The 72,089-nt window shown below is 41.8% G+C and overlaps 3 protein-coding genes and 1 non-coding gene across 4 annotated transcripts; 2 read left to right on the top strand and 2 right to left on the bottom strand.

The window, feature by feature from the left end:
• Positions 1-25,706: 25,706 nt before the first annotated feature.
• Positions 25,707-28,172, top strand: LOC133807453 (histone H3.3). Its single transcript, XM_062245792.1, has 5 exons — positions 25,707-25,856; positions 25,944-26,055; positions 26,167-26,243; positions 27,559-27,649; positions 27,768-28,172. Exons 2-5 carry the CDS (start codon positions 25,984-25,986, stop codon positions 27,936-27,938), a joined length of 411 nt encoding a protein of 136 aa, XP_062101776.1. The 5' UTR covers positions 25,707-25,856; positions 25,944-25,983; the 3' UTR covers positions 27,939-28,172.
• Positions 27,217-27,307, top strand: LOC133807511 (small nucleolar RNA snoR20a). The gene has a single exon (XR_009879420.1). It is a non-coding gene; the product is annotated as a small nucleolar RNA snoR20a (small nucleolar RNA).
• A 1,952-nt stretch (positions 28,173-30,124) lies between the features above and the next one.
• Positions 30,125-33,998, bottom strand: LOC133803663 (sister-chromatid cohesion protein 3-like). The gene is made up of 7 exons (XM_062241772.1): positions 33,822-33,998; positions 33,594-33,721; positions 32,993-33,166; positions 32,455-32,616; positions 32,145-32,356; positions 31,362-31,948; positions 30,125-30,244 (listed from the first exon to the last, which is right to left on the bottom strand). The coding sequence occupies exons 1-5, from the start codon at positions 33,988-33,990 to the stop codon at positions 32,198-32,200; spliced, it is 792 nt and encodes a 263-aa protein (XP_062097756.1). The 5' UTR covers positions 33,991-33,998; the 3' UTR covers positions 30,125-30,244; positions 31,362-31,948; positions 32,145-32,197.
• A 23,518-nt stretch (positions 33,999-57,516) lies between these two features.
• LOC133804866 (aldehyde oxidase GLOX1) lies at positions 57,517-59,049 on the bottom strand. Its single transcript, XM_062242983.1, has one exon. The coding sequence runs from the start codon at positions 59,005-59,007 to the stop codon at positions 57,517-57,519; it is 1,491 nt and encodes a 496-aa protein (XP_062098967.1). The 5' UTR covers positions 59,008-59,049.
• Positions 59,050-72,089: the final 13,040 nt, after the last annotated feature.

Here is a 72,089-nt window from a genome sequence, read left to right as displayed (position 1 = left end):
CGAAAGATCCCCATCACTGCTTGATGAGTCTGAATCTATATGCTCTGCTGTAACATGCTTACCCTTTCCAGGCTGGGGGGCAGCAACAGTGTTGAGAGCACCTTGCTCAGCAGGCTCCTTGATAGCGACTCCAGCCAAACTTCTTGTTCGGTGGGCTACACAGGGTCTGGACGGAGAAATTGATGACTTGGTTTGCTTCTTGCTAGGTGGTGGATTGGTCGACCTAGCGCTGGACAGAGGTTTCCTAGTCGATTTCCTGGTAGGGGTGGCACCCTTGGACCTCGTCTTGGGATCAAGGTAGAACACAGCAAATGCAAGTCTTTCTGTGGTGGTCAAGGCCACCAAATCTTTACGACAAAGGTCTATAGCAGCTAGTACTTTGGTCCTTATCTCCATCTCTCTGGTGGGGGCCGACTAGCTAAAGGGGCCGTTGCGATGGAAGGACAGGTGATTAGCAACAATGTTTTATGTGACGAAGTATTAGCTGGCATACTCCCCAACCTTGGAGATACCTTCTATATTCGCTAAGTAAATGTTGGAGTCTCGGTGGCTAAAGTAAAAATACCCTGATTTGCCTTATCGAGGGCTGGACTTGAGGTCAAAGAGATAATTTATTTCATGTGCAGTCGATACTGGTCAGTTTAAGGATTTGTATAAAACATAGAGGGCTGAGAGGAACTAGATGTTCTTAGGGCTGATTTGGGTGGGGCAAAGCCCAAAATAATATGTCACACTGCAGAAGTATGACAGAAGTGGAAGGGTGGCACCAACGTTAATATGAAATCTTCTTCAGGCGCAGTATTAGGCTCCAGGGTGCTCGACAGTCTGTAGAGCAGTAGGTTTGAAGGATGTAAGCACCTTTGAGATTGAAATGCTTTTTGATGTTCTGCAACTGTTTGTCAGAAATAGTGCTAGTAGGAGCTACGTACAGGGGGGCCTCCTCTATCTCTGATGTAGGGTTAAGAATGGCCTCAGTATAGATCTTCGTGGCGTAGTCCATTTCAGCTTCCCTTTCTTGCCCTGAGGTGCTCGGCTCTTCCTCGGCAAGTGGGACCTCCTGCGCATCCCCGACAATGGCACGACGTGCCACATGGGGATCTTCCTCCTCCGCCATGGTTAGTTTGTTTGATGCGGGCCATTAATTGTTCCAAGTAATGAGTTACAAGTCGGTTTGGTGGTCACCTTCCTTCTGTGTACACAAGAAAAAGGGAAAGGTGAGGCTAGAGCACAGAACAGTACTAGTCGGTGGGGATGTCATAGGTTATACCGACCATCCCAGAACAAACATAGGACGACATACCGAACAACGGGCAGATCAGATTAAAAGCAAGTGAACCTGAGAAAGTGGAGAGTTTTCCCCAAAAAAGTTTTTTTAGTGGTGTTATTTGTGTTCTTCAAGAACACCGAGCATAAATCAACAAAAAGGGGACGTTAAAACCCATTTTTTACAAAATTAGAGGTTCAAATAGATTACCCAGGCCTAAAGCTGTTCAAAATATTAATCTATTTACAGATTCAAGCAACACTCATTCAAGAAATCTAGGAATTTATCAAGAACGTTACCCACGGTCACAATGAAAAAAAACGTAAAGAAAAAAGAATGCATTTTGCATGACTTACAAGAATAACAAAAGGGAAAATGGAAGACTTACTGGTAGCAAGCAGTTGGAGTGAGTGCGGTGCGAAGAGCCTCGGTAGAGCACGACTGAGCGATGGTCAGTGTGGGAGTTTGAGATTCGAAGAGCTCCGAGTATTGGTAATGTCTAGAAGAGGGAGAGTGTAAAATAATATTAAGGAAGAAGAAGGCTAGTTATAAGCCAGGTGCCACATCTTCTCTCCTCTCACAGCATTGATGAGTTGTCTCTTCAACTGCTGCAGGCACTCCTCCCCAGACACGACAGCATGTCCTTCCAATCACGTCACCTCAACCGTCAGGTACGTCAGCCACTTTTTCATAACTGCACGGTACAATTAGTAGAGGAGCATTATGGCGCTTCATGGTTCCAAAAAGAGGGCGGGAAAAATTGAAAGGTCATTTCTTGGAAATACTAAGACTATTAACTACACCAAAGGTTATGCCACGTAGCAAGGGGTGTGTATCCCTGACCAGGCTGGACGGTATGGTACCAGAAGAAAAGTTTCCATCCTGCCTTTACACCATTGCATACTTGGGGGGCAAATGTTATCCCAAAAATTGACATGTATGACATGGCACCAGAATTGGACACGTGGAGTAGGCCAGGAAGACCCCCCGACAGGTTGGTCGGTGTATACCTGCCGGGTATAAGACAAGTTACTACTCGACATACTATCTCAAAAAGCTCAGCTACTCAACAGGACCCCCAGAAAACGTGCTGGTTAGTGTAATGGTCATTGCTCAGTATGGATGCCAGAAGAGCAGTTGATTGATATAACGAACAGACATACCTGCTCGGAAGAAAGTAGTTAGAAATTATGTTAGCATTCCTAGGGATCACCCGACCATCCGCAAAGAGTGTTTAACAGCCCTGAAGACTCGAACAAAGCTCCCAAAGAATAGGGAAGAAACCATCTGCGAGAATATAGGGATATTTCCCATCAGTTACGCTCGGACGCAATTCCTGGGCGACAGAAGCAGTATAAATACGAACCGTAATGCCTTAAACTCCAGGGACCATTACGGTGTGCCTTTTTAAACAGTGCTAAACTTGTTAATCGAGTCATTTGGCCATAATCGTGTAACTAAGTATGATTAGCAGTTTAGGGTTAATTTTTTTTGTTAAGATATAACGTTTCACTAGAACGTTTACTATATACATTGGGATCCTAAAATATAATTTAAAGGTTAATTACATCAAAATATTTACAACCAGCCGACCTAAGTGGCAAAATAGGGTTTAACCCTAGTTCCTCTTTAAACCCTTGACCGTGGTGGTCGAGCAGCCACATATGTACACATCGCCACCTAAGCTCTCCAACTCAAGGATGGTCCAGCTTTCTTTTATCTTTACCTGCACCACATAGCACCCGTGAGACGAAGTCCAGCAAGAAAACTTGATATGCTCATGAACAAGTAATAACATGTTACTAAGTCATAATAGGCATGCCTAGCAGTAATAATCCTAGTCATGCATGCAAGTAGGTACAAATACATGTTTGTGAAGTCCTGCGCTCTGAGTAGATGGCTAATAAGTCTCTCGCTCTGAGGTAGATGACTAATAAGTCTCTCTGAGGTAGATGACTAACAAGTCATTCTTTGAACAGTTGACTAATAAGTCACTCTCTAAATAGATGACTGATAAGTCCATCTCGGTCAGATGACTGATAAGTCTATCCCAGTCAGATGATTGATAAGTCTATCCCAGTCAGATGACTGATAAGTCTATCTCGATTAGATGACTAATAAGTCTATCTCGTTAGATGACTAATAAGTCTCTCTCGATTAGATGAATAATAAGTCTATCCTGGTCAGATGACTGATAAGTCCATCTCAGTCAGATGACTCATAAGTCCATCTCAGTCAGATGACTCATAAGTCCATCTCGGTCATATGACTGATAAGTCCATCCTGGTCAGATGATTGATAAGTCTATCCCGGTCAGATGACTGATAAATCTATCCCGGTCAGATGACTATCTTGATTAGATGACTAATAAGTCTATCTCGATTATATGACTAATAAGTCTATCCCAGTCAGATGACTAATAAGTCTATCTTGGTCAGATGACTAATAAGTCTATCTCGGTCAGATGACTAATAAGTCTGTCTCGGTCAGATAGTCTATCTCGGAGGTCCCATACCCTCCTAGCCATGTGATGTGTAGGTCACCTTATCCTTTCCGGCTCTGGCTCTGAGTAACTAGCCTTTAGACTAGACAAGCACTTTTAGTTTTCATCGATCTTGAGGTCGGTCCGGCATTAATGCTCATGATGAGTCATTCAATACAGATGTCTATTAGATCTAATCTTTGTCAGCTTGTGTTAAACATGCTAAAACCATCCTTGACTCATAAGTCAATGCCATACGACTAGTGCTCGGTACTACTGCCGAACATGACTGGTAAGTCATGGCTTCACAGTTAATATCGACACCATTGTCGATTCTGACTAATAAGTCAGTGCCATTCACAAGTGAGCAAGATTTTCTAAGCATTTGATATGCAATCAATGTCCACATTTAAACACTCAACATGCCTTAATAATAGCCATGCTTGTCACATATGGGGTGCAGTTTTCTTACCTCTGGTTCGAGCGAGAAATAACAATTGAACGACCTTTGAGAATGATCAATCCTTTAATCCCTTAGTGGTCACCTAGTCATAACCAAATAAAACCTCCATTAATGAAAATCAACAATAAAAGGGTCTTGACCTAAACCTCACTCCCAGGATCCCGAATTGTACTCAAACGGTGAGTAAATTCGATCCTGAGCCTTAGAAATTGAAACCCCGAACCAAAAACCCTTAAAAATGCCCAAAACAGGATTCTAGAAAAGCAGGGTAGCGCTACCCCCCTAGTGCCCCAGCGCTCTAAGCAGATGAGAAACCTCCTGGCTAGCACTGTAGCGCCCCCTTGTGGGCGCTGTAGCTCTACAACCAGGCAGAAATGCCTTGGTTCTTCCTCCCTTCGACTGCACCATTTCCAACCGAACCAAAAGCTTCCAAACCTCATTTTAAGTCCAAAATGAACCCAAAAATCATCTACACATGTCCTAGGCATCATAACCCAAGTAACCCTAGCCAAAACTTCCATCAAATTCTCAACTTTCCAACTCAAAAACCAAATGAAAACAGAGCAAGAACTAAGGTTTTAATGGCTAGAAACTCACCTCAATCTCAGCTTAGCACCCTCTTCAATGGTGGAACACAACCCAAAACCCTCAAGGCTTGGCTCCCTTGCTTGGTTCCTAAAAAAGAGCTTCAAAAATCAAGAAGAAAATAAGAAGAAATGATGAACGGGAGAAGGTGAAGGAGTACTCTATTTTCTATAGCCTTCTAAGCTTAAATGGTTGATATATATCCTTAGGTAAAATGACAACATTGCCCCTAGGTCATTTAAAATCCTCTTAAGGCCACCAAGGGTAAAATCATCCTTTCCCGCCTATCTTGTTAATCATAATTAATGCCCTCCAATTCCCATTATTCTCAATATTCTCAAATGCTAATAAATCATATCCCATTACCCTTTAATTCTCGGTAATGTTCTAATCCTCAAATTACCCCGAGACTCACCCCGAGCCCCAAAATTAACCCCGTTATGACTAGACCGATAACTTGCATTCACAGATCGTCTCATGCCAAATGGCTCGAACAAATCTACATTATAATGTGCTCTTATTAAAATTTCACCAACATGCATGAAAATACACAATTACGCACTCAACGAGCCAAATTACCAAAATGCCCTTATAATGAAATGTGGACCCATATGCATGCTTTTATCATCATATAATAATATAATTCACATAAGCATACATATAATCATTTAATAACACAATAAATCAATTATGGCCCTCCCGACCTCCTAATCAAGGTTCTAAACCTTATTAGGGATTTTGGGGCATTACACGAACCCTCCACCACAGTGGAGGGGGTTAAGCGAAATTGCCTACCAACTAGCATCAGAAACATACCGAGTAGCCTGGCTTGGTACTTAGCAGCGATTCTACCATACTGTATTGTCTTTTACACATAGAAATCCACTTGTAATCCCTTGTGATCTTGTGTAAACCTTCAAGATTAATACAAATCTAAGAGGAAGTAGGTCATTATCATTTCTTGGGGCCGAACCTCTATAAACTTGGTGTTCCTATTATTTATTGCTCATTATTATCAGGTTCTCAGCTTATTTATGGTTTATTGATTGTCTAATTGAAAGCTCTCGAATTAATTATTTTGACTCTGCGTCAGTTGGCTAAAAAACCAGTCAACATCTTCCAACATTCTAAATTGACTGCTTAGATAAAATTAGGATTTATTAATCCCTGTACTTAATTTGTTTAATTGAATTTAATCCTTGTGGGAATATATCGATCTCTTGACCAATTTATTACTTGTTCGATTTGTATACTTGCAAACCTATTATTTATTTTTCGTAACACTTATACATGAGGAGTATCACTATCCAAAATCTCTATTCCAAGCAGTTCCATTAGTTGCCTGAAGCTTCACCAAAATGGAATGATATGTGGGATTTAACAAACCTTTGAAACTTATACAAGTTAAGCAATTCTTTGTGGGTTTCTTGGAGAAAACTTATGATCTTTGAGAACTAGAGAGAGAAAGAGGTTAAAGAGAGAGTTGAAAAGTGTGATCAAGTCTTTACAACTCTAATAACCCTTATTTATAATGTATGCATTGTCATTAAGTCTAACTAGTAGGTTTATAGCTTTGAACACATCATTTGGAGCTAAAACCACGTAATCGTACAAACTTGTACTAACATACTAGAAGACGTATCGTGTAACGCCCTACTAATCAGGGATCGTTAAGACGTGTGCTTAAAATAGTGCTGGACTCGCTAAACGAGTCATTTGGACTAAAACGTGTGATTAACTAGCTAATAACTCAGGCATTAAAATTTTTGGTCAAATGAATAAGCATTTTCATTAAAAAGTTTTAGTCTTTACATAGGATCCTAAATAGAAGTTTAAAATTTATTTACAACTCAAAAGATTACAAAATAAGCCGACCTAAGCGGCAAAATAGGGTCCAACCCTAGTTCCTCTGTGATATCTCGGCCGTGGCGGTCGAGCAGACTGCATATGTACACATCGCCCCTAATACCCTCCAACTCATGGCCAAGCTTCTCCTTACCCTTACCTGCACCACATAGCACCTGTGAGCAAATGCTCGGCAAGAAAACTTAATTAAACTGATTTAGATAGTCCATAGAATATAAACATCATATGTAATAGTAATAATTGTACTCAATCAGACACATTATACAAGTATGCGACCACAGAGTCACACAAGTGCATATCACACTTTTATTTATTCAAGTGGCATCTTAACCAGACAAATGCATACCGCACTCCCATGGTGGCCTAGCCACATCGGCCTGCGTTCTGCACGTATAGTGCTGACCACGGCTTATAAACCGAGCTTTCCAATTAGGAGTCTCCAAACATATAATTTAGCTATCACATAATTAGATACAACACACTCATGTATGAATAATTAGGTATTGAATGCATAATTATAATCATTCCTGCTAACAGGGGACCGAGCCCTAATCACAACCAGGGTGCAGTTTTCTTACCTTGGGTTTTGTGTGAATGAAGAAACGACCCCGAGTGTAGCGTCCCAAATTTTCTAATAAGGCTTAGGGCCTTGATTAGCGTGTCTGGAGGGCAATAAGTGGTTTATTATGTTAATGTGTGAATTTGATGAGTATGTGACTAGAGATGCATGTTTAGGTGAATTAATTATGCATGTAGGCCTCGTTTGGTTAGTAAGGGCATGTTAGTAATTTTAGCTCGTTGAGGGCATAAATGTAATATTTGTGAATATTGTGATATATTTGTGTTGCACGATCCGAGACAGTCCTAGGGAGCAGTTTAACTAGAAAGTCACAACGAGATCGAATACCCGACTCAGGGCGAGTCGAGGGGTATCTCGAGCATAGGCATTTTATTGGGTTATCGGGTTATGAAAATAAATATTTGGAGATATATTTGAAGTTATAACGTTTAGGAGGGAATATCGGGGAAATTTATCATTTTTCCCTTGGGGACATTTTCGGTACCCCGAGCCTTGGAGGTAACTTAAGAGACCTAAGTTAAGTAAGACAAAACTAAGGAAACCCTCAGAACTTGGTAAACCGACCCAAACACTTCTCTCTCTCTCTCTCTCTCACTATCTCTAAACCATACCAAGGGGAAAAATTGAAGATTAAGCTAGGAATTGGAGCTTTAAACTTGGGGATTAGCTCAGTTTCAACTTGTGGACTCAAGCAGAGGAAAATGTATGCTTTAAACTGTGATTCTAACCATTAAATTCTGTAAGTTATTGGCTGGGTTTTAGTTTTATTAAGTCTTTGAGGTTGAAGATTGAGTTTGGGATTTGATGAAGTTTTAAGCTAGCTTATTGTTAGGTTTTGTTGCTGAGACTATAGTAGAGCTATTGTGGTGATTAAGTTGGGTTGTTGGATTGATTTTGGGGTAAATTGGCTTGATTTTGGTTATGAAAATGGTGGATTTTTCTGGGTTCGAGGGGTCGGGCCGCGGCATTGTTCTTGCTGAGCCACAGCTCTCTAGAACAGTTGGGAGGCTAGGAAGAGGGGCGGGCCGCGACACACTATAGGCTGGGCCGTGACGCGCATAGGTTGATTTTGGGGGTTGGGTTTCTAGTTGAGGCGGGCCGCGGCATGGGGCTATGGGGCTGCGACAGTTAGTGGGTTTTTGGACCCCAAGAAGGTTTTAGGCTCGGGAATCCAATAGTTAAGGCTCGGGATGGATTTTATCACCTGAATTGATAGAATTCAAAGTCTCGGAGACTAGAATTATAACCCAAAGTTATTTAATGGATTAGAACTTGATGAATGGATGTTGTTGATACGTTGTGACTAGGTTTTCAGTGAGGCTCAGACTAGGGGACTGTGCTCGGGACATCGGTGCTCGGAAAGCTCGGGACACAGGTAAGAAAACTATTGTACCAGTAGAGCAGGGTGTGGCCCTATAGTTTGTATTGCAGGGCACGACCCTATGTGATTGTGATGCAGGGCGTAGCCTCATTGATTATGTTTATGTATGTTTAAGTATTTGTTAAATTATATTATGTGTGTATAGTTGTGAATGAATGGCAAGGGCTAGGAACGGTGAAGGCCGAGAACGATGAGGGTTGGGAACGACAAAGGCCGAGAACAGCAAAACTGAGTACGGCAAGGGGCCGAGAGCAGCATTAAGCACACGGAGTGTGAGTTGCGAGGGTGAGACCCCTATTGGATACCTGGGATATCCTCACGGTGTAGACCGCGAACCCAGAGCCTGGTAAAGCGCTCGGGACGGCATAGCCGTTATGTGTTTAGCCTGTTGGCGGTTTTATTATATGATGATTGATAGATATGCATATGTTGATTGCTTGTGTGGATTTTTCCTGCTGGGCTTCAGCTCACGAGTGCTCTATGGTGCAGGTAAGGGAAAGGGGAAGGTCGGCCAACCATGAGTATGGAGAGAGTGAAGCGACGTGTACATGTTTGGCCTGCTTGGCTGCCACGACCAGGGGTATTTTTGGGAGATGTTTTGTATTAGTTCAAATTTTGTCGTTTAGTCGAGTTTAATCATATTTTTGAGTTGTAAATATTTCCAAACAGTACTTTTGAGATCCCAAATGTTTAACACTTTATAATTTTCAATGAATGATTACATGTTCAAAGTATATGACTTTTATTACAGTTTAGCTACACTTTTAACCTAAAACCTTGATTAGCGAGTTAATTGCATGTTTTAAACTCACTTAATAACAGCTCTAAGGCAGTAGGGTGTTACACCGAGTGTTATCCCTGACCTGAGCCTTGCGGAAACCCTAGTCACAATAATAGTATACATTCATCATGAATCAACCCCAGATCCCGAGTTCCAATCTGGACTCTTACTCTTAGAACCAATGTTCCTAGTTAATGGGGCGCTAAAAAAATCCCCCGAGCCCCTAAGTGGGCTCCCAAATCAGATTCCCGAGCCCCTGGGCTTCACTCTCAAATTCAGCAAAATAGCTCTTCGGGGCACCTGGCGCGGTCGCCCCCACATAAAATTTGGGATTTTTAGGTCATTGGCGCTGTGACGCCCCACGTCACTATGGCTGCTTTCTGGAATGACGACTGGACCTACAAACCAACACTAGTCTTTTCAGCATGCTTTGTCCTCACTCACATGCTTCCTAGGAAAACTTCCCAGGAGGTCACCCATCCCTAGATTACCCCAGGTCAAGCACGCTTAACTTTGGAGTTCTCAAGTGATGGGCTACCGAAAAGAAGATGCATCTTGTTGATATAGGTAGTACCCATCAATCCATTTAAGCCCTCTTCAACTGTGTAGTCCCATACCTACACAGTCTTAGAATCATCACACTTGACCTTCCCCAGGTGGTGTGGGATTGCACAGCTTATCCGGTCTTTCCCCTTACGGATCACGGGATTCTGACTGTCACAATCACCCCCCCTTACGGGCCCGACGTCCCCGTCGGCCACACTTCCGGCTGGGTCAAGGCTCTGATACCATTTGTGACGCCCCACGTCACTATGGCTGCTTTCTGAAAAGACTCGTGACAGTCAGAATCCCGTGATCCGTAAGGGGAAAGACCGGGTAAACTGTGCATTCCCACACCGCCTGGGGAAGGTCAAGTGTGATGATTCTAAGACTGTGTAGGTATGGGATTACACAGTTGAAGATGGCTTAAATGGATTGATGGGTACTACCTATATCAACAAGATGCATCTTCTTTTCGGTAGCCCATCACTTGAGAACTCCAAAGTTAAGCGTGCTTGACCTGGGGTAATCTAGGGATGGGTGACCTCCTGGGAAGTTTTCCTAGGAAGCATGTGAGTGAGGACAAAGCACGCTGAAAAGACTCGTGTTGGTTTGTAGGGCCAGTCGACTTTCCAGAAAGCAGTCATAGTGACGTGGAGCGTCACAGGCGCGGTCGCGCCCCTTATCTCGAGACCAATCCCAATTCCAATTCCACTATTTCTGGGACACTAGTGCGGTCACGCTAGGTCGCCAGAAACCCAAAAACAGCCCAGAACATAAGTGTTCTTCCCCAATTTGTGACCCTGCAATTTCTACGATTCCAAACCCAGAGTTTCAACCCAAACAAGTACTTCCCACAAGATTCAGACAATAAAACACTCCATATAATCTAGGTAAACTAATATCAACATCAAATCATCATAAAAACACACCAAAACCCCCTTGAAACTCAAAATTGCAAATTTAGAATCTTGAACTCTAACTTTAACCTTATAATCCAAAAATTCACCAAGGAAGCTTATCTCTGATTCATGATTCACAATCTTCTACACCAAAACGAATCCCTAGCAGCTGCTCTTCCCTTGCCTGCTACCACTTCCCGCAAACTTCCTCAAATTTTCAATGAAAATTGCCTTTGTGCTTGGAGTTCTTGGAGCTTTTGAGAGTTACCAAAGATAAGAGAAGTAGAGTGTTTGGAACATGAGTTCCACTCCCCAAAGGTTTCTGCCCACTTCACTAGCTAATGTGGTCAAATGGCCACATTGCCCTTTGCTCTACTCAACCCCAAAGTTTACTCCTAATGACAAATTAGCCATTTGGTATTAATTCTCATTAAACCTCAGGTTTCACTTAAAATCCCCACTTAAATCTATCAAACTCAAATATTCACCAAGTTAATTCCCATTACTCAATAAATCCCGGTAATTTACCAAATTACCAAAATGCTCCTAAGCTCACCTCAGGTTGGATATTTGACCCCATTGCGACTTTTCTTCCATATTGCTCACTAGGATTGCCTCGTGTCGGGTAACTCAAATATATCCACATAATAATGTGGTCACAATCATAAATCACATATATTTATGTTATCCCCATTTCCTGCCTTGGGCCCGGGACGGTGGTCCAGCCCACACTCTGGGCAATTGGATTTGGGCCCGGCCTAGGCCCATTTAGCAGGGGAATGACCGGGAACGACAGCCCAAGTGGGGTCCAGACCCGGACAGTGGCCAGGATGGATGATCCAGGACGATAGTCCGGGAAACGTATGGCCAGTTGGGGTTACGATCGAGGTGTACGCAAAACGGTCCCGGAGCCTGGTAAACGGTTCGGACCTGTGGTAAACGAGGAGGGACAGAGGTAAACGAACCTGGGTCAAGTCCTCCCGGTTGGCAAGAAAAAGCATCCGTGACCCTGAAGCCGCCCCACGACGCGTGGGGATTGTCCCCACTTTTCACCTGCCGAAAAGGCCACCTCGGGATTGCACGCCGCTGGTTCAGACCTGTGCTGCCAGTGCACTGACTGGCTTTGTCCCCTGAATCTACCTCGTAACTCGGAGTGCCCAGACCACAGCCCCATTTTTTCGGGCGAAATATAGTTCTTGGGCCGCCCCATTGGACCTTAATAATTCTTAGTCTTTTGTATTTTTATCCTTTGTATTGGGCTTCCGCCAGAGAAGCCAAGGGTACCCATATCTTTGATGGGCCCGGGTCATGCCCGGCCCAAACCCAGCGCTCCTATGAGCCTATAAATACAGGCGATAGAGCACTAGAGAAGGTACCTGTCTTCGACTTGTATACAGTTACTCTGTCAAAATATAGAGAAAAACTCCATTGTAAGAGACTTTCCAAGCTCTAATACAACTGACTTGTGGACTAAGGCTCACTAACGCCCCAACCACGTAAAAAACCTATTTCTACCCTCTAAATTTCATATCATTAATCTCGCTTATTTTTCATTTATATAGTTTCCGAAAATCTCGGTAAACATTTTGGTGCTTTCATTGAGAGCTGAAGAAAGCTAGCGCTAACGTCAAACCTATACTACAATGGTGAATACAAGACACACCACTTTCGACCCTGCTAACCCAGAGCAGGGCAATGGAGAGCCGTTGCCTTCCCAGCCTCTTCCTCAGAATCCGCCTGAGAATGCTCCTCCTCAAACATCTCACCTTGACGAGTCACAAAACTATGAGGGTGGGACAAAGTACGAAGAGGAGAACGAGGAGGAATATTATGAAGAGGAGGAGAACGAGGGGGAATACCACGACGAAGCTGCGGATCCCGAGATCCCAGGAGGAAATCCCAACCAGCAGGATCTGGAAGTGTCTAGGCTCAGGCAGCAAGTCTTGGACCAGGAGGCCAGGATTGCTGAGCAGGCAGAGGCACATCGGCGGATGCAAGAATCCCTCCAGGCCCTACAGGCATTCATAGACGCGCAGGGTCCGGCGACCAATCTCCCAGCTGTCCCTCTTCCGGGAGCGCAACAACCCGCTCTGCAAGCCAAAGCCGGAGTCCCCGAAGATGTGAGGCTGGCCCCTCCCCTGGGACAATTTCCTGAGCCATCCCTAAGAAACCCAGATAGGGAGAAAAAGAAGGCCGGTGGAAAGACCCGAGAGAAAAACACCCCCGTCATGAAAGCTGGGACCCGTTCCTGGCCACTCCCTAGGAAAGAGAAGTTGTGCCCTGTCCCAGGACGGGGCCACCCGACCGATCCGAAGGGGACGCGGCCCTGGCACACCCCAGGGCGAGACGGATTGGAAAGGTCTTTGCATCCAAGCGCCTCAGTAAACAAAAATCGTCGTGAACCCCGACGCAATGAGGAGCATCATGCCCTTAGTTCAGGGGATGACACATCCCGGGTAGACCTACGCGACGGACTGAACGCTCGGAAAGAGTGGGCCCGTAAGGAAAAGATCCTCCCCCGAGGTGGCAACCTTAGGAACAACATCAACGACAGGAGGAACGAAAGAATCCCCCTGGAGGATGGAATGGCCAAGCAGCTCATGGAGCAGCTGGCCGCTTTGAAAAAGGTCACGGACCGTTTGGTTCGCAAGCAGGAAGGAGCGGATACCGACTCCGATGAAGAGGACAAAGAACCTTGCGCGAGGCTCATCCTGGACGCTGTGCTCCCCAAGGGATTCAAGATGCCAAGCCTCACCGCCTATACCGAAAACACCGACCCCAGGGATCATCTGTCCCGGTATAATTGGCTTATGACCGTGGCCCACGTCAGTGATGACGGCAAGTACCTCTGTTTCTCAATCACTCTAGGTGGTCCCTCCGAGGAGTGGTGGAAAAGACTTAAGCCGGGATCCATCCAATCCTGGTCAGGACTATAGTCAGCGTTTCGCAAGCAGTTCGTGGCCGCCATGAGGATGGACATGCAAATCAGCGCCCTCGCAAATATTAAATAGCTCCCCGTGGAGACACTGAGGGCCTACATCCAGCGTTTCACTGAAGAAGCCTCCAAGACTAAGGTGGACAACGAACAACGCCTGGTGGCTTTGCAGTCCGGAATCCGGGCCGGGTCCCCTCTCTGGGATGACATGCAGCGTAGCAAGGCGGCTACCCTGGAAGAATTCATAAGGAGGGCCCAAGGATTTATCAATTGGGAAGAGGCTCAGATCTAGGCTTTCGGATGGCCTCCGGCACCACAGCCCAGTGCCCAAGCGTTCCCGGGGTACGGGGTGCAGTTCCCAGCGCAATCCTACGTCACGCCCCCAATCGCCCCGGGATCGCCCATTACGCCCGGAGTCACCTACACCCCTACGGTGTACGGTCCTGCCTCTTCAGGGTATGCCCCGGTCCAGTCCGCCCACTTTTCTGGATATGGAGCCGCGCCAGCGGGTCACAGCGTTGCCCCCGTCGGGGCCCAGCAATCGCAGGCGGGAGTAACAGAGGCAAGCGTAAACCCCTCCCAGGGGAAGAGATCTGGAAAAGGCCAAAATTGGCCTGAGCCGGCCAAGAAAGAAAAAAGGGGCTACGAGCCCCAATATTCAGAATACACCAATCTAGTGGACACCAGGGAGAACATCTTCCTGGCCATAGAGAGGGTGGTTCACTACCGGAAGCCTAGCCCCATGTTCAAAGGGGGAAGAAATCTGAGGGATACCAACAAACGGCGCGCCTACAATAAGGACGTGGGCCACAAGAGATCGAGAATCTCATCAAGCTGGGGCATCTCCACCAGTGGGTCAGGATGCCCGTGGGAGTCACAGGCCTGTCAGCAGGTCTCGGGCAACCCGCGGTTCAGGGTGCGCCTAGGGAGGATATGCGCAGGGTCCAATGGTGCAAACCCCTCAGGGGCCCCCGTCGCGCAAGCACCCGGCCCTGGAATGCCTTATCTATCCGGGACAACACCCCCTCACGTGGACGGACATGTGGCCACCATCTCGGGCAGACCTCACCTGGGAAGGGCGTCCAGGAATGATCAAAAGCGCTACCTAAGCGAGTTGGACCACGATCAGGAGGTGTGCGCCCTGGTCCAGGCCCCAGCTCAGCGCCCAAAGTTGATGAACCTCCCTATCACCTTCACGGAGGACGACGCCCGCAACGTCCATTTCCCGCACCATGACCCGCTGGTCATAGATGTGCAGATTGCCAACAAGTTGGTGTCCCGCGTGCTGGTAGATGACGGGAGCTCCGTCAACATCCTGTTCAAGCTCGCCTTCACTCGATTGGCTTGACTGAAGCGGATCTGGCATCGTGCCCAACCCAGATCTACGGCTTTAACGGAGATGCGTTACTCCCCATGGGGAAAATCCAGCTGCCTGTAACATTGGGGAGTGAGTTGCAGCACTCGTTCAAGTTCTACACCTTCGTAGTGGTGGATTTCCCCACTGCTTACAATGTCATTTTCGGTCGGCCCGCATTAGTGGAGTTCGGGGCTATCACCTCTATCCGTCATCTGTGCATGAAGTTCCCTTGCGACAATGGAGGGGTGGGGACGGTCCGGGGAGATCAGAAGAGCACCCGAAAATGCTATCACGTGTCCGCCCGACCAATATACATGGTCCGAGATGAGCCCTTTGAGGACATCGTCGACCTGGTTCCTCCCCCACCTGCTGAGAGAGTGATCGGGGAAGAAGATGATCTAGACCCGACGATAGGGGACGATCGCATCCTGGTGCCCATGGACGAGATTGAGGAGGTGTGCATTAGCGACACCGATCCGGCCAGGGTCATCCAGGTCGGGAAAAATTTGCTGGCAGAGGTCCGGGCCGCCATAATCGCCCAAGGTAAGGACAACCAGGATATTCTGGCCTGGTCTCACTCGGATATGATGGGGATCGACTGCAACATCATCTGCCACGCATTGAGTATCGACCCGAACGCAACCCCGGTCCGCCAAAAACGGAGGCCTTTGAGAACAGAGAGGGCCGAGGCCCTTAAGCTGGAAGTAGAGAAGCTGCCTTCAATCAACTTCATACACGAGGTTGTATACCCCGTGTGGCTGGCCAACCCTGTTCTGGTGCCGAAACCGAACGGAGCATGGAGAACGTGCATTGATTTCACGAATCTCAACAAAGCTTGTCTGAAGGATTGTTTCCCGCTCCCCAGGATCGACCAAATGGTGGATGCGACATCCGGGTACGAGATCTTAAGCTTCATGGACGCTTACTCCAGCTACAATCAGATCTCCATGCATGTGGCAGATCAGGAGCACGCCAGTTTCCAAACCGACAAGGGAATATACTGCTACGTCATCATGCCCTTCGGACTGAAAAACGCCGGGGCAACTTATCAAAGGCTCGTCAATCAAATGTTCCGGGCCCAGTTGGGGCGAAACATGGAAGTCTATATCGACGATATGCTGGTCAAGTCCCAGACGTCCGGGAAGCAGTCAGACGACCTGCCTGAAGCTTTCGCAGTCATTCGGAAGTACGGGATGAAGCTGAATCCCAAGAAATGTACTTTCGACGTGGCTTCCGGGAAGTTCCTGGGCTTCATAGTGAGCTTCCAGGGAATAGAAGCCAATCCGGATAAGATCAAGGCACTGATTGATATGCCCTCTCCTCGGAAGCATAAGGACGTGCAAAGTCTGACCAGGCGGATAGCCACTTTAAGCCGTTTTGTCTCCAAGGCCACAGAAAAGTGCATCCCATTCTTCAACGTCCTTCGAGGAAGCCAACGGTTCGAATGGTCAGTCGAATGCGAAGAAGCTTTTCGAAAACTGAAAGAGCACCTGGCCTAAGCGCCGATCCTGGCAAAGCCGGTGGACGGGGAGCCTCTGTACCTCTATCTGGCAGTGACCGAGCACGCGATCAGTGCCACATTGGTACGGGAGGAGGAAAGGACCCAACTCTCGGTGTACTACGTGAGTAAACGATTGTTGGGCGCTGAATCTCGGTATCCACTAATCAAAAAGCTGACCTTTTGCCTGCTGATGGCATCCCGAAAACTCCGGCCTTACTTCCAGGCCCACGCCATAAAAGTCCTGACCAACCACCCCATGCGGCAAGTGTTACAGAAGCCCGAGTCATCGGGAAGACTCCTAAAGTGGGCCATGGAACTAAGTCAGTTCGATATAGCCTACGTTCCTAGAGTATCCATCAAGGGGCAAGCCCTAGCCGACTTCATCGTGGAGTGTTCCGGGATATCCCAGGAAGATGATCCCGAGGCCCCCGCGGCGCCCGTATGGAAGGTCTTCGTGGACGGGGCCTCGAATGAGAACGGGGCCGAGATCATCTTGGTATCACCACAGGGACACCAGTTGCAAAATGCCTTGAGTTTCCAGTTCAAGGCATCGAACAACGAAGCTGAGCATGAAGCTGTGCTGGCCGGGCTGCGCCTGGCCCGGGAAGTAGGGGCCATGAACCTGGAAATCTACAGCGATTCCCAGCTGGTCGTCAGGAAAATCTCAGGGGAATATCAAACTAAAGGAGAAAGAATGGCGGCTTATGTGACTCAGACGAGAGAAATGCTGTAGGCATTCAAAAAGCACTCCATCCGCTAGATCCCCAGAGAGCAAAATGTCTTCGCGGACACACTAGCAAAGCTGGCCACCGACGCCGAAGTAGAACTGGCCGGGCTAGTCCCCGTCAACCATCTCCCCATCCCAAGCATCCGAGCTCCCGCGGTCAACACCATCGACCACTCCACGTCTTGGATGGGACCTCTTATCCGCTATCTGACAACCGGGGAGATGCCAGCAGACAGGGCCGCGACCAGGAAGCTTCAGTACCAGGTCCACCGATATGTCATGATGGATGGAAAAATCTATCGCCGGGGGTTGTCCATGCCTTACCTAAGGTGTGTGTCCGGGACAGAACTAAGCGCCATCATGCATGAAGTGCACGAAGGCTTTTGCGGAGATCATACAGGCGAGCCCAGTCTGTCCAAAAAGATTCTGCGCCAAGGATACTTCTAGCCGACCATGAAGAAAGATTGTATCGATTACGTCCGCAAGTGCGAACAGTGCCAAAGATACTCGAAGGTCCCGCGGGCCCCGCCGACAGAGATAACCTTGATGACTAGCCCCTGGCCTTTCACGATGTGGGGGATCGATCTGGTAGGATTGCTCCTGACCGGGAAAGGAGGAGTGAAATACGCCATCGTGGCCGTGGACTACTATACCAAGTGGGTTGAGGCAAAGCCCATGAACACGATCACTTTGAAGAAGGCCCTAGATTTCGTCATCAACAATATAGTGTGTCGGTACGACCTTCCCTACAAAATTGTATCCGATAACGGGAAGCAGTTCAATAGTATCCACTTCACAGATTTTTGTGAAAGGCACGACATCGTCAAAAGCTTCTCTGCGGTCGCCAGGCCCCAAGCAAACGGGCAAGCAGAATCCGTCAACAAAATCTTGAAAGGGACGCTAAAGAAAAAACTCCAGGCCTGCAAGAGCAAATGGCCCGAAGAGCTGCCCCGCGTGTTGTGGGCTTACTGGACCACTGAGAGGACTTCCACCGGGCACACTCCTTACTCCATGGTCTATGCCATCATCCCCATCGAAACGACCATCCTGTCTCACCGAAGAGACACGTATGATCCCGCCCAGAACCACGCCTTACTCCAGGAATCACTAGATCTCATCGAGGAGATCCGGGAGGATTTGTAAGTGCAGCTGAAGATGTACCAAGGCAAGATCGCATGACATTTCAACTCAAAAGTAAAAAGCCGAAGGTATCCCGGGTATGAGCAAATATCAGGCGGGGCGCAAGCCTCAGGCTAGTCCCGGCCTGGACCGACGATGTCCGGGGGATACAAACCCCGTGGGACCAAGCTCAAGGCTAGTCCCACCCCAGACGAACGATGTCCGAGGGTATAAATTAAAAGAGGACCAAGCCCAAGGCTGGTCCCACCCCGGATGAACGATGTCCGGGGGTATAAATTAAAATAGGACCAAGCCCAAGGCTGGTCCCACCTCGGACGAACGATGTCCGGGGTACAAATTAAAAGAGGACCAAGCCCAAGGCTGGTCCCACCCCAGACGAACGATGTCCGGGGGTACAAATTAAAAGAGGACCAAGCCCAAGGCTGGTCCCACCCCGGACGAACGATGTCCGGGGGTACAAATTAAAAGAGGACCAAGCCCAAGGCTGGTCCCACCCCGGACGAATGATGTTCGGGGGTATAAATTAAAAGAGGACCAAGCCTAAGGCTGGTCCCACTCCGGACGAACGATGTCTGGGGGTATAAATTAAAAGAGGACCAAGCCTCAGGCTGGTCCCACCCCGGACGAACGATGTCCGGGGGTATAAATTAAAAGAGGACCAAGCCTCAGGCTGGTCCCACCCCGGACGAACGATGTCTGGGGGTATAAATTAAAAGAGGACCAAGCCCAAGGCTGGTCCCACCCCGGATGAACGATGTCCGGGGGTATAAATTAAAAGAGGACCAAGCCCAAGGCTGGTCCCACCCCGGACGAACGATGTCCGGGGGTATAAATTAAAAGAGGACCAAGCCCAAGGCTGGTCCCACCCCGGACGAACGATGTCCGGGGGTATAAATTAAAAGAGGACCAAGCCTCAGGCTGGTCCCACCCTGAACGAACGATGTCCGGGGGTATAAATTAAAAGAGGACCAAGCCTCAGGATGGTCCCACCCCGGACGAACGATGTCCGGGGGTATAAATTAAAAGAGGACTAAGCCTAAGGCTGGTCCCACCCCGGACGAACGATGTCCGGGAGAGAAGAGCATCTGGTATGCCCCAGGGCAAAGCCGTGGCTTACGGCTGGTAGAGTGAGGGAACTAGGTTTCACAGTAAACTATTTGAACCTCATTGGCCCAGGCCATTAGGTTTTCGAAGTTAAGTCAATGGGTCTAGTCCTGGCCGTTGGAACCGGGACCAAAGTCAGGCACGGTGATAAAAGGAAATTTCTATTTAAGGAATAACAAAAATAAGATAAACCGGAAAAAGCAATACAAATTGTCTTGGACGCGGACACGTCCGAAAAATTTACAAAATTGTAAAAAAGAAAAAAAAAAGGGCGAGGCGAAGATCCGGGCCTAGGCTTCATCCTCCAGAAGCTCCGCGTCTTCCTTCTCCTTGGCCTCGAATTCAGCCCTCTTCGATTCTAGGTCGGGAAAGATCAGGAGGTTCATGCTCTTGTCCTTACGCCAAGCCATCCAGATGGCCTCCTCAAAAGTGACGTGCAGCAAGTCATCCGCCTGCTCCTTTCTGCGGCGAGCCTCCCATGCGCCGTCATCTCCTCACGAAGAGAGTTGTCAAGCTCGCGGACCCAGGTCTCCAAGTTCTGGATCTTCTCCCCGTCCCGGGCAGACTGAGCCTCAGCTGCCTCCAGAAGGGCTGCCCTCTCATTGGCCTCGGCTTCTTTCCAGGACAAGGCCTCTTCAAGCCCAGCCTTGACTCGGTCGAACTCTGCGCGGTTTGCGTCTGCCTGAGCAATTGCTTTTCTCAAAGCCTCTTGAGCCTGGGCTGTCTCCCTGGCCAGGGCCTCCTTGGCGGCCTCCCTCTGGTTCACGGCCGCCTCCAGCTCCAGCTAGAGCGTCTCCATCTTCATGGCCGCCTCGGCCACCAGGTCGGCATTCCGATGGGACAGCAAAGCATCCTGGAACAAAGCAAAGTTAAGAGGAATCCTTATAAACAAATAAGAAGAAGGGAGAAAAAGACAAAGTAAACCTACAGCGGTGGCTTGATGGCGGAGAGCCTAGGAGATGAACAACATGTCCGGGTTGGCGATGGTGGTGTACTGCTTGAGCTGGAGGTTAGACATGGTGTTCCCCACCTGGTCCAACAGGTCCGCCACGAATGGGGCCGTGTCCTGCCCCAGCTTAGGGAGAAAGCCCGTCTCAGCAGCTGGCTGATCCATGATCGGTTGGGGGATGCTAAAAGCCGCCGGGTGCTCAGCGAACTCAACCTGACAACAAAGCGTCAGGGCCTTGTACGTCTCGTCTCTCCAGTCCCGACCACTCTCCCAAGTCCGGGAAATTAGCCGGGACTACTCATCCCGCACGACGGTTTCCCCTCCTCAGGTAGTGTCGGGTGTATGGGGAGGGCACGGGAATCTCCTTCGTGGTGAGGCGACTTTCCCCTTGAGACTCACCGGCTGAGCCAGCCCGCCTCGTTCGGGGCCTTTTCTTCCCAGTGTCAGCCTCCGCAGCACCCTGATCCAGGGCCCTCTTCCCAGAACTCCGGCTTACTGCGGGTTCCAACTCCAGATCGATGACCGGAGGTTGGGCAAGGCCGGGGACAGCAGCTGGGTCCACGGCCGTAACAGGGACTGCGACAAGTGCACCCTCGTCGGGTCGAGTTTCCGCCCCGGGCGTCTCCTTGTTGAGGGATGGGTCCAGACCCAGCGCCTTTGGAGTCTTCTTGGCAGCCTTCTTGGTCGCGACCTTGGCCGTCCTCGCGGTCCAGGCCTCGAGGAGTTGCCTCATTTCGCCCACGGGGGTAGACATGTCGGAGTCTCCTACAACAAACACAAATAAAAAAGAGTAGTACAGTTAAACAGGAAAATCGAAATCAAAATTAAGAGTGACCCGGGACGAACCCTCATCTAAGCTCAATGGCCAGCTGCTCCCTGATGGTGGCAACCTTCTCGCACTGGATTCCCCGAAGGTTCGGGATGACAATAGTTTGGTGGGCCGCGAGCATCCCGACCAGTCGGAGGTTGTCCGTGTTGACGTAGCCCCCTACGTCTAGGTCTTCCGCACTCATCCCGGAGTAAAACCTCCTCTGTTCCAGGATAAACTGGGTGAGAGGAGTCTGAGCGAAAGGTCCTGCCGCCTGAAGTAACACGATGAGAAAAAGAAAAAAAAAAGAGGAAAAGAGAAACCGGCCAGCTAAGGGTCGGGGAAGCACTTACCCACTCGCTGGAAGTCCAGCAGTAGCGTGGGGTTCTTCTCCACGAGGAACCCGGACGTCATGAACCAGTAATGACGAACGTCCGGGGGATGCTTCCAGGAGCTTGTGGGAGCGGGGTAGCTACCTCGCGGCTTCAGCCTATATAAGCCGTCCAAGGTCTTGTCCTTGGCATTGACCTGCGGTTCCATCTTGTAGAAATACAAGATTTCCGCAGGGGTCGGCTCCGCGATCTCCTTCGTGGTGCAGAAGACATGCCATCCCGCAAGCAGTCGATAGGCTTAAGGCAGGAGCTGGAAGGGTGTGATTCCCACGTACGTCAGGAATCGCACAAAGTAGTCGTGGAGCGGGAGCGTGGCTCCCGCACTGATGTGGCCAGCGCTTCAGGCCCCGAACCCTTCTACGGAAGTATGCGCCCATTCCTCTATTCTGGCCAGGCGGTTGTGGAAGAGTCCGGGAGTGGACTCTATGCCCAGGCGCTTCTCCAGGACGTACATCATCCGGTAGTTTTGGAAGAAATTTGGCACCGTGTCCATCTCCCATCTGTTGCCTTTGGGGGTCCGGGACCCGGAGAGGACGACGGGGGCCCTATTGACTTCCTCCTCTGAATGAAGGGTGACGCCCGTTGTCATGGTTGATGATTTGGGAATAAAGAAAAGAAACCAAGCAGTCAATACCAAAACCCAAGAAAGTCGGTTAAGGTACGGGGGACCTCCTACAGACTGCTTGGAGTCCCCTCCGGATCAGGTCCGGGTTCACCAGAGAACCATAGGACCCAGATCAGGAACGAGGAATGGGCTACTAAATAGGCTCCGTCTGCCCAGGAAGCATCCGGACCCGGAGCAACCCGGACCAAGCGGCCTTCCTAACACTACTCCTAAGCATAGGCAAGTTTTAGCAGCCTAAAGCTTATGCCAAAAGATAGCCTACATTCATGTATTTACCAGGAAGGACAGGAAGACTTACTGTGAGTAGTTGGCCGTGAAAGATGGTAGTTGTCCGACGGTAAGGACGGCAGAACCTCGTTCTTGAACTGGTGAACTTGTCGATAGGGCAGGCCGAGGACGTGCGCTCAGGTGGAGGTGCAGATACTGGGACTGCTGGAAACAGGTGACGGCGCAGGGTGAGCAGGCGCTAAAGGATGTCGTCGGCTATATCAGACATAAACAACTCCTCAGTTTTTGGAATGGCTAGAGAGTGTAAACGTTTCAAATGAATGTCCGAGGAGTATTTATAGAGACCCAAATTTTGCTCTCTGATCTAGCGGATAGAAATTCCCCCATCGGACGGTCCAAAATCGTGCAGGGGCATTTATGAGCACTCGGGAGCTGGATCCTCGCCATTTCAATCCAACGGCCCAGGAGAGGCGAATGTCAAAGGTCGCCCCATCCTATGGTCCACCTCAGCGCAGAAGCATTAATGAAGGACCCCCGTGCGGATGGGACGCTTCGGAATCCATGCTGACGCACTAGCCTAGGCCTAGCGACCCTTCAGGTGGTTAGGTGACCTTTCGAGGTCAAGTGCCATCTTTGCAGCAGTCGCTTGGCGACACGTGTATCCCTCGCCACGAAGCAGGACTTAGGTAAACGGACCCGGACACTGGTAAATGGTTGCTCGGCGTGCGGCCAGCGTCGTTTCCCTTTGCCATGAACCCACGATTCTAAGTAGGAACTGGGAAGGCAACCGTGGAGTATCCGGGAGCAAGGCAAGCCTCCACCTCGCAAACCTAGTCGAAGGCTTGGGGGGTAAATGTTATCCCCATTTCCTGCCTTGGGCCCGGGACGGTGGTCCAGGTCCACACTCTGGGCAATTGGATTTGGGCTCGGCCCAGGCCCACTTAGCAGGGGAATGATCGGGAACGATGGCCCAAGTGGGGTCCAGACCCGGACAGTGGCCAGGATGGATGATCCAGGACGATAGTCCGGGAGACGTATGGCCAGTTGGGGTTACGATCGAGGTGTACGCAAAACGGTCCCGGAGCCTAGTAAACAGTTTGGGCCTGTGGTAAACGAAGAGGGACAGAGGTAAACGAACCCGGGTCAAGTCCTCCCGGTTGCCAAGAAAAAGCATCCGTGACCCTGAAGCCGCCCCACGACGCGTGGGGGTTGTCCCCACTTTTCACCTGCGGAAAAGGCCACCTCGGGATTGGACGCCGCTAGTTCAGACCTGCGCTGCCAGTGCACTGACTGGCTTTGTCCCCTGAATCTGCCTCGTAACTCGGAGTGCCCAAACCAACAGCCCCATTTTGTTGGGCGAAATATAGTTCTTGGGCCGCCCCATTGGACCTTAATAATTCTTAGTCTTTTGTATTTTTATCCTTTGTATTGGGCTTTCACCAGAGAAGCCAAGGGTACCCATATCTTTGATGGGCCCGGGTCATGCCCGGCCCAAACCCAGCGCTCCTATGAGCCTATAAATACAGGCGATAGAGCACTAGAGAAGGGACCTCTCTTCGACTTGTATACATTTACTCTGTCAAAATATAGAGAAAAACTCCATTGTAAGAGACTTTCCAAGTTCTAATACAACTAACTTGTGGACTAAGGCTCATTAACGCCAAAACCACGTAAAAAACCTGTTTTTACCCTCTAAATTCCATATCATTAATCTCACTTATTTTTCATTAATATAGTTTCCGAAAAAATCGGTAAACAATTTACACTTATACCTTCAACGAGTCAAAATTACGAAAATGTTATTCTAATAAAAAACGGGGCCACATGCATATTTAATACACTTAAATATTCAAACATAGTCATATCATCATACCATTCACATAATTCACATAATAATATACCCATAACACATAAATACATAATTAACTCAATTATTGCCCTCTTGACCTCCTAATCAATGCACTAAGTTTTGTTAGTGAAATTTGAACGTTACATATTACGTGGCACTAAACGACATGTTGCCTCAAAGCCGACGCATCTCCTTGTGACAAGTTATTATATATATTTTTTTGTGTTTTTATTTTTAAAATTGAACTTTAAATATATATTTTTTTGTACAAATAAGATATTTTCTCCCAAATTATTCACTTTGTATAGTTTTGTCCTCTTGACATAGCGTGCCATATTACCATTGTATTAATGACTTATGTTTAGTCCCCATTATTCGAGGATTTGAAACAAACGAAAAAATTTCAGAAAGCAAGATAGATAGTGTTAATAGTTTGGTAAAAATTCTTTTTGACCTTCATTATTTGTGTGTGCATATATATTGTTTTTTTTTGTTTTGTTTATGTGTTGTATTTTTGTAATATAAACTTTCAACGAATTGAATAAATATATAAATTTGATAAATAATAAATGTATTTATGGTAAAAAGTTTATATATTTTTTTTATCAGTTTTGTTTTATTATCTGTTTGAACAATGTATTTTAATTAATTATATTTTGGATATAAAATTATTCAAATAAATTCTTAAACTTGATTTTGATTAAGTTTTTTTTGAACTAAAATTACAAATAATTTACTAACTAAATAAATAATTTAAAATAAACTCGCAATCATACTGCCTAATCACTGTATTGTCATATTAATTTTTTATTTATAAAATTAAATTTAAAAATTTATTTGAACTATTTTATAAAACACAACATTTAAATAATTTGACAAAGACAAGATCAAAAAATGTATATTCCAGAAGTACGAGCCCTATTATAAATGATAAGTTAGCTTGTTTTTGTATTCATGGTTAATAATAATAAGATTAGTCTTTTGTGAAAAGAAAAGTTTGGCAAGTCAACTACGCTTTTAAAATTTGTTTTTTTTTTAATATTTAAAATTTACATTTTAAACGCTAATTAATAATTCTAGAAGCGATGAGTCACTCGAGTTGATAAATCCAGTCTCTGGCAGTAAGTTTGTATGATTAAAGAAACACAACTCGGCCACGCTGGCAATCTACAGCCACAGGTTTCAACCAATAAGAAGTGATCATGAGGATCAAGGAGTTGATTCTTTCCAAAAGTGCCGCTAGATACTTGAAGTACAAGTTTCCCTTTGTATCCGGATCAAACCGACCAAGCCCCGGGTCCACTACTATATATTTAACCGTACACTGTCATTACCTTAACGTTCTAATTTTCTCTGCTCCCGTCTTTTCTTCGTTTCGTTTCTCTGTCCTGTAGAAGGTGAGACCGTCTCTTCTTCCCGAGTATTTTCTTCAAGATTTAGGATTGTAGAGTTTGGTGTCTTATCTTCTTCGTTCTGGTTTGCAGATTGTACTAGATTCGTTCTCTGATCTTGATCTGTGAAGAAATGGCTCGTACCAAGCAAACCGCTCGCAAATCTACTGGTGGAAAGGCTCCCAGGAAGCAGCTTGCCACCAAGGTGTGTGGATGTACTTAGGCATATATTTTTCGTATATACACACATAGAATATTACGTAGGGTTCACATTTCTTTCGAAGTTTATAGTTCTGAATCTATTTACAACCTGTAGGCTGCAAGGAAATCGGCTCCAACCACTGGCGGAGTCAAGAAGCCCCATCGTTATCGTCCAGGAACAGTTGCCCTTCGGTAATTTTGTTTTCCATTACATCAATCTTTGTTTTTGATACTTACTCTGCTATTTTTTTGTTTATTAGAATTTTTGTGCTTCTGTTAAGCCCTAATTCATATGTGCTTTAATATCGACGCAATCGGCTTTAGTAGTTATATGATTTTTAGCATTTTAGAATTGTAGACGTTCAAATGATGAGTCTTTTAATTGGATGAACTTATAGGAAAATCTGATGCCTATCCTTGATTTTATATATCTGTGCATTGCCATTTGAATATGGCTTGTATAATTGTTTGCTCGTACGTCGTGAACAATGCTGCGATTATACTTCGCGACGGAAAGGGTCACTCTGTATTATTTTCGAAAAATATGAACTCCAACGATTGAACACTTCCTATTTTCCAAAATTTTGGGTTCTAGTATGATTTAATGCCCAATTATGTGTTATTTTATTAAAAATATCCGAACTTCTGGATGACGAGATCCAATGGTTTCAGTTATCCCTGTCTGACCTAGTGCTGGTAACTTGTAATCTGACACAAATTTTTCTTGAAACCATTGGTTATATATCGCCACGTGTATACTATAAGCACCTGCAACTCAATGAAAAATATCTTTGTTTAGTTCTCATGAAATCTTGGCTGTTGGATTTAGTTCCCGATTCCCTATCCCACCTGAAAACGCTAGCCAATAAAATTATGAAGTGTCATCTCTCTGAAACCCTAATTCTTATTCGCCGCCTCTTTAGTCTATTTCTTTATGTGTTCTATGCCCACGCAGTCTATTTCCTCGAGTTCAAGTTTTATGGGTCCGCTTTTTTGGTCTAATTTATGAGTTACGTTGGTATACACATAATTCTGGATTTTCAAATGATGAATCTTTATTTTGGATGAATGGTTAGGTGATTTTTCTGGGCATGTTGATTCATTATAAGATTTGATGTCTTTCATTCATCATCACTTAGTCTTTCATTTATATTGTTTTGAGGCGGCCAGTGAAGCTATTCTATATCGCGACTGAAAGTACAAAGTGCCAAACTTTGTATAATTGTTGAAAGTAATGAACTAGGACGGTCTGAGGCTCATTTTTTTTTCCTTTCAATTTTTTGTTTTTGTTTTTCAACCTTTATAAGTTTTTTTTTTCATTTTTATTTATAAAAAAAAATGAATTGCTTTGGTTGGTGAGACTAAAAATTTACAGTTTCCCCTTTTAGACTTGGTGCTGACAATAACCTGACACAGTTCTTTCTCTTCTTGCTCTGTCTGTTAATTTTTTCTCGTTCCCAATCGTTCTGGTTGTTGTCTCTGATAAAAAACTGTACTTGCTTAACAGTGAAATTAGGAAGTACCAGAAGAGTACTGAGCTTTTGATCCGGAAATTGCCATTCCAGCGCCTTGTTCGTGAAATCGCCCAGGACTTCAAGGCATGCAACTTTCTTTGCCCAGTTTTTATTTGTATAAGTGCTTGAATAAAGTCGGTCTTTTTGTTTCAGACTTTGCTAATATCTTCATTTCGAATAATTGGTACTTTTGATGTTGTAGACTGATTTGAGGTTCCAGAGCCACGCGGTTCTTGCACTACAAGAGGCGGCAGAGGCTTATTTGGTGGGTCTCTTCGAGGATACCAATCTGTGTGCCATTCATGCCAAGAGGGTGACTATTATGCCCAAGGACATTCAATTGGCTCGTCGTATCCGCGGTGAACGTGCTTAAGATTGGCCCTGGTTCTGAAGGATTTGATAATTGTTTTTTGGAATTACCTATTCCTGTTGGGGGATGTCTGTTACTGTACAGAATTTATGGAATAGTTAAATCACTTTGATTTACGGATAGCATTGGATAATTTTGATTACAGGATATGATTGAATCCTATTTTGTTTTGTTTTTGACTTTTAATGGCAATTTTCTGGAGTTGTGATGCATAAATACTCATTAAATTTCCGAAGAGTTAGATGCGTGTTATTTTCTGCATTTCATGATCTCTATTGGGCATGTTTCTTCAATCTCTTTTTATTGGCTGTAATTATGATGTGCTAACTTCTTTTGTAAGAGTTGGAACTAAATCTCGCACTCCATCTATTTGGTTTCATTGGTACACGCCCAAAAGCTGTGCATTTCACCCAAAAGTGGTGGACTCGTACAAATATAGAGAAAGCAAAGTGGTTGTACTATAGTCTTACTCTAATTGTTACATAAGAAATATGAAAGTATAATAACATATAATTTCTATTAAAAAATTAAGAAGTTAATTTTCCAATCAATAATGTGTGCTTTGAAGAATACTATAACTTATTTAAAAAGTTATGTCGTTCTTCTATAATAAAGGATATTGTTTATTTGTTTAAAATTTATATAGCAATTTAAGTAAAAAAAATAAAATTAAGCAAATGTGAAAATGCAAACTTGGTATATATAAAATATTTAGTATCTAATGGTATTTTCGTTTAATAATTTTTTTTTCTTGTCAACTTTACTATAAGATATGCAAACTTGAAGTGGTTTTTGTTTTGAGTAGTTGATTTGTTTTAGATTGTGTAGAATGACTAAGGATGGAAGTAATATTAAATTATTGTGTACAAAATGGTTAATTTTACTTTTAAAATACTTGTAGAGCTCACACAAATTATTAGCTTTACTCTTTAAAATTTGAACCAAACATAAGAAGATATTTAGATTCCCATTTCCATCTTTACTTTGCCACATACCAAACACCCCTAATAGTTTCTTAGTTGTTTTGCCTTTTATTTTTTAAATATCTCATTTTAATTAGACCATGTGTTTAGCAAAAGTTACAGATCGGACTATGTGTCTTGTTAAATGACGATTTGAACCACGTGTTTTATAAAATAGAACAAAAGAGTACCCCGAACTAGATTTTGTCAAACTTTTTTTAAAAATGACCAAAATACCCTTGGGATTTTAATTTAAATTTAATTTTTATAAAAATATTTAATATATTTTATTTGAAATAAATAAAATCAATTTAATAAAAACTAATTAACAAATTTAAACTATCAAAAAGTTAATATATTATAAAAAAATTAAAAAACTATTAAAATCTTCTTCAGAATTCTCTACTTCTCGTTCCCAATTCTTCATCTTCTTCATTCCAAAAACCCATCTTTCTTCTTCTTCAGATCTGAACTTCGTCGGAGGAGCTAGGCATGGACGAGCCACTACAAGAAAAAACAGTATTCATAACACTTAAAAACTACTAACCGGGAGTATTGATAACACTTCTGAAAATGCTAACATAGCCCCTGTTATTAAAAGTCATGTTTTTTCTATAACAATATTCGAATGTTATGTTCGATGTTATCTTAAACTATTCAATAACACATTTTTAGTTGCTATAATATTCAAATAATAACATTTAGTTAGAGTATTTGATTATAAATTTGGAGTTTAATCTTATACTTTATGCATAACATTTTTCTACTGTTACATTTGATTATTTTGATAGCATTTTTAGTTTGTTATATTATATAAATCATAACGATTTGTTATGCTTATAATATGTTTCTAAATCATAACATATTAAAAGTCTAGTAATAAAATTTTGTTACTTTAGTGTGAATAATATATTTTAAATTTTATTTTGATAATTATACTTATAAGGTTTTTTTTTAATTAAAAGATTTTCATTATTGTATTTTGATAAAAAAAAAATCAAAATTAATCATAAAATGTAATTCTCAATAGATTGATAAACCACAAGTATTACATTAAACAATAACTAATTCAAACTATAAATATGTCTACTTCATGAGATCTTAGTTCTAACTTAAATTTGAAAGCATAACATAATAAAGTTTTATAATCTTGAACATTTTTTACTTTCAAAATGAAAAACAGAAACATTACAAGATACATAAAAGTAAATCATGCATGAAACTAGCTCCATCCTTCAATTCATCATCCAACCAAGTACTTGCTGCTGAAGTTTTTTGTTGCCATCTGAAGCTCTCTAAATTGAAATCTCCTCAGGTTTCCAAGGCAAACCTCCTCATGATGTTGCTCTGAATTTTTTTAAAGCCTACAACTGTTAATCTCTTCTTAATGTCAAACAATTTAACTCTGCAATGAAACATATATGAAAAGCAAAAAGCAATGAAACCCAACACTACTTAAGTAAGTAATGTTAGATTAAACAAAAATATGTATAGTATAAACCAAAACAAAGCAGCTTTGCAAGATATGTACATATATGAAATAGTCATGTTCATTAGTGTAAAACTAAACCCAAATTCTCTTCTGAACTAGTCAGTAATGAGGTCAAAATTAGTAAAGAAGGTGAAAATCGCTTAAGGAGTTCAAATGGCTAAATCGCTTAAGGAGTTCAAATGGCTAAGAGCTTAAGGAGCTATTCTAATTCTTAACAGTCCTTACATTTTCATGGCCAATATGGCATAGGAGTTCAATATCTTCCCCAATTTAGTTGAAGCAACTGCTTATGAGCAAATAAAAAGAAAATGCCAGTTAAGCAGTGGCTGGACATGGTTTACATTGTATTTGAATGGAATAATTACATATGATCAACACTTAAATCTCATCAATAATGAATACATTAATATATACCCAATAATATAAAATAACAAGAAATCAAATGCAAAATCTTGAGATCATTTCAATGTATCTAATCCCCGTCTTCATATATTTCAACGATAAGAAAAAAAAATTACAACTTTATACCTAACTTGTTTCCTTCTAATTTATCATTCAGAAATGATTATTTTATTCATTCTTTTATGTTTTTTACCTTATATTTTTTAATCCAATCCAATTTCACATTCCAAACATGACCTAAAAATACTGAGGTTGTGCTTCTTGTAATGTTCGATTTGTCTCCAAATATGTTTATGCTTATTTTTATAAGAATTGCTCAAACCATATAGCAAATTAGATACTTCAACAAAAATCATGAAAAATATGGCCTACAGCTGTGTTGAACAAGTCTAATGGTCAACCAATTAAGCAAATAAAATGTGAGACACCATTCAGGATTCCTTAATTATAATATACTTAATAAGCTAGCTATAACAAATAAAAACACTTAGTGACACTATAATAAATAAGAGTTCAAGCAAATGTTTTGCAACTGTTAATGAGACAAGAAAACAACAACAGAACAAAAACCTGAACACCAGGATGTGTCTCATGCATGAACTCAAACAATTTGTTCACAACAGTTTTTACGAACTTCCAGTGAGCTCTTAGAAACCTCAGGTACTGTCTAACAACATACCTGCAGAAAGAGAGGAGGATTATGTACAAGATTTCAAAAAAGTACTGGTTGTATACCTCCAACCAAGTTTCTCATAGTTCTCAAATTTACTCAATTAAAATCAAGTGGCTAAAATTCATGGTTTCTACAAATGACCAAAGAATCTGGATGGAATGAGGTGTTATGGCCTGGCATGCTATAACAATCTCAGACCTATCAGCCTATTAAAAAAGAAAAAGCTAAGCAATAGTGATTTTTCCACAAAACAAACATTTAAGTTCAGAAATGAAAGAGAGAAAATCAGAGCAGAAGAGAATACAACACTTACTTATAATGATCTAAAAATAAGAGTAAGACTAACATATTCATAGTAAACCATAACAGATCAATCAGCTACCACTTAACTAACTGTCAACCAACTTTGCAGCAGCGACCATAACACAGCATCTGTTTGTGTCCTCAACATACTCCTTGTTAACATCATCATCTTCTGTCTCATCTGTGAAAAGATTTTGCATGCAACCAAGAGTTCTTAAAGTGCAAAACCAATCGGCATAATGTAGCAAAGTATGTTTTTTGAGTTAAACATGTCCAAAAAACAGATGTTCTGAAGTTTTACTTTCCTCTTTTAGAAGAAAGAAGCCAATTCTAAGTACAACAGAGGAAGTAAAATATAGAGTAGCCAAATAACGTACCTGAAATATTAAGTTGTTGCTCACAAAGTTTCCAAAACTTTTGGAGAATTGCCTCATCTGGACAATATCAACTTAGAACGAGCAAAATCTTGTAGCTCCCCTTGGCTCTCCGTAGAACAAAAGTTAATAGCCTTCACACAAGATCTTAATGCTTCCTTCTCACCATGTTTGAAAAATGCATCTTTCATGAGCTGGAGGACATTTTTAAAATTCTGGGGGGGAGGAACAAAACCATAAAAGCACCCAGCTTTTTATAAGATAATCTAAAATCAATTAAAAGTGAGTAAGAAAAAGAAAAACCAATGCCCACCTGTTCTTGCCTCTTCAGAGAATAAAGCTCAAGATTCATATGCACAATAATTTCAACTAGCGATGGTATTTTCGATTTGTCAGCCATGAACTTGCGTAAAAGCAATGGGTAGTTCTTCATTATAGCAACAGTAACATCCCTTCTGTTGTGTTCAAATATTTCCTGAATAAAGACTTACCATTATGAGAAGTTGGTCCTGTAAACCCAAACACATGGCTACAAAATTTGAAGAAAGCATGTGAAATATTACATCTAAAAGTCCTTCCTAAATCATACACTTTCTAACTAGCAAAAAAATTCACATTTAGATAAACAAACTAAAATAAACTTTCCTCATCAAATTTATAAAAGAAGAATTGACATTTAGAGAATCATTATCATAAAACATGAACTTGTGGATAAAAACTTTTGAATGGAACTTCTTCAGTATAAAAGGCTCCAAATAAAAATTTCAAAAAACCATTATAAATGATAATTGATATGAACTAACTTTTTGAGAATTAAAATTTAACAAAATAAAAACCAATTTATAACTCACTTTCTGAGCTTTATTGTAATACAGCTTGCAGGTATCAGTTGCAGGTACTATTCTCTCTCCAACAACCTTTTTGACAGATGCACTAAGAAGTCGTACTAAGTTGGTTCCATCCTCATCAGTAAGCTCAACTAAAGGATTTTCATCCAAAAGCATAGATATAATACACTTCCAGTCCTGCAAGCACAAACTACATCCTATGAAAAAAATAACAAATTACAAAGAAAGTCAAGAATTAGCTCTTTTTCTTCCTTTTTTAATTTGATCCTATAAATGATCCAGCTATAAAAAGATGAAATCAATTAATTATATAATTACATCTTCTCACCACTAAAAGGTTCACTACACTTGTAACACAAACATGTATTTACAATTTGTACCATGCTTTACTTTTAGGTCATCTTTTTTATTTTTACTCAAGTCTATCTCAACTACAACTCAGGTTAAAATTAAATTTATAAGAAACTGCCTCTATATATTTTGAGGATAACAAAATCTGTCAGTTGAAGCACTCAGCCTAAGGCTGCTAGTAGTGGTCAGGTGTGACAACTTCCTCCCTCCTGAATTCTAACCTCTTACTATAGGTCGGTCTAGAAGCTAATACCTTCATGGCCTTCATGTACTCCCAAACATCATCAATCACATAATTGTTTAGAATTTGATCAGTGGAGAATTCTCTCAGTATCTGCAACATTCTGCCCAGATGGACCTCAGAAGAGTTGCTTCCTTCACCTGGAAAGAATATGTTTTGAACAAAAGTACTGTATACATGAGAAGACAGATAAATTGAGTCAAATGAATATGATCTAGGTAATGATGAAATGTTTCGCACCAGATTGGGAGCTATTAAACTTTTGGGCAATCAAGTGATCATACACTAATGCTCCGATGGCATGCCTGATTTGTGGCGGCTCGTCAATAAGCAAGTCGTATAATGGACCCAAATCATCATCAGGTAGAAGTTGATGTCTGCACCATACATTAATCTCAAGGAGAGTCATTAATATATATAGATGTATATATATTAATATATATATATATATATGAGAGAACACTTTTCAAAAGGAGATCTTTCCTAATAATCGAAACACATTCACAAACAAAAGTCATAATAAGAGCAGGCACAACAATGATGGCTGCAAAAGGGAAAACAAATAGAAGATAACTAACATGTAAGAGAAACAAAACAGATAAGCAGAAAAGTTTCCTTCCCTCTCTCCTGTTTCCTTTTAAGAAGCAAATAACAAAGAACATTATAATTTCAACTTTCCACAACATCACCTAGATATTTCAATAACAATGGAAAGGGAAACTATGAAGCAATATGTCTTTCGTATCCAGACATAATATGAGCAAAGCCTGCAAACATAAATTGATGACAACAGTACAAAGGGGGTGCCAAGTCTTCAAAATGCAATATCATATACTTTAATGTGCAACAAAGAAAAGAATAAACAAATATAATTGACAACTAGAATAGCAAAAAGAGAAAAATAAAAAGGCAAGGGAAAGTTGGGTTGTGCTTGTCTTCATGAACTAAATTGCTGAAACATAAGCACTCATTAAAGTTGTAATATTTATAATAGATGTTAAGAGGTCATCTTTGGTTACAGAAATAATAGTGAAACTACAATGACTACATCCCAAAATTCCAGTCTCTTAGTCAATCAGAAAAAGAAAAACTGTTGAAATGTTTGGTGCATCAATTCTCTTTTGACACCCTGAAAAGTTTGAACATTCCTTTCAAGCCAAAGTTGCCAACATAGAGCTAGTTTTGAAGATTGGTCATTACAGAAAAACATTTTAATTGATGAGTAATAGCATAGACTTCCAAGAAATATGTAACTGCATGTTTTATGGGAAGAAAAAACTGCAGAAGCATGTACGAAAACATGTTTGCAGGCAGTAAATACAAGGCAATTTTTTTTTTAAGAATATACATGCTAATCCCGAAGGGAAAAGTAATTGAGATTAAAGTAAAAATTCTTCATTGTAAACTATCTTACGAATACAAATACATGACACATTAACCCATAGAAGTACCAGAACAGAAGACAGACCCAGATATTTAAAGCTTCTTCATTGATGATAAATAACAAATTAATAGTCCAGTTTGCTCACGGAGGTAGTCGTTTGAACTTTAAATAATAATACGGCAGCTCAACAATATAAAGCATTGGAGGTCAAGTCCCTTTACAATGTCACTATGTACCAAAGAAGTAAAGTTATACTTACAACAGGGACATTATTATGCCCATGGTCAGCTAGATTGAATGAGACTTGTGTTTTTCCTTTCTATAGTTATTTTTAAGAAAATGAAATCCTACTCACATGGAATAGCAGAACCCCCAACACACCATATGCTAAGGGCAAAGCAGAATCAACAAATGGCAATAACAGCTCCATATCTGGTGCCTAACTGCATTTGGATCTGTGAAATATTTCACCACCTCTGGTGGAAGACTATTGATATGTTTAACAAAAAGGTATGTTATTGAGAATAATTAGTAAAATGATATCCATTTCAATGAACCATTTATATGATAAGGAAAGATACCAATGGTAATATGTAGAAATATCAGAAAGTCTATAAAATATCGTTATACCTGAGATGCAATTCCTAATTCCACAGAAGAGCCAATTGTAATAAGGAATAACAAAAGAGCTATTACATATTGCCAAAGTGTTGTTGGCCCTGGTTCTGAGACTTCTTTCTGCAGCAGGCCAAAGCTAACACGTGGCCCTCCATGTGGGTCTGGACCTTCTGAGTTAGGTTCTTCCACCATAAAAAGGTTGTATTTGTCCCCAGTGACCTCAACCAGCTGACTTTGGAGTTTGGCAAACACTTCTTCTCTGTTCCCCCTTAAATTCCCAACAAAAAGAACACCCTCACCAAGGTCTCCAAAAGGCTCTTCTTTGGTCACCCAGGATGTAGAATACCCGAAGAGCTTGTCCTTAATGAGCTTTACATCTACAGGATCAACCTTCTCTGGTCCAAGAAGCTCCATCAATTTAAAAGAGTAAACTTGGAAATTGCTGTAAGTCGGTCCAAATGATGGTGGTGTTGGTGGCTGAAGAAGAAATATTTTGATAGATTAGGGTCAACTTTTCCATTGTTTTATATTTGTTGATGTATGCAAACAAATTCAGCTATCCTCTTTCTCCCAATGTCCTATTTCTCATTATTGATATCATTATATCATAGAGTAACATGGCATATCAGGATGCTCAGTTCTAATCAATTACCTTGCAAGAAATAATCATGGGCAGTATATGGTAGATTAGTTACAACCATATGCTTCTCTCGGGAATAAGAAAAACTAAAAAAGAGCAAACAATCTCCCAAATAAGATAGTTTTGCTTTAGACTGCTATCAAGTAATTTTCCTAAATAAGTTAAAAGTGAAACTTCAGAACCTTATGTTTCAAAGCACTATTTTCTAGGAAAAAAATTGATAGGGAAATGACCGAGGAAAATATTTTGCTAAATAGTTTCTTTCGCAACTTACATCACTTACATCTTTGTCAATCTAACAGTGAAGAAAAATGAAAAATCCAAACTTTCACTGAATTTACATCCCTAAATTTCCTCCTTCAACCCTCTTTATAATGAAAATCCCATAAATCTTGCTTTTCCCTTTCGTCCTTAAAATCACGTTTCGAACAGACCATAAGGAATAACAAAAGTAGAAATTGATTTTGCTAAGTCCATAATTCCATTCAAGCGACACAAAAAAAAAAAAAAAAAAATCTTGAAATAGATACTTACAAAAATACTGCTGAATATAGATAACAGATAACGAAGAAAAAAGATACTCTGGAAGAAATTGGAGCAGGCTTCTCGGACTCAAGCTTTGTCTGCGGTGTCTCTTCGGCCTCTTTCGGGGGTTCTGTTGTCGCCGTTGTCGAAGTGGTGGAGGCTACGAGTCAGAGAAAGAACTCGTGAGGCAGAGAAGCTCCACTCTGGAGCGTGACTTCGTGAGGCAGAGAAAGAGCTCCACTCTGGAGTGTGTCTTCGTGAGGCAGAGATGAGTTGAGAAGACTTCGTGAGGTGGAGAGACGAGACGAGAGTGAGCGATGGAGGCTGAGAGAAATTTTTCGGGCAACTTAGATTGAGGGATTAAAATTTGGCAGATGAGACTCAATTTTTTTTTTTCATTTGGCGCCTGAGGTTTATTCATATGGCGCCAAAATAATATATTCCGTGTATTTTTAATCACCCACCATTAATAGCACTTCTAAATGTATGCTATTTTTTAATGTAATATATACTAAAAATTGTTGTAGTGAGCTCAGGTCTTCCTCCTCTCTTTCCAGCTGGTGTGTTGGGGTCAAGTCGTTGCTGGCACGGTGAACCGTTCGTTGAGATTTGGTTGCAAGTCCCTTATTCTTCATATCTGGTTGCTTCGCCCCTTCTTCTTCTTTGTCTTTTGTCGCGATGCAGACCTGGTGCCCTTCGTTGCGGTGAACACTTCGTTTAGTTGAGGTCTTCGGATAGGCAAACACTTCGACATTCTTGCAGTCTTCAACGAGGATATTGGCTTTGTTGAGGGCTTTGTGGGCAAAAGTCAAGATGAGGATGACTTTGATTTTTTTTCTTTCATTTTTCTGATTTGGTTGTCTCAAAACTTGGAAATGAAGCATGTCAATTTTTTGGGGGCGATTTTCTAGGTAGATCTTGGGGAGCAAAAACTTATGGGGTTTGGAAGAGCTGGGAAGTTATGGTTCCTAGCAGGAATAAAAATTTCCGAGGGTTTTTAGATTTTGATTTGTGCTTTTGAATCACAGTAGAATGTGATTTGTTATTGTGTTTTGGGGCATATTTGTTTTGTTCTTGTGAATAAATTTCAGTGGTGTTCATCTTGCTCGAGTTTGAGAAGAAAGCTGTGGAATAATAAATCTGTGGATTAATGAGATTTTGAACATTGATTTTGATTATGGGTTTGATTATTCAGATTTGAGATGATCATTTGTTTTAATTAACTTTTGTTTAAGATTTTACTTTTTTTTTAATTGAGTTACCATATATATTAAACTTTTAATTTTGTTTTATTTTATTTTTAAATTAAACATTACATTATTTAAATTTATTTAAAAAATTTTAATATTAGAAATTAATTTAATAGAAAATTAAATATTAAAATTAATTTTTTAAAATTAAAAACCCAAGGGTATTTTGGTCATATTTAAAAAAAGTTACACCAAAATATGGTCGAGGGTACTCTTTTGTTCCATTTTGCAAAACACAAGATCTAAATTGTCATTTAACAGAACATAGAGTTCGATGGGTAACTTTTGCAAAACACAGGGTCCAAAATGGTATTTACCGTATGTTTTATTAGAAAAATAGTTATAAAAAATATATTTATTGTAATTATCTTAATAAAAATAATATTATTTTCCATATAATAATAAAATATCCTTAATAAATTGAAATTTAAAAATAATAAAGAATTTTTTTAACTCTTTTAATGAAGTGGTTACTGTTTGACCAAAATTTTCAATACATAAACCTTGTGTTAGTTTCGATTACATGTTTTAAATCTAAATGACTCATTTAACGAGTTGAGCACTATTTTAATTACACAGTGTAACAGTTCTGGATTAGGATAGAGTTACAGTCACAGTGGATTATAATTGTAATTATATGTTTAAAAACATTTTGTCCAAAGTTTAAATCAGTACACTGGATTTTACTGATTCAGTAATTTACGATAAGATCTACTTACACATCTGGTGTGATGTCCTATCTAGGACATTGAGCAAGTAGATAAGAACGAGTGTATTTTGTTATATTGAACTTGACCGATATTGATTATTGATAAGATAAGTAAGTATTATTATTATCTAATCTAATTATATCATAACGTTGACCATATGTCAATTCTGTTGGGAATTGTGCCCTTAAAGCAATTGTAGTTGACAATGGTTTTAATGAAATAAATGAATGAATTGAATTATTGTATACATGCAATTTATGTACCATATTATTGCTAATAATATTAAGTAAATATCAGAAAATTCCCAAGTTCATCTATGTGGTTTCAATCTCATATTGGTATGAGAGGATTGGGGTTGAGACAATGAACTTAAATAGTTCGCAGTAAAATAAAGTTATAAAATCTTTAGATTAATTACTGCTAGTACGGTCCACTCGTATTATGAATACATGTGACCTAGATCCGGATTACTAGTGTAGTAGGACACTTTAGTGGAGATACTTTACATGCTGAGAGTATGTAGAACTGGACCAGATGTGATTTAATAATACTTGTTTAAATACTGTTTCGTAGTATTGTAAAACATATCAACTGATGATCATATGCAAATTGATCTTAATCCTTAAGTTACTATGAACTCCTATATATGCCACTTGATCCTTTGATTCATGCATTACGGTTTGTCAGAATGATCAGGCTAAGAACTATTGTTTTGGGGACTCAATGATGTATATGGCAGGGGACACAACTTAACAGATATGTAATCTATACCTTCCTATAAATTGAATGATGATTCCCTAGTGGGTTGACTTTTGGAATTGAAAAGGTTATTGACGTAAAATTCATAATCAGATTATGAATTAACCTTCACTAGTAAAGTCAAGGGTACACTAGGAATCAAGATATAATTAAAAATGACAAAACGGTAATTTTATTCCCACTTAATTATGAATCATCAATAGACGATTAATTTTTATGTAATGATTATATCAATTGACACTTTATGGTTACAATAAAGTACTTAGTAAATATATGTCTTTAATTCTCAAGAGTTCACTCTCATATTTATAGTGGAATAATCATGAGAATAATAAATATGATTATTGAATCAAATAAATTTTGTTAATAATCTTTTATTTATTAGAGCTTGGAATTATTGGTCTATAGGTCCCCTGGGCGGCTCTGTCAACACTAATCAAGTTAGAGTTGATACAAGAGTTAAATTGTGAATGAGCTATTTGAGAAAATATTTATTCTTTGGGATAAATGTGTAATTATGTGATAATTGAGGTTGCACAATTTATTAATGCATTTATGCAATTTTCAAAATTGTGTAGAATTAGAATAAATTGACTTTAATAAATTATTTTATTTAAATGTGAATGAATAATTAAGGATAGTCAAAATTGATTTTGATTATTATATTTATTTATTTAATAATAAGATGATAATGGAAATTCAAATTTTGAAATTTGAAATTTGAAATTTAAGCTATTATATTTTCCTTAAAAAGTTGTTACCTTATTTGGATATCTAATTGTTTACCTAAAATTGGCTCCTGATGACGTGGCAAGAATTTATTACACGCGGTTGGCACATGGCAACGTAAGTGAAGGGATGCTGTTCGCCTATCGACCAAATGTCTATTGCTTCATCATATCTAGCGATTAGATGCGACCAGTCTGGTCGCATGCTTCGATCTATTTCCTTTAAATATATGTAATCTTGTAATGACTACATTTATTATTTTCTCTTTATTACCTTGATGCGCTGATATTAAGGATAATTAAGGCCCATTGACCCATGTAACTCCCTTGAGCCTATAAATATGAATGAGAAAGCTCAAGGAAATGACTTTTGAACCTTGAGCTTGAATACTCATAGAAAGAGCATAGTGTGATTGTCCACCGAAAAGTTGTAATTCTCCTAAGGCTTGTGAAACTCAAGAACTCTAGTTCTTTGATCACGACGTTGGGATTCAACACCAATAATAACACTAAGTGGACATAGGTTATTACCACATAGTTGGGGCCGAATCATTATAAATCATTTGTGTCACCTCTTTACCATTTGATTCCTTTCTTGATTTCTTTTTGTTTCTTTGTTGTTATTTTGACTCCGTGTCGTTGGCCAAATCAAGGGTCAACATTAATTAAAATAAAAAACACATGAAAAAATAAAAATCCCATTTTTTAGGGATATGCCACACGCATAGGGCTTGGATTGCTCTATGCGTGTGGCACATCTGATCCCATATGATGTTATCGGATATTGATTTTTTTATTTTTATTTTTAATTAATTAATAAAACATTTTTAAAAAGGGTTTTAAAATGGAATGTTAGATTTTTGTCTATTATTATTATTATTATTATTATTATTATTATCATTATAAAAGATAACTGATTTTATTATTATTATTATGCTAATAATGCCTATATATTCTATATGATAGAAAATAGAAACAACAAGTTTTTAATAGAGAAGAAAAATCTATCATCTTTTTCACAAAATCAAAAAGCTTTTCTCTCTAGCCTACAATCAAAGGTCTCATGTGTTGAGAATACTTTTGATTCCCAAAATTGATTCTTGTTCTCTATGTGCCCACCCACATCTTGAGGTGTAGAGAACGTCTTGGAAAATCTAGGTGTGAGTACTCTAGCAAGGATAGGAAGATCAAAATACATACGAAAAGATTCAATGATTCTTGATAGGCTACAAGAGGTAAATCATTTCGTATTATTTTTATATACATATTATATATATTGATTAACATATTGCATATTAAAAGATCCTAATATAAAGTTTTTTTTATGAATTTTTTTTGTTATATACCATTATCGTAATTTTTGTTGCGCACTAGGAACCATTCCTAGCAATTGGTATCAAAGCCATCTTTAATCACTGCATATGTTAATTACTATTTGTGTATGAATCGTTTAGTTCTTAAGAGTTGGTTTTCATGGTGTTGTTGGGTTAGGAAAAGTTCCTAAATTTTCTAGATATACAAAAATTGTAATCCATTTTGGGGCATAAGAATTTTGTAATTTTTTTTTTAAATTCTGGAAAATTCTGTAATGGCCCGAGCCCTGAGCACAAACCCCGAGGTCCGAGCCGCTGCCCCTTCAGCCGTACGCACGCCTGCGCGCCTAGCCACCTGCGCACCCAGCGCGCCCAACGACCCTGTGCGCCAGCACCTGCCTCTAGCCGCACCCCTGCCAGCCGTAGCCCAACCATGGACCACACGTTAGGGTTTGTGTCATGCAAACCCTAATGAATGTGTAATTATCCATTTGGGCATGTTTAAGCCCAATATAATTAAAAGTGTTTTAATTATATATTTTGAGTTAATTGTGATGAGTCCAAATTCCAATTGGGTCTCAATAACTTGTTGGGTATTAAAACCCAAAGTTTAATTATTTTAAATTTGTTTAAAATAATTAAAAGGTTATTTAATTCAAAATGGTTAATTAAAATGGTAATGACCCAAAGACTAAAAGAGAAGGTCCAAGATAAATGGAGTTTCTCTTTATTAGGTCTTGGTTAGTTTAATTATTTTTGTGTATTTTTTGCAAGTGTTATAACTTTCTAGAAATACCCAAAACACGCAACCCACATTTATTTATTAATTTATTTGCTTGAACATGATTAAATTGTTTAATTCTTTATCATGCATAATAACATGCCATACATATTACCCACATAGTACATATTAAGCATTTTTTTAAGAAACATGCTTATTATTGATTATATGTTTTTATTTGATAATTCATATAATTAATTTAGTCTTAATTAGTTAAGATGGTAAAAAGAATTTAAAGTTGTTTATTTTCTTATTTAATAAAATTGTTTTATTAAATAAAATGGTATTCTATTTAAAAAGGCAAAATAAAATCTAGGGCACGGTTATTTATTTTGCATAATATAATTAGTATTTATTAGAATATCATTTGGTAAAATTAATTTAATTAGTTTTACAACCTAATTGAAAAATATTGATTTTGAGAAAAACACAATTTTAAATAGTGAGTGGGAGAGGGAATTATGACAATAAGTCCCATGGTCCCCATTATTGGTTGAACACCGAGAGGCATAGGAAGGGCCTCGTGTCGCCTCCGTTTGCAGCCTCCCTAAGGAAGGACTTCCGAATATGTTTATTTTATCTCAAGGTTGAATCCTCATAAAAGAATAAGATTAGTGATGTATTTCAAGTTTGATTGACCCTAAGGCACACTCTCGAGTTAAGTCATTGATCGAAAAACAATGGGTTACACTTCGAAGATGTATCTAGGCTTTCAAGCGCGACTAGTGCATCTTGACCAAACTAACGGTAATTCATAAGTCAAAAGAGAAAAACGAGTTTTTAAGTTTTCACTTATGGAGTTGATATCTTGTCTCAAGATTAATTTGTGATTAGTCTGACCTTCCCTAAGGTGGTCCATTAATTTTCAAATTAAAATCGTGGACTAGTAATTAATTTTTTATGTGTTATTTTATGTGTTGCATTCATGCATCATATTTACTATTCAAAATATAACTTGATATTTATTATATGCATTAATTCATTATATTTTATTTATTTAATTTTCAGTAATATATCCAATCCAAACCCTATAACTACTTTACTTGCCAATGAGAAATTGACTGGTCATTACTACATGAAATGGAAATCAAACATGAACATTGTTTTGATATGTTAAAACTACATGTTTGTCCTTAATGAGGAATGTTCTGAGGTTCCTGCTTTCACTGCTGCCAAAACTGCTAGAGAGAAATATGACAATTGGATCTTATCTAACAATAAGGCCAAATATTATATGCTTGCTAGTATGAGCGATGTGCTCAGAAAAAAGTTTGAAACTGCTGAAACATCCTATGAGATTTGGGAATCTCTACAAGGCATGTTTGGCCAACAATCTGATAAGTATAGACATGATGCTACTAGAAGCTTCATGAATATGAAAATGAAGAAAAATGTTTCTGTCAGAGAACATGTCCTAGATATGATCAACATATTGCACGATGCAGAAATCCGTGGTGTGACCATTGATGAAAGAACTCAAGTAAGTGTGATACTTGAATCTATCACACCAACTTTTGCGGCATTCACTACCAACTATGTTATGAACAAATTGGAGTACAATATGACCCAACTGCTAAATGAGTCACAAACTTTTGAGTCTCTAAACAATAGTTCCACTGAGGTTGAGGAGGAAAATGTTGCTGAAACCTAGCATTCCACTTCAAATGGTAATTCAAAGAAGAGGAAGGGTGGCCAAGGAAAGGACAAGAAAAAGGTAAACAACCAGAGAAGACCAACAAGTCTTCCAAGAAGAATAATTCTGCAAAGAACTCCAAAAAGAAGGCACCGAAAGGAGCATGCTTTCATTGTGGAGTTGATGGTCATTGGAAAATGAATTGTCCTAAGAACCTGGCTGAACTGAAAGACAAAAAGACGAAAGATAAATTTGATTTACTTGTTTTAGAATCTTGTTTAGTGGAAGGTGATTTTTCATCTTGGATAATTGATTCTGGAGCCACTAACCATGTTTGTTTTTCTTCGCAGATTCTTAGTATTTCAAGGAAGCTAGCTCATGGAGAGGTGACCATGAGAGTTGGAAGTCGACAGGAGATCTCGGCAACTGAAGTTGGAAAAACTCGCCTAGATTTTGATAATAATAAATTTATTGTGTTGGACAATGTTTATTTTATTCCTGGATTTACTAGAAATTTAATTTCCTTATCAAAATTGCATGAACAAGGTTTTAATGTTTCTTTTAATAATAATTCAATTGTTATTTCAAAATATGGTTTTGATATTTGTTCTGCAAAGTATGAAGGCGGACTTTACAAGTTAGAGTCCAACGTTGAGCATGTTTATAATTCAGAATGATTTAAAACTGCAAATCCTAGATCTATTAAAAGACAAAATACAAATTTCGATAGTGAAACATATCTGTGGCATTTGAGATTGGGACATATCTTTTAATAAAAATTTCCAAGTTCATCTATGTGGTCTCAATCTCATATTGGTATGAGAGGATCGACATTGAGATAATGAGCTTAAATAGTTCGCAGTAAAATAAAGTTATGAAATCTTTAGATTAATTATTGCTAGTACGGTTCACTAGTATTATGAATACATGTGACCTAGATTTAGGTTACTAGTGTAGTAGGACACTTTAGTGGATGTACTTTGCATGCTGAGAGTATGTAGAACTGGACCAGATGTGATTCAATAATACTTATTTAAATATCGTTTCGTAGTATTATAAAACACATCAACTGATGATCATATACAAACTGATCTTAGTTCTGAAGTTACTATGAACTCCTATATATGTCACTTGATCCTTTGATTCATGCGTTACAGTTTGTCAGAATGATCAGACTAAGAATTATTGTTTTAGGAACTCAATGATGTATATGGCTGGAGACATAGCTTAACAAATATGGAATCTATACATTCTTATATATTGAGTGATGATTCCCTATTGGGTGGGCTTTTGGAACTGAAAATGTTATTGACGTCAAATTCATAATCAGATTATGAATTAACCTTCACTAGTAAAGTCAATGGTACACTAGGAATCAAGATATAATTAAAAATGGTAAAACGATAATTTTATTCCCACTTAATTATGAATCATCAATAGATGTTGATGATACTGAGACCACAAATGATATACCAATATTGCAAGAAGTTAATTCTTCTTCATTTCAGTTGTGGGTAGAACTTCCAATTTTTGACAATCTTCAATATGATCGGCTTGATGTCAATTCGACTGAAGTGTACAATGTCGACGATTTGGTTGGTGAAGGGTCAAATGAATTTTTTGTCGATGATGAAGTTGAATTTGAAGATGACATGTTGGTTGAGTATGAAGATGATGAGGATGACGACAATGTTCTAGTCGATAGTGATAGTGATAGCGGTGTCCGTAATGATGTTGTAGTTAGTGATGATGAGGACAGTGATATGTAATTTGAACAAATATTTGTAACTTTTTATTTAATTCAATGAAAAATTTATTTATTATCATTAATTAATGATAGTATTAGATATACATACACATGCACCTAGTGGATGCCTTGGGGATAGTCATTGTAACGCCCTGGTTACTCCAAGACCGTTACTGTGATCATTTGAACCATGCTTAACTCGCTAATCGAGTTCTTTGGTTAAAAATGTGCATCTAGGTGTCATTAATAGGTTAAGGTGAAAAAATCAATTAAAAGGAAAATATATATTTTATTTAAAACATAAAACTGTTCATGGGCCCATGAAAGCGTTTATAAGTTATTTACAATCCAAAATGGTCATTAGAGTTTAAAATTTACAACCCGCCGACCTAAGCAGAAAAAAAAGAAGGGTAAACCCTCTAGTTCCTCTGAGAAACTCCTTGGCTATGGTGGCCAAGCGGCCGCATATATACACATCACCACCTAAGCTCTCCACTCAAGGCTGGGTGAGATTTTCTTTCCCTTTACCTGCGCCACATTGCATTTAAATATTATCAAATGATGATCATTATAATCATACAGAGCTTATAGCTCTGAACAGATGAGTGACTATTACTTAGTGATTACGTTAACCAGGAAGGAGCGTATAGCTCTAATCAGATGAGTGATTTAACACTTGAGGTTCTGGTAAACCGTAATGAGTGACTGACGAGCAAGTCACTACGAGGCTCGGCACCCATAACCATGTGACAATTCAGTCACTTAGACCTTCTGGCCCTAGCTCCAATCAAATGAGTGACTGCTGGGTAAGTCACTCGGGCTCAACACCCATAGCCATGTAAATAAATAGTCACTGGGGCTCTCTGGCCCTGACTCTAAGTGACTAGCCTTAGGCTAGACAAGCGCTTTTTAGTTTTCAACGAACTTGAGGTCGGTCCCGCATTAATGCTCATTTGAGTCATTCAATGCAGATGTCGATTAGATCTAATCTTTGTCGGCTTGCATTAAACACGCTAAAACCATTCTTGACTTATGAGTTAATACCATGTGACTAGTGCTCAGTACTACTGCCGAACTTGACTAATGAGTCCCAGCTTCACAGTTAATACTGACACCATTGCCAATTCTGACTATTTAGTTAGTGCCATGCACAGGTGAGCAAGACTTGCTAAGAATTCGATATGCAATCAATGTCCACATTTAAACATTCAACATGCCTCAAGAATAACCATGCATGTCGCATATGGGGTGCACTTTTCTTACATCTGGTTCGAGCGAGAATTAATAAAAGAACGACCCTTGAGAACGATCAACCTTTTAGTTCCTTGACGGTCACTTGGTCATAACCAATTATGAGATTCCATCAATAAATGAATAACAAAGGTTCCCGGACCAAAACCTAGCCTCCGAGACATCGAATCCTACTAAACCGGGTTGTAGGATCGATCCCGAGGCCTAAGGTTTGAATCCCCAAGCTAAAAACCCACTTTTGGCCAAAATGCCACTAAGGGCCGCAGCCTTCCCTCACCATGCTGCGGCCCACCTCCTCAACCAGAAGTGGCCGTACAACCTTTCCTCAGCAAGGGCCGCGACCCAAAGACCCAACAACTTCTCCCTTCCTCTTCCTCAAGCTTGAGCTGCGGCGCTCTAGAAAGAGCTGCGGCCCCACCTGAAACTCAGCCAAAAACCCCAGTTTTTCCCCTTCGAACTCATTTCGAAACCCCATAAAATCTCTCCCAATATCACCAAGAAAAGCCACCAACTATTACCACAACTTATCTACCATATAAGCATCAAAACCTAAGCCCTACACCAATCAAAACTTCATCAAATTCTCCATTTTAATGATCAAAACTACAAACCTTAAAACCAGCACAAAAACAGGGCAAGGCACTATAAAATGGAACTAGAACCTTACCTTAAGCTTGAATTGAAACCTCTTCAATAGCCGAACTCTAGTCTAAGACCTCAAGCTTCAACCTCCAAGCTTGAATCCCCAAACTTGCTTCAAAATCCAAAGGAAGGAGAAGAGAAATGGTGAGGATCGTGAGGAAGGAAACAAAGCTCTGTTTCTACAGCCTTCAACCTATATATAGCCTATGTCAAAAGACTAAATTACCCTCCATGCTTAAATCCTCTCTTAACAACCCCAAGGGCAAAACTGTCATTTTCTACCTGTCTCGTTAATCATAATTAACACTCTCAAATTCCCGCTATTCTCAAATACCAATAAAATTATATCCCATTACCCTTTAATTCCTGGTAATGCTCTAGTCACTAAACCACCCCAAGACTCACCCCGAGCCTCGAGCTTAAACCTGTTATGACCAAACCGCTAACTTGTTACTCAAAGATCGTCTCATGCTGAATGGCTCGAAAAAATCCACATTATTATGTGGCCTCAATAATAGTTCATCAACATGCATGAAAATACACAATTACGCCCTCAACGAACCAAATTACCAAAATACCCCTATGATGAAATGTGGACCCATATGCATGCATTTAACATCATAATATAATATAATTCACATATATAATCATTTAATGGCATAATAAATCAATTATGGCCCTCCTGACCTACTAATCCAACCATTAAACCTCTTTAGGGATTTTGGGGCATTACAAGTCATTGTATTCATGTACTGGTACTCATTTTTTCAAGATATTTGATGAAATATCTTGAAAAAATGAGTATTAGAACATGTCTGCTTACTGTCTCCAAGGGATCCACTAAGTCAGAATAGGGTAGGTTGGGAAAGATAATAAGTAATAAATGTTAATTTTATAAATAAAAAAGATAATAGACATGCACCTAGTGGATGCCTTTGGGATAGTCAATGTATTCATGTACTGGTACTCATTTTTTCTAGATATTTGATGAAATATTTTGAAAAAATGAGTATTAGAACATGTTTGCTTACTATCTCCAAAGAATCCACTAAGTCAGAATAGGGTAGGTTGGGAAAGACAATAAGTAATAAAATGTTAATTATATATATATATATATAAAGTAATAGACATGTACCTAGTGGCTGCCTTGTGTAACGCCCTAAACTCCAAGGACCGTTACGGTGTGCCTTGTAAACAGTGCTAAGCTTGCTAATCGAGTCATTTGGCCAAAATTGTGTAACTAAGTATGATTAGCGGGTTAGGGATTAAATTTTTTGATTAAGATGTAATGTTTCATTAGAACGTTTACTATATACATTGGGATCCCAAAAATATAATTTAAAGGTCTATTACAAGAAAATATTTACAACAAGCCGATCTAAGCGGCAAAATAAGGTTTAACCCTAGTTCCTCTTTCAAACCCTCGGTCGTGGCGGTCGAGCAGCCGCATATGTACACGTCGTGACCTAAGCTCTCCAACTCAAGGATGGTCCAATTTTATTTTGCCTTTACCTGCACCACATAGCACCCGTGAGCCGAAGCCCAATAAGAAAACTCAACATGCTCATGAACATTAATAACATGTCATCGAAACATAATGTGCATGCCTAGCAATAATAGCTTCCATCATGCATGCAAATAAGTTCAAACAAATGATTATGGGGTCCTGCATCTGAATAGAAGACTAATGAGTCATTCTCTGAGGACCTGCTTCTTGAATAGATGACTAGTAAGTCAATCCTGATGTGGGTGACTAATGAGTCACACCCTGCATAGGTGACTTATGAGTCACACTCAGTATAGATGACTAATAAGTCATACCATGTGTAGATGACTAATGAGTCCATCTCTGTCTAGGTGGCTAATGAGTCACACTCTGTATATGTGACTTATGAGCCACACTCTGTATAGATGACTAATAAGTCTATCTCTATGTGGATGACTAATGAGTCATACCCTGTATAGGTGACTAATAAGTCACACTCTGTATTGGTGACTAATAAGTCACACTCGGTATAGATGACTAATAAGTCAATCTCCGTGTGGATGACTAATGAGTCATACCCTGTATAGGTGACTAATGAGTCACACTCTGTATAGATGACTAATAAGTCTATCTCTATGTTGATGATTAATGAGTCATAACCTGTATAGGTGACTAATGAGTCACACTTTGGAGGTCCCATACCCTCCTAGCCATGTGACATGTAGGTTACCTTAGCCTTTCTGGCTCTGGCCCTAATTAACTAGCCCTTAGACTAGACAAGCGCTTATGAGTTTCATCGACCTTAGGGTCAGTCCGACATTAATGCTCATTTGAGTCATTCAATGCAGATGTCGATTAGATCTAATCTTTCTTGGCTTACGTTGAGCACGCTAAAGTCGTTCCTGACTTATAAGTCAGCACTGTGTGACCAGTGCCCAGTACCACTGCCGAACTTGACTAATGAGTCACAGCTTCACAGTTGATACTGACACCATTGCCAATCCCTGACTAATAAGTCAGTGCTTCCTCATTTAGGTAATACAAACATACATATATCATATGTCAAATATTCAGATATAAGGCATTCGGCATGCTCATTCAGTAATCAAAAGCATAATTATAATCATGCACAATTACAAAGACTCAAGCTCTGATCAATCTCATAATCAACATTCATGCCATGCCCTAATCTCGTGTATCTTATGCATTTTCAATGCAACCAATGTCCACATATAGAGCACTCAACATGCCTCATGAATAACTATGCATGTCACATATGGGGTGCAGTTTACTTACCTCTGGTTCGAGCGAGAATTAGAACAAGAACGACCCTTGAGAATGATCGATCCTTTAATCCTTTAGCGGTCACCTAGTCATAACCAAATAAAATCTCCAATTAATGAAAATCAACAATAATATGGTCTTGATCTAAACCCCACTCTCGGGACCCCGAAATGTACCCACACAGTGAGTAGATTCGATCCCGGGCCTTAAGGATTGAAACCCCGAGCCAAAAACCCTTAAAAACACTTAAAACAGAATTCTAGAGGAACAGAGTAGCGCTACAGCTCTGCTCAATAGCGCCCCAGCGCTATACTCAGAACCCTAAACCGCCCAAACAAATCCTGTGTAGCGCTATAGCGCCCTCTAATGGGGGCGCTTTAACGCTACCTCCAGAACAACTCTCCCCTTAAACCTCCTTCTTCGACTCCTTAAATTCTAACTCGATTCCAATGCTTCCAAACCCTAATTTTGGTGCTAAATGAACCCAAAAACCATCCTCACATGTCCCAAGCATCACAACCACACGAACCCTAGCCAAAACTCCAATCAAATCCCAACTTTCTAACTCAAAAACCAGATGAAACTTAACTAAGAAAACAGAGCAAAAGCAAGACTTCTAATGGCTAAAAACTCACCTCAATCTCAGCAACACACCCTCTTCAATGGTGGATCATAACCCTAGCTTATCCCAGCTTGGTTCCTTGGCTTGGTTCCTCAAGAAGAGCTTGAAAATTCAAAGAGAAAAAGAAGGAAAAATAAGTACGGAAGAAGAGGGAGAGATGCTCTGTTTTTTGACAAACTTCTACAGCCTTAATGGCTGATATCTATCTTAGGGGTGAAAAGACCAAAATACCCCTAGGTCAATTAAGGGTTGCTAAAGGCTCCCAAGGGAAAAATTGGTATTTCCCACTTATCTCGTTAATCATAATTAACGCTCTCCAATTCCCGCTATTCTCAAACACCAATAATTTATATCCCATTACCCTTTTATTCCCGGCAACGCTCAAATCATTAAAAACACCCCGAGACTCATCTCGAGCCCCGAACTTAAACCTGTTATGACTAAACCGCTAATTAATATTCCATGATCGTCTCATGCTGAATAGCCCGAAAAAATCCACATTATAATGTGGTCTCAACAATATGTCACCGACATGCATACAAATATACATTTACGCCCTCAACGAGCCAAATTACCAAAACACCCCTGTAACGAAATGTGGACCCACATGCATGCATTTAACATCATATTATAATATAATTCACATAAACATGCATATGATCACTTAATAACGTAATAAATCAATTATGGCCCTCCCGACCTCCTAATCAAGGTCCTAAACCTTATTAGGGATTTTGGGGCATTACACCTTGAGGATAGCCAGTGTATTCATGTACTGCTCCTCATTTTTTCAAGATGTTTGAGAAACATTTTGAAAAAATGAGGAGAAGTACATGACTGCTTACTATCTCCAAGGGATCCACTAGGTTGGAATAGGGTAGGTTGGGAAAGACCATAAGTAAAAAAATGTTAATTTTATAACAAAAAATAATAGACATACATAATTTGAATTAGTTAATTAATGAATATTTTAATGTAGAATGGCCGAACCAAGTAATGACACCGGTGGTGGCTCCAAGAGGGGCAGGGGAGCTTATTACGGTGCCATTATCGAGAAGGAGTTGGCCACCAAAAAAGTTAGCCATCTGAAAGTAGATGTAATGCCTCGAAATCCCTAATGCGGTTTAGTGGCTGGATTAGTAGGCCGGGAGGGCCATAATTGTTTAATTATGCCATTAAATGATTATATGCATGTTTATGTGAATTATATTATAATATGATGTTAAATGCATGCATGTGGGTCCACATTTGATTGTTAGGGTGTTTTGGTAATTTGGCCCGTTGAGGGCATATTTGTGTATTTTGGTGCATATTGTGATTTATGGATGAGATTCCATTATTATGGGGATATATTCGAGCTATTCAGCATGAGATAGTCTTATATTGTAAATTAGCGGTTTTGTCATAATGGGGTCATTTATTGGGATATTGAGTAATGGGAATGTTTATTTGATGATAAATTGGGAGTTATTGAGATCTGGAGGAAATTCTGGGAGTTTTGACTATTATGTCCCCAGTGGTGTTTTTGGGACCCCGAGCATTAGGTTTTATATGAGGTTACTTAAGCCTGAAGTAGTTCGTCAGATAGAACCGTACGTTTAAAACACCTTTCTTTCTATCTCGTTAACCTTTGTGACGTTTGTGGCAATTTCGAAGAAATCTTGAGTTCTAGGAGTCGGAATCAAGCGAGGATCGAGGCATAACGATCCTAGGAAAGATTAGAAGCTTCTTGACCGAAGGATTTAACGAGAAACAACCCAATCAAAGGTAATCTAAGCTTTAAGTTTTGAGTTTTTAGAGTTTCTAAGCTTTGAATTGGATTTTGTGAATTGATGAGTTTTTGATTCGTTTGAGCCTCGGGATTTGATGATTTTGGATCATTGGGATGTTTGGGAACTTTGATTTTTGGATTTGGAAGTGTTTAGGTATGTTTTTGGAAGGTTTAGGAAGGGAGAAAACGAGGTTATGGCTGGTTTCTGGGTGGGGGCCGTGACCCTGTTCTTGGGCGTCGTGGCCCAAGCTGAAGAAGCAGGAGGAGGAGTTTTGCTTGTGCTGGACGCCGCGACACTGGGTAGTAGGCGCCGCGGCCCTTGCTCCTGGTGTGGCTGGGGGACACTACTCAAGGTTCTAGGGTCGCGGCTCAAGTAAGGTTTTGAGGCCAATCTGGTGTTTTGATCATGGGAACTCAGTTTTAGGCCTCGGGATCACTCCTACTACCCGGATTAGTGGGATTCGATGTCCTGGAGGCTAGATCTTGGTTCAAGAACCTTTGTTATTCATTTTATTGATGGTGTCCCATATTTGGTTATGACTAGGTGACCGCTAAAGGACTTAAAGGTTGATCGTTCTCAAGGGTCGTTCTTATATTAACTCTCGCTCGAATCAGAGGTAAGAAAACTGCACCCTGTATATATGACATGCATGGTTGTTGTTGAGGCATGTTGGTTATTAAATGTGGACATTGATTGCATATTAAATGCTTAGCAACTCCTGCTTACTTGTGTATGGCACTGACTAGTCAGGGTCAACATTGGTCGCGTATTACTGACCTGAGAGTCAGAAACGACATAAGTGTCTTGAACGCAGGGTCGATAAAAGATTAGATCTAATTGATATCAACGTTGAATGACTCTAGGAGCATTAATGATGGACCGACCCCAAGGTCGATGAAACTTATAAGGGCTTGACTAGTCTAGGACTAGTTACTCAGAGTCAGGGCCAAAGGCCTAGGTGACAGTTGTCACATGGCTAGGGTGCGGAATCCCATGGTTGTGACTCTATGGTCATGTGGTAGGTTATATTGGTGACTAGTTCATCGAACACTTATCTTGATAAGCTAGTGAAAGGATCACTTATTTGAAAAGCCCAGGCGACCCTATCGTCACATGACTAAAGGGAATGGAACCCACCTTAGTGACTTTTCAACTGTCACTCCTTTATTTTGGCTGAGAGTCCTGAATGATTATTATAATCATTGTTGATATTATATTTATGCAATATTGTATTTTTCTTGTTGGGCCTTGGCTCATGGGTGCTATGTGGTGCAGGTAAAGGGAAAGAAAAACTCACCCAGCCTTGAGTAGAAAGCTTAGGTGGTGCTGTGTACATATGCGGCCGCTTGACCACCACGGCCAAGAAGTTCTCAGAGGAACTAGGGGGTTTACCCTATCTTTGCCGCTTAGGTCGGCGGGTTTGTAAATTTGAAACTGTAATGACCATTTTGAGTTAAATAACTTGTAAACGTTTTGATGGGCCCATGAACAGTTTTATGTTTTAAATAAAATATATCCTTCCTTTTTGGTTGGTTTTTCCACCTTAACCTATTAATAACACCTAGAAGCACATTTTTAACCAAAGAACTCGGGTAGCGAGTTAAATTCACGGTTCACCGTAACTGTCCTAGGGTAAACGGGGTGTTACAGTAGAGCTTGATGCACAAACTGGAAAAGCTATTCAAACATACGACAAGTGGTTCAACAATTCCATGGCTCGTTATATGTGTGACATAGTACCCCCAACTACACTAGCTTGGGAACAAGTAACGCCAACTGATCTCCAAGTTATTCGGCATAGGTTATCTGTAAGCATTTTTTAAATCTTTAATAACTCACTATTAATTATTTTGTCTATCTTCATAATATTTTAACAAATTCCAAATTTAATTGTGATTTTAGGACAAATTCATTTATCCACAAGACAATCAAGTAATCAACAATGCATGGTAAGACAAATGCAAAAGCATCTGAGTGATTGACGCCACACAATGAAGAAACACTAGGTAGAGGTTGGAGGAGAGGTGGACAATGAGAGAGAGAAGTCGAAACCTTTTGGGTCGATTAGTTCTTCTGATTGGGCAATTCTATGTGATTTTTGGGCTTCTGATTCTCAGCAGGTATACCTTAGTTTTTACATTAATGTTTAATTATAAAATTACAATCTAGATTAATGAGTATTATTTTCTGTTTGAAGCGTATATTGAAGAGAAATAATGAAGCTCGAGCAAAAATGACCATACAAGGAGGACACAGATCCAAATCCATCGTTGCTCATGTTTATGATCACATAAATTATAATAACCTATATCTTTACATTTACGAAAATATTATAAATGTAACAATGTTTTAATAATTTGATTTTTTAGATCGACCTGTCTACTGGCCAGCTTCCGAGCATGATCAACACATTCGAGCACCTCCACAAGAAGAAGGATAAGTGGATTAGTGATGAAGCAGCGACAAAACATGTAAGTTGCCTAACCTTAACTAATTTATGATCATTTAACTTTAACAAATTTTAGTAAATAATTAATAAATATTAATTATTAATTGGTTATGTATTAATTATTAATTAAATTTATAACAATTAAATCTTTATAATCTATGTGCCAATATTTTTATGATTAATGATTGTGGACTAAGATAAAAAAAAGAACGTAACTAATGATGTCCCCGTATCAGGGAGCTTATGGGCTAAGTTTGTTTGTTCATAAAAATCCATATCTAAATCACAAACATGCGAATATTGTTGATGTATATGTTTAGAGACGTAAATTCCCCATTAATGGAATTAACTGCTCTTACTATATATATCAACAATATCTTCATTATTGTGATTTAGATATGGATTTTCATGACGAAATTAACTTTAACCCATTTGCTCCCTGATACAGGAACAAAATTAATTACATTCTTTTCCAATCACTGGTATGCAGTCATTAATGATAGGATGTTGGCATATAGATAATAAAGTTCTACTTTATATGTAGTTATATTAAAAATTTCTAAGTTAGATTTTCAAATAATGTTATATTGGAATGTGATATATGTGTTTTTTGTTGTGCAGACTGAGATGATCGAGCATCGAGCATCGTAGAGTGCGACCCGTGTATTATTTGCTGCTTCTTGTGTTGGTGATAATGTCGACAGTCAGTTCCCGCCTGATATGGATATTGTCATGGATGTCCTTGGGCCTTGCTTGCGTTATAAGAAAGGGTTTGGGGGTTGCCTAGGTTGAGGGCAATTGACGCAAAGAGGGCAGCATCTTCATCAACTTCTCAAATGTCTATGCAATTGCCCTGAAGTGGACACCATTTTGCAGCAAACTCAGGACATTAAGCAGGAAAATCAGAACCTAAAGAAGTATACGACTAAACTTGAGAGTCGTCAACGGCGTCAAGATGTACTGCTCAGTGCTTTGTTGAAGCAGGTTGGTGTATTGACTCCTGGTTTCACTGTCAACTTACCAGAAGAGGATCTGGACGAGGACGATGATGCTTACGGGGGCGGGGATGATGAGGAGAACAGTACACATTTGTAGAACTTTTTTATTTATTTAAAGTTTAATTGATTAGAGATTTAATTTACTAAACTACACTTTTATATTTTCATGTTTGGTAGAGACAATAAACATTAATAGTTATAAAATATATTTTATTTATTTATAAAATCTTAAATTTTATTTTATTTCTAATTAAATAATATTACTAAAAAAATTAAATAATTATTAATATATTAAAGTCGAAATTACTAATTTTATTTTCAATATATTAATATTAATTAATAAATTTTGATTTTAATATATTAATAATTATTTAATTTTTTAGTAATATTATATCAAAAAAATTATTTAAAAAATACTTTTACCGACGCAAAATTACGTCGGTAAAAGTCTCAACTTTTACCGGTGCAAAAACGCACCACTACATATATTCACATTTGCCGGTGCAAAAACGCGCCACTATAGATATCCACATTTTCCGGTGCAAATTTGCGCTGCTAAAAGTATTTTTTACAATTTCGCGGAAATTTTTTTCGTCGGCGTATCTGTATTTTTTCAGGTAGTTTTGCGTCGCTAAAAGATACATTTGCTAGCGCAGTACATTTCGCGTCGGCAAAAGTCTCATTATCAATAGATGTATGCAGTCACTTTTTGCCGACGCAAAAGCGCGTTAGAAAAGCTCAGGGGCTTTTGTTGGTTGCGCTGGCAAAAGTCTCTTTTTTATAGTGATGCAATTGTCCCTAATTTGTAGAACTTCTTAGGCATTCGCATTTTCTTAATTAAATAATAGGGGCAGGAGTGGTTCCGCTCAAGTACAAGACGTGTCTACATTGGTGGCCTATATATATATACATTACTAGATTTTTCCAAATTTTCATATTTTTTATTATTTGGTTTCCTTTATATATCCAGTTTGTTTTAAAAAAATCCATACTGTATGTGGAAGCTATACCATTGATATATATATATATATATATATATATATTATATAGTTTAAAAGATTTGTACCAAAATCAATCTCAATGTGAGTTGTTGAATAACTCTCAAACCTACTTATTAATAACTTTTATTCTTAGAAAACTACTCTTTTTTTAGCAAATTCTTAGAAAACTACTTAATTGTTAATATTTGATAGCGAGTGAAGTATTAGCAAAAATAGATTGGATTTCAATCAACGTGCAACTCTAACGTGGTGATCATCTTATTATTATACACGTAATAATTAATAAATGTTAATTACACACAAAAGATGATAAAAAATAATGTATGTGGTTTTCTTCGGTTGTTATTTGAGATGGACCCAAATGCCGTCGCTGGGAATTTCTTCATGAACCACAAATAAAAGATAATAACCAGAGGGAGCAAGATTAGGGGAACCGGGTGTCGTAGCCTCAACTTGGTAAGTCGAATCCTTTAAACTTTTCACTATTCCTGTCACTTGCAACACCAAAAGTCTTTGATTCATGGAAAAAGAGTGAGTTGCAAACGATGGAGAAACTAATGTCGTTGATACCAATGTTTTATCTAATTTTCCCTTCACTTGAAACTGAACTGTAAACTTCTGAGAGTATGTAAGCTCAGTCTGAGCAGTGACAATAACTGGGCGAAGTTTTGGTTTTTCCAAATACGAAGGACTGTATGCCTCTAAGCTCAACTCCGTCGGATAACGAACTCCGGTGAATTCGTAGCCCGCATGGGGGTTGCTACCGCCGACAAGAACCCGACCGTCGCGGAGAAGCACCGCCGTGGAGTGGTACAATCGTGCAATGTTGCTCGGGGTTTGAATTTCGAACCGTGACCCAGTGTGCTTATTGGGTTGGTATAAAACCGGATTCAATACAGGTTCTTCGGCCGACTCCCACCCAGCAGTTCCGTTTCTAGCTCCGTTGATAATCAAAACATTGCCGTTTGGAAGCAACGTCATGTCTCCCAAGACTCTAGCTAGAGGCATTTCCTCAACGACCCAGTTTGGAGTAGGGTCGTTCATTTTGATCCGGGCACATGTTTTTAATGCCTCGACAAATTTCCCTTTCAAGGCTTCAGAATAAGACCCTTTCGGAGCTCCACCACAGACCAAAACTTCGGCATCCACATTCTTGGTCTGAGTATTAATATTAAACGGCAAAAGCACCGCGGACCCAGTGCTTGGGTATGACCTCGGGTCCCCGCCAGGTATTTGCGGGTACGTTTTTACCACTTGGTTTGTCTTGTAGTCTAGCAATATTGCTCGGTTGTTGGCGAAAACGAATAGGTTTCCATCGACGTTGAGGAAAACAAATGGGTATAGATTGTTCTCTATTCCCTTGTCGTTTGTTTGAGCTAAGAAAGGTAGATCATAGAACTTGTTGTCAATATCTTTAGGATAAAACTCATAGTTGAACTGTCTCCGGCCACCGAGGATTATCACCCTCCCATCTGGCAGAACATGATTGGTTGAGTACCACCGACTCTTCTCCAGTCCGAGGTCTATCTCTTGCCAATCACACTCAGTATTACCACAGGGATTGAAAACCCTCACCCTTCGTTCTCCTTCGAAGGAACCACCGGTTTGGATTAGGGTTCCGTTCTCCATGACTGCGCCGGATGAGCACCACACGTTGGTCTGAACAGTGAGAGGCCGGAAGGTATTGGCGGTAACGTCGTACTCCGCCGAGTGCGCGGTGCAGTTTTTGGAGTTCTTAGGACATTTTCCAGCCGGCAACGACAAGTTAGAGCTTCCGAAGTCGGTGCGGTCGAAAATGACGACACGGTCGTTGTTGAGTAGCTGCATGTGCATGGCTGAAATACCGATGCTTGTTTGAAGAACATTCCAACTGCCACCAACACCACGAACTCCGCCATTGCCACTGGCACCACCCTTGCTTCCGCCAGTTCCGGCAGTAGATTTACTGGATGGTTTTTGTTGGGAGGAAATTATATTGTCTATGCCGCGTAATTGAAGAAGGCTTCGGCGGCCATAGGTTGCATTGGCGAGTGGTGGTAATAGGGTTGAAATAAGTATGATGGGAACGAGGAAGGAAAGACTGAGACTTGTCTTCATTGTTTTGCTGTGTAAATTATAACTATAGAGCTTATTTTTTTTGGCTCTATGTATTAGTAGTATTGCTGCTTTGAGCCGTTGATGCTTAGTTTATATATATACTTATATTATTTTGAGTCTTTGTATAAATTATTATTAACTAATAATAAGGGCTAATTCTTTGGGATCGTTTCGGTATTTTATAATATATATAAATTTAAAGTCAGAATGTTTGATATACTCTGTTCCTTATTTGAGTTTATAAAAGATCTTATAATTTGTGTCTAGGAAGATGCACATGTATGTTTCCCACGATCCTCAAATTAAATTATATATTAGGTGTATAATATATATTGCAGCTTAACAAGCTTAATCCAAATGAAAATTCGAGGAAGGTATATTGTACAAGTTTAATTAATTAGCTTAATTAAAATATATAGTACTGCTTAATCCTCAATGTATGATGCTTGTTTTAAAATTTTATTGCAGAATATGATGTTCTAAAATTTTATTTTGGATCGGGTACAATTAATTTGGTTGGTGATAATGATTTTGTTCTCTTGTTTTATTTTGTCGCAATTGAAAGGTTTAATTATTAATTAGTGGAAGTGAAGAATAAATATATTCTTTTTAATATTTCAAATAAATATTGAATAGTTAATTTGTTTTTAATTATTTTCTGCTGCACTAGATAAAAGAAGAAGTCGTGGATTATTCCATTTAATGTTTTTCCCCGAACTAGATTTATTTGTTTGTTACAATGAAAATTTGTTAAAATCTACTTCAATATTTTTGTATCAATATGTCAACCAAAAAATTTGAAATTTCTCATGAATCTTAAATTGCATTAGTAAAAAAATGTATACTTCAGGTAAAGCTAAGGTATGTATAATGTATGTGCCTTTTTGCTGTACCTTTATTTATAATGAAATAATCTACGTCACTTTAGTCTCACAATAAATTCTTTTATATATGTTAGAGGTCAGGCATATTCCCAAACGATGTTTGTTTTTTTTTTTTTTTAATAATTATTCTGATGCATGATTGATTTTTTATATAAACGTTATCTGTTGAGATTATTTAGACGTGCAATCAATATAATTAATTTTTTCTGTTAATTTAATTATTTCCATCTCGAACGCGGCTAGCCTAAGAAAAAACCTAGATTGAGAGTTTCTTCCCCTCATGAGTGGTGAGCCGACTTCTCACTTGTTTGTTTGTTTCTCATCAGTCTCTGGCGTTTTGGTATCTCGATGAACAACAAAGATGGCGACGGGTCTCGCTCTTGGTGTGGCTTAGTTTCTTTGGCATGGAGTTTGGTTCAGTCCTCAAGTGTGGAATGCTTTCTAGCTTGTCGCCTCTTTGTGCTGGTTAAGGGGTCGATTCTAGCGGGCTGTGGTAGTTTGGCTATGGGTCCATGGCAAGGCATGGCTTTAGAATGAGTCGACATTGGTTGTGGCTCTGTGATGCCATTGTTGTCGGCTTCGAGGTCATAAGGCTTAGGGTGGAGGAGGGTGATTGTTTGTGTTGTTTTGTACAACGTACGTTTTGGTGGATTTTGAGGTTTTAGAAGTGTTTTCATAATTATAGTGTTTATCTTGGACTGTGCTTGGATGGATCTCCTTCATATCTAGATCTGGGTGTTGTTTCAGTAGATATTGATTTCTTGATTTGTGATCTGTCGGTGTGTTGTTGGGTTTTATATGCCCTTATAAAATCATGTCGGACATGTAACACGATTTTATATTGTCATCAATAAAAGAAGTAGAAATTATTTAGTTTGAGAACCGTGTTTTGCTTGTTTGTCTTATTACATGATTATTGGAATAATACAAACATTTATAAAATTCCAAACATATACATAATTAAAATTGTAGTGACTAGGTCACAGTGAATTATAATTGCAATTATATGTTCTGTTGACGCGGTTCTTCGCCAACAGGTAATTAAGAGAAGAAGAGAAAGGGATTAGTGCTGAAAGTAGAACCGTCACAGATATGAAATCTTAGAGGATGAACTATGTGACTCAAGACACGTTTTTAAGTGGTTCAAAGGTTAAAATCCTTCTACTCCACTAGTCAATATTATTGATGTATTCTGGGTATTTGGTTTACAAAGTATATGGCTCTTCAGAGACTATTTTTTCCAACCCCTATCAACTCCCAGGGTCCCCATATTTATAGGAGAAGGCACCTGGAAGTTGGTAGGGAGGTCATCACGTGACCTTACCATTTGTCATATCAACTCTGTAACATTTATGATTAATTCCTAAACTTGACACATAAGTGTGGTCTAATCAGCATGTAAGGAGATAATGGGCCGCACGGCCCAACCCAGTCGTGGGTGTCTGAATGCGCACGTTCCTGATGCGTGCCCGGGAAGTCAGGGAGATATCGGACACGTGATGTCAGATATAGGCACGTTTATCTTGCGTGTGTTGACTTTACAAAGGGTCAGAGATCCACGAGCAGCAGCTCGCACAACGAGCTGCTTCACTGACCCAACCTTCGGCCTTAAGGACTCCTTCCCCCAGTCTTGGGCAGCATTGGCGAGTTCTTGAGGATACCTCGAGCTAAGTGGGTACGACCTGGAAAACAAAATCTCTGACCTGGGGAAGTTCTCGGACTAACCTTGATTAGTCCGGGGCTCGACCTGCTAATCAGCCCGTGGGAAAACCAGGGCGTACATCTGCCCCCCAAGCTCCTGCTCGTGGTATATGACGTCATATATAGAAGACCACAATAGGGGATTTTAGACTTCCCTACAACCTTTCACATTCCACTTTTTGTGCAGGCGTCTGATACGTAGAACGCCGTGGGTGGTGACGGTACGTTTTACGAGAACCGCATTTAATGGCCTAGCCTATTGCCCAGTCGCCGTTTCATATTTCGAGTGGAAGGCCTCGGATCCCTCACTAGGGCCATCCAAGAGCCTTCTTCACGTGATATTTCCCTTATATAAAAAGGGGGTGGCCATCCTACGCACGGACCACCCCTTCATTCAAATATTTCCCAAATCTCTTTCCTTCTTCCTTTTCTGACTTTCAGAAGAACGAAACCCTCGGCTCTACTGTCACCATTTTCCTTGTTCTCGAAGCTTAGGCGCACGAGTTCCTCCAAATCTTTGGAAGCTACTGCACCGACGAGGCTCCTGCCAACGCAACACTCTCGTTTACCGTTCAGCCATATACTGTAAGTTTTCTGACCCTGTTCATTTTGGAAGCATGCCACTGTAGTTTAGGTGAGAATTTCTACTGTAGCCGCATGGAAGGGTTTTCTGGGTTGCGAGGGTAGGAGGGTGACAGCCCCTTTTGGGCTAGGGCACGCTTGTTGTAGGAAATCGTCTTAGAGTATGGGTTTCAAGATGCTCCTCCAGAAACAATTTCTGGTTAGGATCTTTAGGAATTTTGGGTGCAAAACCAGGTAGCTTAGGGGATACGCTTCAAAAGCGGTTTTGCAACGTTCTGCCTGTTGAAACTTCCCCCCCAAGGCAAATTTTTACTCTGAACCCTCTGACACACGAATTCCGAGTAATCTGGGATCTGTTGGGAGCATATGCGCGTGTTCATTGAACCGCGTGGTTCCACTCTCCGCGGGCTGGGCTTACCTCAGCTCGTGTTAATAACGATTTCTTCGTCCTTCTGCTTGGGTCGCCCTTTCTAAAGTGTTTTCTTTTGTTCGATAGGCGACCAAATGGCTCCAAAAAGGAATCTGCCTCAGAAGAACGTGGGAAGCTCGATCTCCCAGCAAGAGAAAGGAAAGGCGGTGATGCCCAGCTTGCCGATCCCCCACTTTGGGCCGGCCATGGAGAAACAAGTCGAGGTGGCCCCCGACGCATTCTTTGAGGCGGAGAGAATCGTCTCAAAGGTGACCGACCAGGCGAGGATCAATAAACTTTTCCTCACCCACAAGATCCCACTGGGGAAGGCCTCAGTCATAGCCCGACCTACTACGGAGGGCGAGCAGAGCTGTACGCCGCTAGACGAATCGTTCGCGGCCTGAAGCGGTGAGCACTTCAAGGCAGGGGCCTTCCTCCCCCTGGACCAGTACTTCGCTGACTTTCTGAACTACGTGGGGTTGGCCCCATTTCAGCTCCCCCCCAACTCCTACCGTCTGCTGGCGGGGTTGAGGTACTTGTTCAAGAAGCAGGAGTGGGAGGTCCTTACTCCTGCTGATATTTTATACTTCTTTTGCCTCAAAGCCAGCCCGGATCAGCGGGGGCGAGGTGACAGGTTTTACTATTTAACCCGTTTTCCTAATACGGCGGCGGTCATCGAGCTGCCAAGCCATCCAAATGACTTCAAGGACCAGTTTTTCATGTCAACTGGGTTCCGGAACTGTGAGCACCACTACTTCAATCGTCCTCGTAAGTGAACCCTGACCCTAGCTCGCCTTTTAAGTTTTGTTTAATTTTTAGCTCCCCCGTACTCCATTCTGATTCCAGCCCAATCTTGCAGCCATCTACGCGAGGACCGAAAAGTCTGCGACCCTCGGGGGTCAATATGAAACGCTGGCGGGCTTGCCCCCCAGTGAAAAGGACTACCGCGTGCTCGTGACGGACGAGACGATGGTGTTCTGCAAACTGATTTTTCCAAATCAGACTCTGAACCTGAAGAGGCTCCGGGGGCCGCCCCCAGCTCGCGCAAACAGACCTATCACCATGGAGGAGGTCGCGGAAGAGGAGGACAAGGAGGACGAAATAGCTGAAGTTCCGCTCGTGAGGAATAGAAAGAGGACCTTGGAGGTCGCTCAGGAGATGGATGAGGAGAGGATCCAAACCGGAGCAGCCGCGGGTCCTTCCGGTCAAGGTAACCCTTATTTATTTAAGAATGTAGATAGGGCCACTGCAGACCCCCGGCTGGTTTGGTTCAATCCTAGGAAGATCGTCCATCGTCACGGGAGGGACCCGGACCTGAATACACTCCTACTCCATTGTGTTGACCGGCTCGTACTGGATCACCAAGAGAGCCGGCCTAGGGGTACCATAGTAGTAGATAACACCCTAGCTTTTAGGTCGATCCTTTTTGAGGAGTATGGGACCAACTTACGCACATGACCATCACTTCAGAGGGGTGCCTATGCCCCGAGGCTTAGACAGTATGTAGAAGAGTCAAGCCCCGAGTCAGAACCGGACCTAGAATCCGCGCCAGTTCGTGAGATAATTGTCCTAGGCTCTTCCAGCTCGGGGGGTAGGGCTCCCTTAATATTCGTATACTTTTTTGCTTTTAACCTCTGCATGTTTGCTAACTTGTAATAACCATGTTTTTGTCTTTGGCAGAAGAGATGTCTCAGCCCGGGGGTAATCTGCGGGGTGTAGTCTTCGGCGGGAATCCCCCAGCAGGGCCAAGGTTAAAAAGGCTCCGAGAGTCCAAGAGCGCGGCCGGGGCCTCCACCAAATCCCTGGCTAAGGAGAAGGAAAAGACCCCGCCATCCTAGGTCGAGGGGGTGATCCTTCCTGTTCCCGGAGCAGGCCACATGCCCCTGCCACCCCAGCGATCTCCACCATCCACCCAGGACGTGGTACTGGAGGTCGGGGCTCCCATGCTCCCAGACGTACGCATACCGGTCGACTCCCATGATTTGGGAAAGATCCCCGAAGCATTCCGGGGGACGGTGTATGAGTCGGCGAGCTATGCCGTCGGCCGCTTCTACAAGCTCAAAGAGAAGGACCTCCGGGCTATCGAAGCAACGAGCCCGGTCCGAGTCATAGAGTCTTCGCTGGACATGACTTTAACGGTAATCTGCCCCACTCTTTTAAAGATGTAACACTTACACAATGCCTTGTTTTTCCACTTAGCCAACTTATCCTTCCTTTCTTGCAGGGCATTGCTGCCGCTCATCGAGGTATCGCCAGGACCAAGGCTCAGTTCGAGGAGATGGAGGCTGAGCGCCAGGCCGCCCTTCAGGAAGCTCAGGCGGCGAAAGATGCGCTGGCGGCTGCGAAGGCCGGGCTAGAGAGGAGCCGCTCAAAGAACCGAGAACTTGAAACCTCCCTTGCCACTTCGCGAGCAGATCTCGAGGCAGCGAAGACCGAGGCCCAGACTGCCCTGGAGGCCTCCTTGGAAGCCGAGCGGGCCATCTCGGAGCAGTCAATGCAAGACCTGTTCTATCACTGTTGGGCCCATAACCCGGATGCTGACTTCTCTTTTATGCCACCAGAGCTCTGGGCTATCTTGCTGCCGAAACTCCAAGCCCACCTAAACAAAGAGGTACCGCCCTCGGAGACTGGGGAAGCCTCTGGCGCGGCGGAGCAGGGCGAGACCGCGACCTCCAAAGGACCAGCTGATGGGGCTTAGGGCACTCCTCCTTATGCATTTGTGATTATTTTTATTTTGTCTTTGTAACCTTTTAATGAGGTGTTTTCACCTCGAGACGATTTACTTGGTCACCTTAACTTATATATATATATTTTTATATAAGCTTAGTTCATGCTAACCGTTATTTATATCCCGAGCTCTTTAAGAAAGAGCCACGACCAATAAACTTAAGTTAACTTCCAAGTTTTGTGACCCGGTTAAAACCAGGACCTTATTTTGAAAACTTAGTTCGTGTTAACTTTTATCCATGTCCCGAGCTCTTTAAGAAGAACCACGATCAATAAATTTAAGTTAACTTCTAAGTTTTATGACCCGGTTAAAACCAGGAACTTTTTTTGAAAACTTAGTTCGTGTTAACTTTTATCCATATCCCGAGCTCTTTAGGAAGAACCACGATCAATAAATTTGAGTTAACTTCTAAGTTTTATGACCCGGTTAAAACCAGGAGCTTATTTTGAAAACTTAGTTCGTGTTAACTTTTATCCATATCCCGAGCTCTTTAGGAAGAACCACGATCAATAAATTTGAGTTAACTTCTAAGTTTTATGACCCGATTAAAACCAAGAACTTATTTTGAAACCTTAGTACTTTTATCCATATCCCGAGCTCTTTAAGAAGAACCACGATCAATAAATTTGAGTTAACTTCTAAGTTTTATGACCCGGTTAAAACCAGGAACTTATTTTGAAAACTTAGTTCGTGTTAACTTTTATCCATATCCCGAGCTCTTTAAGAAGAACCACAATAAATAAATTTAAGTTAACTTCTAAGTTTTATAACCCGGTTAAAACCAGGATAGGACTTAGTTCGCGTTAACCCTTATCCATAGATAAGAGTCAACATCTAAGTCGTTAAGGAGACCTGGTTATATCCAGGTACCATATGCCCCCCAAGTAACTGGGAAAGGGTCTTTCGTGGTTACTTTTAAAATCACACTTGCAAATAAAAATAAACATTCGATTCTTATTTATACATAGAAAGTGGCCCTCCAGGCCTTACAAGTGGATCATGGATAGTATTTCTTTAAGTGGATGGCATTCCAAGTCCGCGGGATCGCCCCTCCATCAAGTCGAGCTAACTTATAAGTTCCCTCCTTGATGACTTCGATGACCTGGTATGGTCCTTCCCAGTTTGGTCCCAAAACCCCATCTTTGGGATCTTTTCCGGCCAGGAAAACTCTCCTTAGGACCAAATCGCCAACGCTGAAGGTGCGTTTTTTGACCTTAGTGTTGAAGTAGCGAGTGATCTTTTGCTGATAATAGGCGAGTTGGAGTTGCGAATCCTCCCGCCTTTCATCAACTAGGTCTAGGGAATGGCATAGGAGTTCGTGGTTCCAGTCTTGGTCGTAGGATTGGACTTTGTGCGACAGAACTTTAACCTCCACGGAGAGGACTGCTTCACTCCCAAAGGCTAGGGAGAAAGGAGTGTGACCCGTGGGAGTTCGATGCGAGGTCCGGTACGCCCACAGGACCTGGAGGAGCTGGTCTGGCCAGACCCCTTTTGCCTCGTCTAGCCTCTTCTTGAGGCTTGTCTTCAGAGTTTTGTTCACAACCTCGACCTGGCCGTTCGCCTGGGGATAGGCCACGGACGAGAAACTTTTCACAATTCCGTGCCTTTCACAAAATTCGGTGAACAGATCGCTGTCAAATTGGGTGCCGTTATCGGAGACGATCTTCTTAGGAAGGCCAAATCGACAGATGATGCTTTTCACCACAAAGTCGAGTACTTTCTTCGATGTTATTGTCGCCAATGGCTCTGCTTCAGCCCACTTGGTGAAGTAGTCAATGGCTACCACGGCGTAACGGACCCCGCCCTTCCCGGTGGGCAGGGCGCCCACTAGATTTATTCCCCATACGGCATATGGCCAAGGAGCCGAGATCATTTTTAGCTCGACCGGAGGAGCTCGGGCAACCACAGTGAATCGCTGACACTTGTCGCACCTTTTCACGTACGAGATTGAGTCTTTGGACAGAGTCGGCCAATAATAACCTTGCCTGAGAACCTTTAAGGCTAGGCTTTGCCCCCCAGTGTGGTCTCCGCAGAATCCTTCGTGGACTTCCTGTAGGATTGACTTCGCTTCACTTGGAAGAACGCACCGGAGGAGAGGTAGGGAGTGCCCACGTCGGTACAACACTCCTTCGACTAGCGTATATCTAGGAGCTTGATAAAGGACTCGTCGTGCGTCGTTACACTCTTCGGGTAACCTGCCTTCGACGAGATACTCAAGAATGGGAGTCATCCAGGTCGGCCTAATATCAATCATCTCGATCTCTGCCCGATCTCTTTCTATACTTGGTTTTTCCAAGAATTCTATTGGCACCAACCCCAGGGTTTCTGCCTCTCCCGAGGTGGCGAGTTTGGAGAGAGCATCTGCGTTGGCGTTCTGCTCCCGAGGTATCTGTTCGATCGACCCTCGCCCAAATGCAGACAGCTCGGCTTTTACTTTTGCCAAATAGGCTGCCATCTTGGGTCCTCGCGCCTGATACTCTCCCAGAACCTGGTTCTCCATGAGCTGGGAGTCACTGAAGCACTGGACGGAGCTCGCTTTTAGCTCACTAGCTACCCTCAGCCCAGCCAATAAAGCCTCGTACTCTGCCTCGTTGTTAGACACCTTGAACCCGAACCTTAGCGCCGAGTGGAATCTATGTCCCTTGGGGGATATCAGGATGATTCCGGCCCCGGAGCCGTTCTCGTTAGATGAACCATCAACGAAGATCTTCCACGACGAATGTGGGGAAGCGACCTGAGGCAAGCCTTCTGATGGGTTCTCCTGGAATCTCGTGCACTTCGCCACGAATTCGGCCAAGGCCTGACTTTTTATGGAAGTTCATGGAGTATAGAAAATCTCGAACTGACTGAGCTCGATCGCCCACTTTAGCAAACGTCCCGATGCTTCAGGCTTTTGCAACACCTGTCTTAGAGGCTGATCGGTCATGACGTGCACCGAGTGGGACTGGAAATATGGTCTGAGATTTCGCGAGGCTGTGATTAGGCAAAACGCCAATTTTTCCATCAGTGGGTATCGCGACTCTGCTTCGAGGAGTCTCTTGCTGATGTAGTAGACTGGCTTTTGAACTTGGTCCTCTTCTCGCACTAGCACGGCGCTTGCTGCATCCTCAGTGACGGCCATGTATAGGAAAATAGGTTCTCCTGCCTTGGGCTTTGACAGCACGGGCGGCTCAGCCAGATGCGCCTTCAAGTCGAGGAATGCGCTTTCGCATTCTACTGTCCACTCAAACTTCTTGTTTCCCCGGAGCAGGTTGTAGAAGGGAAAACACTTGTCGGTTGATTTGGAAATGAACCGGTTGAGTGCTGCCACTCTTCCTATGAGGCCTTGGACGTCTTTCCGCGACCTGGGGAAAGGAAGCTCGAGCAGTGACCTGATTTTGTTGGGGCTTGCCTCGATTCCTCGGGTATTGACTAAGAACCCCAAGAATTTCCTTGATGCGACACCGAACGTGCATTTTTGAGGATTGAGCCTCATGCCGTACTCTCGTAGTATCTTAAAACATTCTTCCAGGTTGGGAACATGGTTGTCGGCAGTCTTTGATTTGACAAGCATATCATCAACATACACCTCCATGTTCTTTCCGATCTGGTCCGCGGACATTCTGTTTACTAGCCTCTGATAGGTAGCTCCGGCATTCTTCAGACCAAATGGCATGACCTTATAGCAATAGACATTCGTTGGGGTCATGAAGCTGGTATGCTCCTGGTCCGCCGGGTTCATCGCGATCTGATTGTAGCGTGAGTATGCGTCCATGAAAGACATGAGCTCGTGCCCCGCCGTGGCATCCACCAGCTGATCGATCCTTGGCAATGGAAAGCAATCCTTGGGGCAGGCTTTATTCAGGTCGGAGAAGTCAATACAGGTTCGCCACTTCCCGTTGGGCTTTGGAACCAGCACGGGATTAGCGACCCAAATTGGAAATTTGGCTTCGCGGATAAAGCCACACTTTTTGAGCCGGGCCACTTCTTCTTCAAGGGCTTCGGCTCGGGTCGTTCCTAAACGCCTCTGCTTTTGGGATTTGGCAGGAACACTTTTATCCAGGTGGAGTGTGTGCATGATGACACTCGGACTAATCCCCACCATGTCCTCGTGGGACCAGGCGAATACGTCCAAGCTATTCTTCAGAAACGCAATCAGCTCCACCTTTCTCTTGTCGCAGAGGTTCTTCCCAAGCTTAACCGTCCGTGACGGATTTTGTTCATCAATGTTCACCTCCTCGAGCTCCTCAAAAGCCTGGAGCTCGGATCTGTCCTCGCCTACTCAGGGGTCAATGTCCTCGCTCAAGGCGATCTTTTCTTCTTCGGTCTTCTGAGGTTTTTCAATCTCAGGAGCCGCCAAGGGTCCCTGAGATTCCTCCTTGCCCTGAATGGCCATTGCCAGCTGCCCGGGTTTAGACTTTACCTTCATGGAAATGCTGTAGCATTCCCTGGCAGCGAGCTGATCGCCCTTGATGGTACAGATTCCTGTTGAAGTAGGGAACTTCATTGCGAGGTGTCGAACGGAAGTGATGGCTTCGAAAGCTATGAGCGCAGGTCGTCCCAAAATGGCGTTGTAGGCAGTGGAGCAGTCAATGACCATGAACTCAAGTAGCTTGGAGACTGTCCGAGACTCTTCTCCTAGGGTGATCACCAGCTCGATCGTCCTTATCGCTGCTGATCCTTCTCCCGAAAAGCCATATAGCATCATCGAGGTTGCCTTTAGCTCGGCGACAGTCAGACCCATCTTTTCTAAGGTGGATCGGAATAGGAGGTTCACCGAGCTCCCATTGTCCACCAACACTCTCCTTACTTTCCGGTTGGCGAGCTGGACTGCTACGACCAAGGGATCGTTATGAGGGAATTGGACATGGCCTGCGTCCTCCTCCGTGAAAGTTATCGGTTGTTTCTCTAACCGTTGCTGTTTGGAATGACGTTGCTCCGGGACGAACTCCGCTCCGTTATGAGCCTTTAACTCATTCACATACCTCTTCTGTGCGCCTTTGCTCGTGCCAGCCATATGCGGCCCTCCAGAGATGGTGGATATCTCTCCCTCGATCACGGGAGGAGGGACGTCCTGATCTACCTGAGGCCCAGGCTGATTGGCTGGGACTTCTAGAGTTGGTCGACCCGCTAGGACCCTGTTTCGTGAATATTGCGCCAAGGGGCCTGCTCGGATGAGAGTCTCGATTTCATCTCTTAGATGTCTGCAATCGTCGGTATTGTGGCCGATGTCGTTATGGAAACGGCAGAACTTCGACGTATCTCTCTTTCCCTTGTGGTGTTTCAATGGCTCCGGCCTCTTCCAGGGGACCCGAGCAGCGTTGGCCAGGAAAATATTTTTCCTGGACTGGGTGAGCTCGGTATATGTTGTGAACACGGGCTTGAATTTATCCACAGACTTATTCTTCTTTTGACCGTGCTGGCTGTTTTCACCGTTTCCCTTTCTTTTGCCACCGCTGGGCTGGTTGTTCTGCGCGTCGCCGGGGATTGCCACCGCGATCTCCGTCCCTGCCCCAGCGGGCTTCTCGGGAACCTGGCTGGTCCCCGCAGCTGAAGCTTCAGCTTCTTCCAAGTTTATCCATTCTTGGGCTCTGTTAAGGAATTCGTTAACCGAGCCGACTCCCTTCCTCTGAATATCTTTCCACAGGTCTCCTCCGACCAGGATTCCGGTTCTCATGGCCATGAGCTTAGAGCTATCGTCAGCGTCCCGAGCTCGAGCAGCGACATTCGCGAATCTGCTCAAGTAGGCTTTTAGCATTTCACCGGGCTGCTGTCTCACGTTAGCTAGGGAGTCTGCCTGGATTCAGGCGGCCTGGGAGGCGCGGAATGCCCTTTTGAAGTCAGCTGAAAAAGTCTTCCAGGAACTGATTGACTGTCTTTTACTTTGCTTGAACCACTGCCTGGCAGGTCCGATCAGTGTGGAAGGAAAGATCAAGCAACGCAGCTCCGGGCCAATGTTATGAGCCATCATTAGGGTGTTGAACATCCCCAAATGATCCGACGGGTCCCCGTCCCCGTTGAACTTTGACAAATGGGGCATACGGAAACCAGATGGGTAGGCTGTTGCTGCTATATTGGGGGCGAAGAGTTCCATTTCGTCGCCCGAATCATACTCGTCTTTTTCTTTTTCTGTTAGGAGCTTTCTCATCATCTCCTCCATCTGAGTTAGGCGCTCGAGGGTTTTGTCCTGAGATCCTGGGTTATTCCGGGGCTGTTCCATAGCTCCGGACCCATTGTACACATTAGGTGGGTTGTTGCCCCTCCTATCTTGAGATAGGTTATTTGGGACATTCCCTCCGTTATGTACTTCGGATCGGACTCCCGCCGAGCGGGCCTGCCTACCATCTTCGGTTCGATCATCTCTGTGAGAGTTGAGGTGATCTCGGAGGTCGCCTCCCTGTGTAGTCTGGTAACTTTGTGCCGAACTCAGTCGCTGACGCAGGTCTCCTCCCGAGAGATCACTCCGGCGACTACCAGTCCAGTGGCTCCTGCTGGATAGGCTTGGAGTGCGTCTTTGGCGGTTACGATCTGATCC

Source organism: Humulus lupulus, chromosome X (genome assembly GCF_963169125.1).
Source record: "Humulus lupulus chromosome X, drHumLupu1.1, whole genome shotgun sequence".
In the NCBI taxonomy this organism is placed as follows: Eukaryota; Viridiplantae; Streptophyta; class Magnoliopsida; order Rosales; family Cannabaceae; genus Humulus; species Humulus lupulus.
Note: the sequence above shows the minus strand (reverse complement) of the source record. Positions and strands in the feature narration are given on the sequence as shown.

What these genes read in the sequence shown, in the direction of transcription:
- LOC133804866 (XM_062242983.1), bottom strand. Translation starts at nt 59,007, where the DNA reads ATGCACATGCAGCTACTCAACAACGACCGTGTCGTCATTTTCGACCGC.
- LOC133803663 (XM_062241772.1), bottom strand. Translation starts at nt 33,990, where the DNA reads ATGACTCTCCTTGAGATTAATGTATGGTGCAGACATCAACTTCTACCT. An exon ending in AGTACATGAAGGCCATGAAG is followed by an intron (nt 33,167 to 33,593) that starts GTATTAGCTTCT and finishes TTGTGCTTGCAG; the next exon opens with GACTGGAAGTGTATTATATC. An exon ending in CTCTGAAGAGGCAAGAACAG is followed by an intron (nt 32,357 to 32,454) that starts GTGGGCATTGGT and finishes CCTCCCCCCCAG; the next exon opens with AATTTTAAAAATGTCCTCCA.
- LOC133807453 (XM_062245792.1), top strand. Translation starts at nt 25,984, where the DNA reads ATGGCTCGTACCAAGCAAACCGCTCGCAAATCTACTGGTGGAAAGGCT. An exon ending in GGAAGCAGCTTGCCACCAAG is followed by an intron (nt 26,056 to 26,166) that starts GTGTGTGGATGT and finishes TACAACCTGTAG; the next exon opens with GCTGCAAGGAAATCGGCTCC. An exon ending in AAATCGCCCAGGACTTCAAG is followed by an intron (nt 27,650 to 27,767) that starts GCATGCAACTTT and finishes TTGATGTTGTAG; the next exon opens with ACTGATTTGAGGTTCCAGAG.